This window comes from Arachis hypogaea, chromosome 14 (genome assembly GCF_003086295.3).
Source record: "Arachis hypogaea cultivar Tifrunner chromosome 14, arahy.Tifrunner.gnm2.J5K5, whole genome shotgun sequence".
Lineage (NCBI taxonomy): Eukaryota > Viridiplantae > Streptophyta > Magnoliopsida > Fabales > Fabaceae > Arachis > Arachis hypogaea.
In genome coordinates, this window is record NC_092049.1 from 99853746 (window position 1) to 99925834 (window position 72089).

The window sequence follows — 72089 nt, forward strand, 5'->3', positions numbered from 1 at the left end:
AGATTATAATTATATTTGATGTTCTCTTGTTACTTTGAAATTTCTCATACCTTGCTTTAGTTACTTGATTTAGTTTCTTGCACTTTAAGATTTCTTGCTTGTTAAGTCTAGTAGTTTAATTTCTTGATCATGACTCCCAACCCCAGAATTCTAACCAATGTTGATGCACATGTTTGCCCATTCCTTGTGAGACGACCTAAGGTTTGAATACTTTGGTTTACTTTTATTGGGGTTGAACTTTGTGACAACCATATATTTTAAATTTGATCGAGAGTTATCAGTTGGTTTGGAATTATGCTTACAACGGAGTTCTATTTCTATTGAGAGAAATTCTAGACCGACAATAATTCTTGCGTCAAATTTTTGGAGCCATTGCCGGGGAATGGTTGCAACGTATGCCTTGACATTGGTTATGTGAATATGTGAATAGCGTAGATAGTTTACTTGCTTTCAATACTTAGTTGTAGTTTATATTTCTTTTATACATGTGCTATGACTCCCAAGTTTGATGACTCGGTCTCAACCGAACTATAGCTTAGCCAAGCTTGACCTTGAGATTGAAAGAACTTTGTTACACACTCGGTAAGCTAGACGGCGGTTGGACTATACGGCTAGTACTTCGGCCTCTCTTGAGGAGCATACCGAATCACTAGACGGAACCGAGAGTGACTTGGAATCCGCTACTTTCTATTCTTCTGTTGGCACTACTAATACATCTTTGCATCCTACAGGTGAACAATACATGGCGGAGCCACGCCGAATCACCTTGCATGAACAAGGGGCTCCAGATATCATACTTCAACCTTTGCAAGCAAGGTATCCCAATCTTGATCCAAACTTCGAGTTGAAGAATAGCTTGATAAATCTACTCCCCAAGTATCATCGGCTTCCGGGTCGAGACCCCATCCGACATCTAAGAGATTTTCAAGTTGCTTGTTCTACGGCTCGAAGGCATGGGGCCGATGAGGTTGCTATAATGGTTTTTGCGTTTCCCTTCTCTCTTGAGGGATAAGCAAAAACGTGGTTCTATTCCCAACCGGATGAGATTGTGACCAATTGGGATTTCTTGAGAAGAGAGTTTCTAGACAAGTTCTTTCCGCCAGAAAAGACCGACTACATCTGGAAAGAGATCTCGGGTATAATGCAAAAGGACCAAGAGATTTTGTATGAGTATTGGATTAGGTTCAAGAGGCTATTGGAATCTTGTCCACACCATGGATTGGACACTCACTTGCTCATTAGTTATTTCACCGGAGGTCTTTGTGCGGAATATAGAAGATTGCTCACCGCCTCTAGTGGTGGTTTCCTTTCCAAAAACAAGACGGCGGGAGAAGCTTGGAGCTTGATAAATGATGTTGCCGAGGCCACACAACATGTAAGGGTAAGAAGCAATCTCCTCAAGAGTATAGTGGAAGCACCTTTTTCCGAAACAAGCTTAACCAAGATGCTTGGGGATATGACTACTATCCTTACGGAGATGCACAAGGAACAAAAGGCATTCTATTCCATCCAAGCCATCCAAGCCCCATCCCAAATTGCCCAACTTGAAGGTCCTCCTAGAATTTGTGGTTTGTGCTCTAGCACCACACATTACACCGATCAATGCCATCAAATTCAAGAGGAGTATACCCTTGCCGTAGCCAATGTGAATTATAACAATCGTCCACCTTATCCCTCTCAAGGCTAAAACAACTACTCTCATGGCAATAACTCTAATCATGGGTGGAGGGACAATGCACAAGGGAGTAATCAAAATCAAAGATGGAACAACTCTTCTTCTCACTACAACAACAACCACCAATCTTCATCCCAGTACCACCATAACAGCAACAACCATCAAGCCAACCAAAATCACTACAACCAAGCACTTAATCAAAACCAAAACAACTACCCCAAATACTAAGCACCACATCATAGGCAACAATCCAATCAATCATCTTCTTCCTCCACTACTCAAGGTGATGACCCCAACCGTGCGCTCACACAAGAGCAAGAGAGACTTAAGGGTGTGGTAGAGAAACATGAGGCTCAATTTGGTACCATAACTGCTCAATTATCCAACATTCAAGAGTTACTCTCAAGGATGGCCTTACCTTCCTCCAACAACTCCAACAACCCTCAAGCTCTTCTAATATTCTATTTCAACCCCTTCCAAACCCAAAGGGCGGCCTTAATGCCATTACTCTATGGTCGGAAACTACATTGGAGGAGATACCTCCTAAGGTCATGGAAGACATTCATGAGGAAGAAGTGGTTGTTAAAGTTCCACATGAAGAAGAGGAGGTAGACACAAGGCATGAGGAAGAAGAAGTGAACCTTAAGGAACCCAAGAAGAAGGCTATAGTGGATGAATCCATTCCTATCCCATTCCCTTCCATGGTAAAGAAGGCCAAGAAGACTCCGGAGTTTGATTTAAACATGCTTCAAGTATTCAAGAAGGTTGAGGTAACCATTCCACTTCTTGATGCTATTCAACAAATTCCAAAGTATGTAAAATTTTTAAAGGACTTGTGCACACACAAAGATAGGATTGGCGAGTTGGAATCCTTGTCATTGGGTAGTTCAATTTCTTCGTTAATGAAGCCTATTCTGGAAAAGTGTAGTGACCCCAGACCATGTTTGGTGTCTTGTCGTATTGGTGGACGTACTTTTCATGACTATATGTGTGATTTAGGAGCTTGCGTGAGCATCATGCTACTCTCCATATTTGCAAGGTTGAAACTAGCTCCATTGAAAAGGTCAGCCGCCAAGTTTGCCTTAGCCGACAAGAGTGTGATCACTGTAATAGGAAAAGCAAAAGATGTACTTGTGGCAATCAAGGACTTGGTATTTCCAGTTGATTTCTACATCCTTAAGATGCCTCCAACAGAGAATAGAAGTTCTTCCTCCGTTCTACTTGGTAGACCCTTCTTGAAGACCTCTAAGTTCAAATTGGATGCCTTCACCGGCACATACTCCTTTGAGGTCGGAGACAAGACAATCAAGTTCAACTTGGATGAAGCCATGAAACACCCTCCCGAAGAGCATTCCGTTCTCCGATGTGATGTAATCGATGAGGTAGTAGCCGAGGTATGAAGAGAGGACCACAACAAGTTGTGCTACCCTATTGTTGAAGAGACAGATGACCATGAAGGTGAACAAGAGAAAGTTATTGAGAATGAACTCGAGGAGCTTGATGAAAAGGAACCTCAACTTGAGGCAAAAAGTGAATTGAAGCCTCTTCCATCTCATTTGAAGTATGCATTCCTTGAGGACAAGCAAAAGTTTCTGGTAATCATCGCTAGTGAGCTCTCTAGCCTAGAAGAAGAGAAGCTCCTAGAGGTCCTAAGGAAGCACAAGAAAGCAATCAATTGGAGCTTTGCCAACATTGTGGGGATTGACCCCCGCTGTGTATGCATCGTATCTTTCTCCAAGAGGGAGCTTGGTTGGTTAGCCAACCTCAAAGAAGGCTCAATCCCACTATTCTTGATGTGGTGAAAAAGGAGGTTACAAGGCTACTTGATGCAGGTATCATATATCTGATTTCTGACAGTGAATGGGTGAGCCCGGTCCAAGTTGTTCCAAAGAAATCGGGCATCACTGCGGTTAAGAAGGATGATGGTGAAGTGGTTACCAAAAGAGTACAAAATGCTTGGCGTGTATGCATTGATTATAGGAAGTTGAACGCCGCAACAAGGAAAGACCACTACCCTTTGCCCTTCATTGACCAGATGTTGGACCGACTTACGGGTAAATCCCATTATTGCTTTCTTGATGGTTTTACTAGTTACTTCCAGATTCACATTGTTCTTGAGGATCAGGAAAAGACCACATTTACTTGTCCCTTTGGCACCTTTGCTTACGAAAGGATGCCATTTGGGCTATGCAATGCACCCGCCACTTTTCAACGGTGTATGACTAGCGTCTTTTCCGATCTTATGGAGAGTTGTCTGGAAGTCTTTATGGATGACTTCAGTGTATATGGAACTTCATTTGATAGTTGCTTAGAGAACTTGGCCAAGGTCTTAACTAGGTGTGTTGACACTAACCTTGTCCTAAATTTTGAAAAATGTCACTTCATGGTGAGACAATGCATAGTGTTAGGACACGTAGTCTCTGATAAGGACATTTCTGTGGACTCGGCCAAGGTCGATGTTATTACCAATTTACCTCACCCCTCATCTGTGAGGAAGGTCCGTTCCTTTTTGGGGCATGCAGGATTTTATAGGCGCTTTATTAAGAATTTTAGCAAGATTGCATTGCCATTATCGCGTCTACTCCAAAAAGACGTGGACTTTGAGTTTGATAGTGCTTGTGCGGATGCATTTGAGGAGCTAAGGAGAGCTCTTACCATGACACCAATTGTGAGGAGCCCTAACTAGACGCAGCCATTCGAGATAATATGCGACGCGTCAAATCATGCTGTAGGTGCTGCGGTTGCACAGCGCGATGGTAAACTCCCTTATATCATTGCTTATTCCTCCAAGACATTGGATGCGGCACAATCCAACTATACCACTACGGAGAAAGAACTCCTAGCTATTGTTCATGCATTAGATAAATTCATATCTTATTTGCTAGGGTCCAAAATAGTGGTATATACGGATCATGCAGCTTTAAAGTATTTGTTGACAAAGAATGAGTCAAAACCTAGGCTCATACATTGGATCTTGCTTTTTGATGACAAGTCATCTTAGCCTAGTTTCACTAGCCTTTTTCTTTAGTTTTCAATTGAATTATGCACTTTCTTGAGCCATAAGCAAGCTAATTGTGTAGATTTTCATGTTTCCTTTGATTTAATCAACCATGTATGAATTCATGCTATTTCATGAGGTTTTATACTATAATTGTCACATATTATGAAAGAATGAATATCTCATGATTTTAAGCATAGCTTTGATGTGTTTGGTTGATTAATGATAGGTGAAGAAAGCTTGGAGAAAGGTTGAAGCAAGAAGGAATAGCTAGGAGTAAAGAGAGGACAATGGAATAAGTGAACTTGAACCAGGAAGCAAAAAGCTGGACCTAAAGTTAGCCTCAAACTTTTGCACAAACTTTTGGGTGAAAAGTTAGCCCCAACGTTAGCCCCTAACTTTTGGGCTAACGTTGGAACTTGAAAATCAACCCCTGGGCACCAAAAGTTTGCGCCAACGTTAGCCCCTAACTTTTGGGCTAACGTTGGCACATGAAAATCACCCCTGGGCACCAAAAGTTTGCGCCAACGTTAGCCCCTAACTTTTGGGCTAACGTTGGCACATGAAAAATACAAGGGGAGGAGCAAAAGTTTTCGCCAACGTTAGCCTCTAACTTTTGGGCTAACGTTGGCGCCATAAGTACACATTAGGAGGCCAACGTTGGAGCAAAAGTTAGACCCCTAACTTTTGTCCCAACGTGGATAGCAGCAAGTTATGGTGGCTGATATGAAAAGTTGGAGCAAAAGTTAGCCCCTAACTTTTGCTCAAACTTTTACTCCAACTTTTGCAAAACTCCAACCCGGTTCATTTGGTTCACTTTGGTTCTTCTCCAAACTCCAAGAGCATCAACCAAGGCCTCTTTCAACCCAATTCTACCAAGAGCAAAGGCCCAACTCAAGGCTTGAAGATCATTTGAAGAAAGTGTATAAATAGGATAGAATTCAAGTTCTTCGGAGAGCTTTTCCTTTGAATTTTCATAAGAGTTTTCGGAGAGCTTTGGATATTGAGTGATCTTTAATTTCTTAGTCTTGGGGAAGGAGAATTTACTTCTCTTCCTCTTAGTTTTATTGCTTTAAATTTCAATTACAATTGTCTTGGATCTTGGGTTGGAGAATTGAAGAAATTCTGTTTCAATCTCATCCTTGGATCTCTCTGCTTTATTTACTGCTTGATTGAATTTAATTTCTGTTAATTGCTCTTCATCTACTTTCTTTGCAATTTACTTTTCCCTTGCAATTGTTCTTGTTGGATCAAGGAAGGTAGTGAGATCTAGACCTGGTTTTCTAGTCTCTGGACCCCTGAGATCTGAAATTCCAATTTACATTCTGTTTTTTGCTTTTCATGTTCATTTACTTGTTTTGCTTCAGATCTGATTCAACCCAAACACTCTTTTACTTTTCTGTTTGATGCAATTTACTTTTCCTTGTTTAAATTCTGCAAATCCAATCCCCAATTCCCTTTACAAATCCAGCCGTTTACATTTCTTGCACTTTAAGATTTCACAATTTACATTTCTTGCATTCTAAGTTTCTGCCATTTAATTTCTTGTTCTTTAAGATTCAGCACTTTAATTTCTTGCTCTCTTTAACTTCATGCAATTTACCCATTCCCTTTACTTTCCATGCAATTTAATTTCTGCAAATCACAAATCACTCAACCAAATCTTGATTCGCTTGACTAAATTAACCACTAAGCTAAAATTGCTCAATCCTTCAATCCCTGTGGGATCGACCTCACTCCCGTGAGTTTTTATTACTTGATGCGACCCGGTACACTTGCCGGTTAGATTTGTGTGTTTTGGGAGAAATTCATTTTTCCACCAAAATACTCATCAAGTTTTTGGCGCCGTTGCCGGGGATTGATTAGATTGACAATGATTAAGTGAGGTGGTAATCTAGATCAAGCACTTTTTCTTTAATTTTGATTAACCCACTAACTGTTTGATTTTTTGCTTAAACTAAATAACACTTCAATCTAGCAGTAGATTGAAGTGTCATTGGTTTTGTGCATTTCTCATGCTCTGCTTGTATGTCAGGGACAAGAAGAATCACACCCAATTTTCATGAACAAGACGAAAGAACTCTCAGGAGGTTAAGAAGAGCTGAAAGAGGGAAAAATATTGTTGGAGAAGAGGAATCAGACGAGGAATTTCAAGAGATGGAGGGACATTCAACCAATCCACCAGGTGGAGCAGACAACAATAATGACAACCCACCCTAGAGGAGAGTTTTGGCCTCCTATACCTTTGCAAATTCTAGACATTGTGGAAGCAGCATCTTAGCTCCAAATGTCAATGCTAACAATTTTGAACTCAAGCCACAACTCATCACTTTGGTTCAGAACAATTGCTCTTTTGGTGGAGGACCACTTGAAGACCCGCACCAACACTTATCCACTTTCTTGAGGATATGCAACACTGTCAAAACTAATGGTGTGCCTCCTGACAGTTACAAGCTGATGCTATTCCCATTTTCTCTCAGGGACAAGGCCACTCAATGGTTGGAATCTTTTCCAAGGGACAGCATCAACAACTGGGATGATTTGGTAACCAAGTTTCTTGCCAAGTTTTACCCACCTCAGAGGATTATAAGGTTGAAGGCTGAGGTACAAACATTTACACAAATGGAGGCTGAACCCATCTATGAGGCATGGGAGAGGTACAAGGCTCTAATCAGGAAATGTCCCCCTGCCATGTTTAATGAGTGGGAGAAGCTGCAGAACTTCTATGAAGGCTTAACACTGAAATCCCAGGAAGCTTTGGATCATTCAGCTGGAGGTTCCTTGCAACTCATGAAAACTGCAGAGGAGGCTCAAGAACTCATTGATATGGTGGCCAACAACCAATATTTCTTTGCTCATCAAAGAGGCTGCCAACCATCACAAAGGAGAGGAGTAATGGAGCTAGAAGGAGTGGATTCAATCCTGGCTCAAAACAAATTAATGCAGCAGCAAATTCAACAACAATTTGAGCAAATGACCAAGAGGATTGATGGCCTCCAAGTTGCAGCAGTTAACACCAGCCAACCATCAGGCACATGGGGGCAAAATGAAGAAATCTAAGAGGAGCAACAGCAGGAACAAGTCCAGTACATGCATTCAAGTCCAAATGAATTCTATGGTGATACCTACAACCCCTCATGGAAAAATCACCCCAACCTCAGATGGGGAGACACTCACAACCAAAACCAACAACCATGGCAGAGGAACTCAAACCAAAACAACCCAAGAAACAACCAAAACTACAACCAGCAGCAGACTAACCAAAACACATACAGAAAACCTCAAAACAACTACCCTAATCTCAACCAGTACTAATCCAACAACCATTCCACCAACTAAAATGTTTACCACCCACAACCCACATCTCACAACCCACCACAAGCACCACCTGAACCTCAAAGACTCACCAACTTAGAGACCTTGATAGAGAAAATGATGAAACACCAGGAAATAACAAACAAAAACCATGAAGCATCATTAAAGAGCCTAGAGAGGCAGATTGGGCAGCTCTCCAAGCAAGTATCTGTTGAGAGACCTTCAAACTCACTGCCCAGTGACACAATCCCAAATCTCAAGGAGGAATGCAAGGCAATACAATTAAGGAGTGGGAGAACATTGATAAGCAACAATGACACTACACAGAAGCAAGCAGAGAGCATCAAAGAACCAACAGAGGATGAGAAGCAAACAAAGGCAGATGGAGCTAAGGAGCAAGTTGTGATGCCAAACAAAAACACTGAGAAACCCAAGGGGAAAAGCAACCAGCCACATAGCTCAAAGGAAGTAACCCAGGGACAGCAGCAAATAGGAAAAAGCATCACACCTCCACTGCCTTATCCCCAGAGGTTCAACAAAGAGGTTAAAGACCAGCATTTTCACAAGTTCCTTGAGATTTTTAAGAAGCTGGAAATCAATATTCCCTTGGCTGAAGCACTTGAGCAAATGCCTCTGTATGCCAAATTCTTGAAGGAGCTTGTCAACAAGAAAAGAAGCTGGGATGAGAAAGAAACCATAGTGATTACTGAGGAATGCAGGGCCTTGATTCAAAAGGGGCTTCCTCCCAAGCTTGAGGACCCAGGGAGCTTCCTGTTGTCTTGCACCATTGGGGAATTGACCATCACTAAAGCAATGTGCGATCTCGGAGCAAGTATTAACTTAATACCATCCTCTCTGGTGAAAAAGCTGCATATAGAGGAGGTCAAACCAGTACAAATGTCTCTGGAGCTGGTAGATAAGTTAATGGTATACCCCAGGGGTGTAATTGAAAATCTTTTGGTCAAGGTGGACAGTTTTATATACCCTGCTGATTTTGTGGTTCTAGAATCAAACGATGATTATGGTGACTCTGTTATACTGGGAAGGCCATTCTTGGCCACTGCTAGAGCTATCATAGACGTAGAAGAAGGGGAATTAACTCTCAGGATGCATGACCAGAGTGTCACTCTGAAGGTATTACCAGAGGCACAATTTAGCAAGGAGAAGAAAGACTATATGAAAAATGACCAGGAAGGTCACAGCAACATCCCAATGCTAAGGATTGTGCAGACTGATGAAGAAGCCCAAGAGGATATTAGAGTATTAGCCACTGAAAAGAGAGGTCCCCAAGGAAAGCCTACGGCCAGAAAAGAAAGATCAACAAAAGGAAAGATGAAACGCAGAAACAAAGCAAAAAGGGGTTGGAAGAACAGAAAGATTCCAACAGAAGGGCTTTCCAAAGGTGACAAAGTGCAACTGATATATCAACAGCTGGGGGCAAATCAACAAACCGAGGACTACTACACTGTCAGCAACATACTCTCATTAGAGCATGCTGAAATTGAACACCAGAGAACAAAGAAGAGGATCACGGTCAGAGGAGACAAATTGAGGCCCTACAAGCACCAACCACCATAAAAGAAAGCCTCAATGTCAAGCTAATGACAATAAAAGAGCGCTCCATGGGAGGCAACCCATGCTTTAAGATTCATATCATTTTAAATTCAATAAGTTATGATCATTTGAGCATGAATTCTTTTCTCTTTTCATGAACATGTCCATTGACTGCATGCACTGTTTTGAAACATATGCTAAGTTGGTGTGCCTTCAAGCACACTAAACCAATGTTACAAATAATTCCATTTTGCATGCTTGGAGTGTCTTGACAAAGCATATGGCCAAACACTAAGTTTGGTGTCCACATAGCTTCATGAAAATTAGAAATTCATGCATCAATAATCATACAATTGTTGCTTTCCAAAATCTTATAAATGGAAAAATTCTTTTCCGGTAATGAAAGCATCAATTGTGACGTACCCTTTGACAAGAAACAAGTTTGGTGTTCATCAAACCTTGATGCACCGATTTAGGGACACAATTGATCCTTCATGAAAAAAAAAGAGAAAAAGAAAATTAGGAAGAAAGCAATTCTTATAAACATTTAACTAAGAGTGACAGTGGGATTTCACTAATTGAAGGAAGAGACACAATTTCTTTATACATGACCAACCATTAAGTTTGGTGTCCTCCAAGGAGAGTCACGGTTCAAATGGATATGAGAATTGATGATTCATATAATATTAATAAAAGGGACATTCTTGCCACGGTTGGACAAAACTAATATATGTTGTCTTGTGGTGATGACTAGGTGGTCAAAGAATCTTCAATGAAAGAGACAAGACAAAGGAAAGCATAGCATGAGGACAAAATCTCATCACATGCTTCAAAAAGGAAATCTGCCACTCCTTGAGAATGATCACGGCAAAAGCAAGTGAAGAAGCAAGTTTTGTCTTCATTTATCCTTACATGCACACCTTTGATTCCTATAAGTCTAATTGCATCCTAGCCCTTCATTGTTCATTTAAAAACATACCACCTTCAAGCCATGCACATGACCGAATCACTCTCACCCTTGGAACTTCATTCTCTTCATCACTCCTCAACATAACAAGCTCGGTTCAACATTTCTCTTGCTTTAAACTCCAACCATTTAAACTTGCCTTCATCATTTCTTGTCATAGCAAGTTCGGCCTAAATTTCTTCTTGCTCCAAACACACATCAAACTCTCCAACATTCTTCACACTCCTTCTAACCTCACAAGACTCAACCAACCAAGTGATCATGGCCTCCTCCTCAAGAACTAAACGAAGAAAAGGGAAAGATCCCATGGTGGAGGAAGACACACATGAATATGACCAACGGAGATTCAAGTCTTGGTTCCATCAAATACAAATTGAATGGATGAACGAGAAAAGAATCTATCCTGAGATTCCACTCTTGTTGCCGGATGATGGATGTCAAGAAATGAAGGACAAAATTCGAAAGAGGAGGTGGGAGGAACTTGCATCACCAGCTACCCGAATCAATGCCAATATCATAAGAGAGTTCTATGCAAATGTCTCAAGGCTTGACATGCGTGAGCCCCCAACGTACAAGAGCTATGTGCGGGGGGTGGAAGTAGACTTTAGCCCGGATGCAATCAAGAAAGTCTTGAGACTAAAGTCAGTCTGCTTTAGTGAACCGGGATACCAACAAAGATTGAATGAGGATCAGGATTATGATGAGATTGCGAGAGACATTTGTATGGAGAACTCAGAGTGGGAAAGAGATGACAAGAACAAATATAAGTATTTGAAGAGATGTAACCTCACCCCGGAAGCAAAAGGATGGTATGAGTTGATGAAAAGATCAATTCTGGGCACAGTGAACACCTCAGAAGTTAACAGGGAGAGAGCCGTGATGTTGCATTGCATCATTGTGGGAGGAGAGATAAGAGTTCATGAAATCCTTGCAAAAGACATTCAAAAGCTGGCTGAGAAGAATTCGGCCGGATCTTGGTTGTACTATCCGAGTACCATTTGGAGGTTGTGTGCAAAGGCTAAAGTTCCAATGGAAGAGGAGAATCCAATGTGGTTAAGCCAAGGCATGCCCATAACCATTGAACGAATGATGATGCCCCCTGAAGCACATCAAGGCCGAAGACCACATGGAAGAAGGGAAAGAGAAGAACCAATGGAAGAAGATGAGCCACACATAGAAGAAGAGCCACAAGAGGAGGAGGAACAGCCGCACTTTTTCCCACATGGCAATATGGATATGACTCAAATGCAGGAAGCAATTGGAAGATTATCACAACAGTACATGAGAATTCAAGAAAGGCAAGAGGAATATCATTTACTATACATGAAAAACCAACAAGCACAAGAAGAACGGGAGCTAAGAATGATGAACAAACAAAGTGAATTCGAGTCAAGATTCCTTGTGATGCAAGAAGAACATGCTTTTCAATCTCATGAATCATTTGGAAAGTTGGAACAAATGCAAGCTGAAAATTTGAGAGCTCTCAAAGAATTCACAACACTCCAAGATGCAAGGTATGAAGTACAAGCCGATTACAACATCAATAGCCAAATCAAACTAAACTATATTGGAGAACATTTGCACAACATGGATCCAGCTTTCCCAACTTTTGATGAATTCTTCAAAAAGAGAAGTGAGGTAGAGGTAAGCAATGCTATGAGACTTGAAGATAGAGTAGAGGAAGCAATGAATAGAGCTGGGTTCTGGCGGGATCAACAGACAACAGACATGGACACAGGGAACACCAGCAACCAGGTGTATGAAAGAAGAAAGAAAAAGCATGACAAATAAAAGGTGGACTTGATCCTTGTTCAACACTAAGAAAGCATGCATTGTGTCTGTTTTAAGTGGTCCTTGCATCTTTAAGTAGTTATCATAATTAGTAGTCTTTGCATTTTGTTTGTTTCTCTTAGAATAAGTAAGCTAGTCTATGTGTGTGCTTGTGTGTTTACTTTCACTTAGCAAAAAGTATGTTTTGTCCCCTGCATCTTTAAGTTCAATAAAAGAAATGTTTGAATGTGAAGTAAGATAGTCTCTATTAGATAGAAGTAGAATAAAAGTAAGTGGTGGTATGTGTGTGATTGTATAATAGCTCACTTTTAGTGAATAAAGAGCCAGGATATCTCCTTCTAAGTATAGAGTGGCCTACTGTCTATGAATCTCAATCGAATAAAAATCCTTGGTTAGAAAGAAAAACAAAAAGAAAGAAAAAAAAAGAAGTGACAGAACAAAAGAAAAACAAAAAGAAACAAAGCTGGACACCAATAGCTTGAACCTTAGAATATATGCCTGTGGTGTCTTTGTATTAGGATCTGCTTGGATTACTAAGTTCTTTGGAGTGCATTAACACTCGGTGACTTGGGTTAACTAACACGGGATCATCAGCTGAAAGTCCACTATCAAGAGCAACCTAACTACAAGGCACTTAGTAGCCCAAAGAGGTGCTGGGCATCAATGTTCTAAGAAGGAATGTGAGCCAAGTGTCTATAGTGAATAATGTGTCAAGTATAAAGAAAAGGAAATGAACTTGCTACACATGACACTCAAATAAAGCTTATAAACAAAGTAATAGCTAAGGATAAAGGAATAATGAGAGGTCATAGCAGTATGTTACTTGAAGCTTGAAGGAGACTTTCTAGGCCTAGGAGTCAATAAGAAGTGAGTATTTACATATCCACACAAAATCCCATGAACTATCAATAATACTCTGCTAGCATGAACAGCCTCTTCCATTTCATTCTTTCTTCTCAATAAATCTTTTCTTGCTTGGGGACAAGCAAGCTTTAAGTTTGGTGTTGTGATGACAAGTCATCTTAGCCTAGTTTCACTAGCCTTTTTCTTTAGTTTTCAATTGAATTATGCACTTTCTTGAGCCATAAGCAAGCTAATTGGGTAGATTTTCATGTTTCCTTTGATTTAATCAACCATGTATGAATTCATGCTATTTCATGAGGTTTTATACTATAATTGTCACATATTATGAAAGAATGAATATCTCATGATTTTAAGCATAGCTTTGATGTGTTTGGTTGATTAATGATAGGTGAAGAAAGCTTGGAGAAAGGTTGAAGCAAGAAGGAATAGCTAGGAGTAAAGAGAGGACAATGGAATAAGTGAACTTGAACCAAGAAGCAAAAAGCTGGACCTAATGTTAGCCTCAAACTTTTGCACAAACTTTTGGGTGAAAAGTTAGCCCCAACGTTAGCCCCTAACTTTTGGGCTAACGTTGGAACTTGAAAATCAACCCCTGGGCACCAAAAGTTTGCGCCAACGTTAGCCCCTAACTTTTGGGCTAACGTTGGCACATGAAAATCACCCCTGGGCACCAAAAGTTTGCGCCAACGTTAGCCCCTAACTTGGTGGCTAACGTTGGCATAAGAAAAACCTCCCTGGCCACCAAAAGTTTGCGCCAACGTTAGCCCCTAACTTTTGGGCTAACGTTGGCACATGAAAAATACAAGGGGAGGAGCAAAAGTTTGCGCCAACGTTAGCCTCTAACTTTTGGGCTAACGTTGGCGCCATAAGTACACATTAGGAGGCCAACGTTGGAGCAAAAGTTAGACCCCTAACTTTTGTCCCAACGTGGATAGCAGCAAGTTATGGTGGCTGATATGAAAAGTTGAAGCAAAAGTTAGCCCCTAACTTTTGCTCAAACTTTTACTCCAACTTTTGCAAAACTCCAACCCGGTTCATTTGGTTCTTCTCCAAACTCCAAGAGCAATCAACCAAGGCCTCTTTCAACCCAATTCCACCAAGAGCAAAGGCCCAACTCAAGGCTTGAAGATCATTTGAAGAAAGTGTATAAATAGGATAGAATTCAAGTTCTTCGGAGAGCTTTTCCTTTGAATTTTCATAAGAGTTTTCGGAGAGCTTTGGATATTGAGTGATCTTTAATTTCTTAGTCTTGGGGAAGGAGAATTTACTTCTCTTCCTCTTAGTTTTATTGCTTTAAATTTCAATTACAATTGTCTTGGATCTTGGGTTGGAGAATTGAAGAAATTCTGTTTCAATCTCATCCTTGGATCTCTCTGCTTTATTTACTGCTTGATTGAATTTAATTTCTGTTAATTGCTCTTCATCTACTTTCTTTGCAATTTACTTTTCCCTTGCAATTGTTCTTGTTGGATCAAGGAAGGTAGTGAGATCTAGACCTGGTTTTCTAGTCTCTGGACCCCTGAGATCTGAAATTCCAATTTACATTCTGTTTTTTGCTTTTCATGTTCATTTACTTGTTTTGCTTCAGATCCGATTCAACCCAAACACTCTTTTACTTTTCTGTTTGATGCAATTTACTTTTCCTTGTTTAAATTCTGCAAATCCAATCCCCAATTCCCTTTACAATTCCAGCCGTTTACATTTCTTGCACTTTAAGATTCCGCAATTTACATTTCTTGCATTCTAAGTTTCTGCCATTTAATTTCTTGTTCTTTAAGATTCAACACTTTAATTTCTTGCTCTCTTTAACTTCATGCAATTTACCCATTCCCTTTACTTTCCATGCAATTTAATTTCTGCAAATCACAAATCACTCAACCAAATCTTGATTCGCTTGACTAAATTAACCACTAAGCTAAAATTGCTCAATCCTTCAATCCCTGTGGGATCGACCTCACTTCCGTGAGTTTTTATTACTTGATGCAACCCGGTACACTTGCCGGTTAGATTTGTGTGTTTTGGGAGAAATTCATTTTTCCACCAAAATACTCATCACTTTTGTAAGAGTTTGACATTGAGATTAGAGATCGGAGTGGGTCTCAAAATTTGGTTGCAGATCATCTAAGCCGCCTTGAAAATCTTAAATATGACCCATTTCCGATCGATGACTCATTCCCTTTGGATAGTTTGCATGCTGTTCGGATAGCTTTCCTTGGTTTGCACCTATGGCGAACTACTTGGTTGCTAAGATCTTCCCCCCCAACTTTTCTAAACATCAAAGGGACAAGTTGAGGAGTGATTCCAAATATTACATTTGGGATGACCCTCACTTGTGGAAGAGGGGAGTAGACCAAGTAAGTCGAAGATGTGTCCCGGAATTTGAAATCCATCCCATTCTTGAAGCTTGCCATTCATCCGAGTGTGGCGGCCATTTTGGCCCACAACAGACGCCTAAAAAGGTTTTGGATTGTGGATTCTGGTGGCCAACCTTATTCAAGGATGCTAACTAATTCTGTGTGTCGTGTCACCAATGTCAGAAGTCGGGAAATGCATCCAAAAAGGATGAAATGCCTCAACAACCAATGTTGTTCTGTGAAATCTTTGATGTATGGGGTATAGACTTTATGGGGCCATTTCCCAACTCAAGTGGGTATCTATATATTCTGTTGGCAGTTGACTACGTATCAAAGTGGGTGGAAGCGATACCTACCCGCCTTGATGATGCTAATGCCGTGGTTTCTTTCATTAGAAACAATATTGTGTGCCGCTATGGGTCGCCACGAGCAATCGTGAGTGACCAAGGTTCTCACTTTTGCAACAGGAAAGTAGAGGCACTACTCAAGCGCTATGGGGTATTGCACAATATTGCAACTGCTTATCACCCCCAAAGCAACGGACAAGCGGAGGTGTCCAACCGGGAGATTAAACAAATTTTGGAGAAAGTGGTAAATCCACAAAGGAAGGACTGGAGCTCTCGGTTGGGAGATGCACTATGGGCATATAGGACGGCCTATAAGACCCCATTAGGGATGAGTCCCTTTCGAATTGTCTATGGTAAGGCATGCCACCTTCTGGTGGAGATTGAGTATAAGGCCTATTGGGCGGTTAAGCAGTGTAACATGGATTTCACCAAGGCGGGTATAGCCAGAAAATTGCAACTGGAGGAACTTGAGTGCCTTAGGCTAGAGGCTTATTAGAATGCAAGGATTTACAAAGAGTAGACTAAGTCATTCCATGATCATCATATCCGCAAAAAGGATTTCAAGGAAGGTGACGACGTTCTCTTATACAACTCCAGACTTAGATTCATACCCGGAAAGCTTCGTTCAAAGTGGGATGATCCATTTAAGGTGAAAGAGGTAAAGCCTTATAGTGTAATTGAACTATTCCACCCTCACAGTGGCACAACATTCAAGGTGAATGGCCACCGGGTAAAGAAGTACCATGGCTACAAGTCGCCAAAGGAGTTAGAGGTGTTCCTGCTTACGGATGCACCAAAAGGAGGGGAAGCTTAAGCGCATGACCGTCCAACTTAAGGACGTTAAAGAAAAGTGCTTGGTGGGAGACACCCCACCATGGTAAGATCTTTCTTGTGTATACTTTCTTGCTTCTAACTTTAGATTCTTGTGGATTATGTGATTTCTTGGTGTTGTTGAGCTGCTTAGGCATGCTAGCTTTTGTTGATTTTGTTGAATTGTTACGATATTCATGTAGATTTCATTAATCTTGATATGGATAAATTGATAAGGTTAGAGAAAATGCTTTATTTTGAGTAGTGCATGAATTTGTGAGTGTTTTCTTGACTATCTAGCTTGAACACCTGCCAGGAATGTGTTAAAAATACCTTTCTCTATGTTGTGAAAAAAAGGGGTATCCATGCGTGGGCGTACAAGACACGCACGTGTCGTTGGCCTTTTGCAACTATTGTTACTTCAACCAGAGAGTTGTGCCACATTGAGCCAGAACTGAGCCCCACGCCTAACCCCTCTCACGCGTACGCGCACGCGCACATGACACGTACGCATCCCTGAGCCTGATCGAGCAATCCACGCGCGAGCGTGCTAGACGCATACGCGTCAGTTGCGTTTCTCATTCTCTGGTACATTTTACCCGAGAGTTACGCGAGAACTGGGCCAACACTGTACCCTCCGCATAACTCATCCCACGCGTGCGCGCACATGATGCGTACGCGTCCCTCTGCTGATCTGCGCATCCACGCGTAAGCGTGGATAACGCATCCGTGTCGATCCCGCAACTATAACTCTTGGTATATTTTTCCCGAGAGTTGTGCGAACATCGCGCGACCACTGTGCTAGGAGCACAACTCCCACCCACGTGTTAATGTACTTGACGCTTACGCGTCAATCTGCTTTCTGCCAAATCCACGCATGCACAGACTGTGCACATGCGCGTCGATATGCCTACAGCCAATTCTTGGTACTTTGACCAGAGAGTTGTGCAAGATTCATGCTGACATTGTGCTACTGGCGCAATTGCCTTCCACGCGTGCGCGCTCCTAGCGCGTACGCGCCTCATCTTCTTCTGCTGCCCACGTGTACGTGTGGGCGATGCTTACGCGTCCCTGCTTCTCTTTGCTCATCCACGCGTACGCGTGGAGGACGCGCGCGCGTCGATCTCGCGGCGTGACTTACCTGAAGCACGCCTGTTTTCAATTTTCTCCCTTCTTCTTCTCCCATTCCTATCTTCTTCTTCTATTCCCATCTTCTCTTCTTCTCCACCCACCTCTACCTCCATTTCTCAGCCTCTTCCACCGGCGGCACTTACTATCGATGACCACCACTTCCGGCTGTCCCACACTCTTCCCACACTCCCCTCTTTCCCCCCATTTCTCTTTTCCTCTCTTCCCTTACATTCTACATCACTTTCTTTCCTATCTCAAGGTACTACTCACCTTTCTTCTTCTTTGTTTTGTTTCAATTTTTCTTTCTTTAGTTGTATTTCTTGCTTTCCTTCTTAGTTAGACTCTCCTTCGTGTATTCTTGTTTATTTGCTGCTTCCTTCTTTTATATTTGCCATAGGTGTCAAAGGTGGAGTTCTCTATTGCATTAGTGGGTTATCTTACTATATCTTGATTTCTTTGTTATATGCGGTGCTATATGATGATTGATAATGCAGTGTGGAATGCTACATTGTCACATTTCCTTCACTTGCTTATTGCTTTAAACTTGCACTCCAAGTGTTTGATGAAAGGCACCTATGAGTTCTTGTTTCAAATTTGACATAATACTTTCAACTTAGTGCCCTTTCTCATTCCCTTGCTTGTTCCTATGTGCATTGAGCCTATTGTTCTTCATGTCTCCCATTCATATGCTCATCTCTTATGACTTGCTTCTTATTATTGATGCTTGAGTATATACTTCTCATGCCATTTATTTGCATGCTTTTACCCTTCTTGCATCACATGCTAAGTGACTTGCCTATTATTTCTATTATCGTCTTGCTTACATGTTGCAGCTGTCATGTCTCTGAGACACCTATTCTTTTGTGGCTTTCTTTATCACTTGCATGATATTATCCATGTGTTGTTTCTTTGAGTTTAATGTATTCTCTTTTCCCCCTTTTTAGGATGGTCATAAAAAAGGATAAGGGAAAGGCACCAAAGAAGCCACCCACCAAGAAGGCACCTCAAAGATCTACCACCAAGGTGCACCAAGTACCAAAAGCCAAGCCCCTCCTCAAGAAGGCCAGGAGCATCATTAATGTTGATGAACAAGAGAAGGAAAATCCTGTGAGGGATTCTACTAAGTTTCCCAACCGATACTGTGAGCTCATGTTCTCCCTTGTGACTGAAAGGAACTATCACCTTGAACCTCTTCTTGCCCCTCCGGCCCACATTGTTCAGTTTGTGATACCCCGCATCGAGCAGCGACAGTGGGGGTTTCTCATGAGAAGACCACAGGAGGCCAACCTTTCATGGGTGGTGGAGTTTTACTCCAATTACCACTCACCTTCTCTCACATCAGTTTTTGTGCGCCGGCAGCAAGTCCCCGTCTCGGAGGAAGCTATTCAAGGAGTACTTAAGACCGGACCATTGGCGGATGGGATAGACACTTATCAAGAGGTCTTAAAGCAGCGTTGTGAATATGGTTTCGATTGGGATGCCATTCTCCAGGTCATTGCCAAACTGGGAACGTTTTGGACCCGAAGGAGAATGAGACCCCGGCCCAAGGGTATTGCCGCGCATTATCTTGCTGTGGAGGCTCAGGCATGGGCCCAAATTTTATCCCATTATGTGCCTCCAAGCACCCACGGGTCATCTATCACCGCGGAGCTAGCCTTGTTGGTTTGGTGCATACTTACAGAAAAAATCGGTCAATATCCCTCTTCTCATCCAACAGGCCATGGGGCATATCCATGCTAAGGGAAACCTACCTTTCCCTGCTTTGGTGACCGAGTTAGTTGCTGCTGCTGGTGTCCCTCGGGAGACTAAGGATCAGAAGGCACTAATTCTAGTGGATGGCGATGTCGTCCCGTCCGAAAAATATCTCAAGCCTCCGGCGGACACCGGAAACCTTGACATTGCTATTCTCGTGGGCATCCCCACCACTTCATCCGCACCACCTACATCATCCCACCAACGCCTTGAGGATCTCCATAAGAAGATGGACCGATATGAACGGCAGAACTAATGTCAGTTTGCTTATGTAAAGAAACTTTTGAGTTTTGTGACCCCACCTATGGAGGAACCGGAGATTTCCACTTACACATCGAACTTGAGTGAAGATAGCATAGATGGAAGGGATAATGAAAGCTCAAAGGCCGATCGCCCATTGCGCTTTACCAATAGCACGGAGGACCGTGCTAATTCTTAAGTGTGGGGAGGTCGTTCGACCAGTCTCCGTAGGTAACACCCAAATAAACTTTGATGTTCTTTAGTTAATTAGGATAGATTGCAGGGTTAGGTTTTGCTTTTGAACACCTTTTGCATGATAGTTATTTCTTGTTAGGTATCCTTGGTTAGAGTGATGACCTCTTTTCCAAGAAACTGTATTTTCAGGGCACCCTACCAATTTTGAAAATTTTTTTTGCGATAAACTTGGTTGAAGAATGTATTTTGGAACATGGTTTTTGAGCTAAGAACACAAGCATGTGAGTTTTGAGCCTTATGGTCTGGTTACATCTTATAACCACTTATTTCCATTCTTGTGTGCATCATTCTCCTTCTATGATTGTGATCTTTAATTTGTTTGATTCTTTATATCCATTATTCTATGTATACATACATTTATATGATTGAGGCCATCATTTCAATTAGCTCACTTACCCAAATAGCTACCTTTCATCAACCATTGTTAGCCAAATTTGAGCCTATTTAATCCCTTTTGTTCTTAATTTTAGCACATCACTACCGCTAAGTGAAAAACAATAAATGTCCCTTAATTTGGATCTTTGAATAGCTTAGGCTAGTGAGAGTGTGTATCATTTGGGTATGGAAAACTTGGGACATTGGTTGAGGTAAAAGTTTATTTTGTAGTTTTGTTGAAAATCATGGGATTGGGTACACGCTTATGCATTAAATATGTAAAACCATATGCATTGATACTTTTGTATATACTTGATTGCAAAAAGAAAAAAAATGTATATATATATATATATCAAAAGAAAAAAATATATATAGAAGAAGAAAGAAAAAGAAAGGCAATAAAAAGGGGACAAAATGCCCTAAAGTGAAGTTCAATAAAAATCAATGCATATGTGTGGTGATAAAAAAGAGAATGCATGAGTATGTGAAAAAGTGAGAATCATGGGTAGCTAGGTATTGTATTAGAATTATATAGGTTGTTATATGTGTTTGGTGAGATCTTAAGTTAATCAAGGATTCAAATTTCAAGCTCACGTGACCATATACATCCCTAACTTTACCCTAGCCCCATTACAACCTATGAATAAGTCCTCATGATACTTGTATGCATGCATTGAGTAATTGTTGATTGTTAGATGAAAGACAAATCTTGGAAAGCATGATTAGGGGAGGGTTGAGTGACGAACCCTATACACTTGAGCGAATAGAGCGGATACACTTCAGGTGAGGGTTCGGTGCTCAACTCCTTGTTCCCGGTTTTCACAAGCGTTCGTCTTGTAAGTTATATGCACTTCATTTTGATGTTCGAATTGGTAGGATTTATGGACTACATGTCACCTTATCCCTATATTCTTATATGCATTCTTGGAGGATAGATTTAGCCTTGACCAAGTAGATAGATACATTTACATTAGTTACATGCATTCATTTAGGTAATTTGCACTTCATGAACCCTTTTCTCCCATGGTCTTTGGTGTTTTTATTTTTATCATGAGGACATGCTTGGTTTAAGTGTGGGGAGGTTTGATAAACCCCAATTTTGTGGTTTATATTGTGTAGAATTTGGGGAGTTTTGTCAATATTTTCCACACTTATTCACAGAAATTGCATGGTTTTGTGTTCTCTTCGTAATTTGCTTCATGATGGAAAACATGCCTCTTTTGCCTTACAAATGCCATATTTTGATCCTCTTCTATTATCGTTCAATGCCGTGATATGTTTGTTGAGTGATTTTAGAGTTTGTAGGGCAAGAATGACCTAGAAGAGAGAAAGGAAGCATGCACAAGTGGAAGGAACACAAAGAATTGGGCTTTGGAAAATCGGCTGCGACGTGCACTGGTGTGGGAAATTGTGATTCACACTTTTCACAACTCCGCACAACTAACCGGCAAGTGCACTGGGTCGTCCAAGTAATACCTTACGTAAGTAAGGGGTCGATCCCACGGAGATTGTCGGCTTGAAGCAAGCTATGGTCATCTTGTAAATCTCAGTCAGGCGGATTCAATTGGTCATGAGGTTTTGATAATTAAAAGATAAATAGAACACAACATAAGATAGAGATACTTATGTAATTTATTGGTGGAAATTTCAGATAAGCGTTTGGAGATGCTTTGTTGCTTCTGAACCTCTGCTTTCCTATTGCCTTCTTCCAATCATGCGTGGTCCCTTCCATGGCAAGCTGTATGATCCTCTCGGATGAAAAATACCAGGTACGGTCTCTGCACGGCTAATCAACTGTCGGATTTCTCGTTTCGGATGAAAAATACCAAGTACAGCTACCGCACGGCTAATCATCTGTCGGTTCTCGCTAGCGTCGGAATAGGACCCTTGTCTTTTTGCACACTGTCACTGCGTCCAACATTCGCAAGTTTGAAGCTCGTCATAGTCATCCCTTCCCAGATCCTACTCGGAATACCACAGACAAGGTTTAGACTTTCCGGATCTCAGGAATGGCTGCTAATTGGTTCTAGCCTCTACCACGAAGATCCTAATCTCACGGACTCGGTCCGTGTATTAGAGACCCAAGAGATACGCACTCAAGCTGTCGCCCAATGACTACGTTGAGCTCAGTTAGAACGGAAGTGGTTGTCAAGCACGCGTTCATAGGTTTGAGAATAATGATGAGTGTCACGGATCATCATATTCTCCATATTAAAGTACAAATGAGTATCTTAGAATGGAATCAAGCGTGATTGAATAGAAAACAGAAGTAATTACATTAATTCATGAAGAACAGCAGAGCTCCACACCTTAATTTATGGGTTGTAGAAACTCCACCGTAGAAAATACATAAGTGAAAAAGGTCTAGGCATGGCCGTGAGGCCAGCCTCCAAACATGAACAACGATAATAGGTTCCAAAACTGATAAAAGATACAAATACAATAGTAAAAAGTGCTATTTATACTAAACTAGTAACATAGGTTTATAGAAAATGAGTAACTAAGTGCAGATAGTGCAGAAATCCACTTCCGGGGCCCACTTGGTGTGTGCTTAGGCTGAGCATTGAAGCTTTCACGTGCATAGGCCATTCTTGGAGTTAAATGCCAGCTTGGGTGCCAGTTTGGGCGTTTAACTCCAGTTTTGGTGCCAGTTTGGGCGTTTTACTCCAGAAAAGGGTCTTTGGTGGGCGTTTAGATGTCAGTTTGGGCCATCAAATCTCAGGCAAAGTATGGACTATTATATATTTCTGGAAAATTCAGGATGTCTACTTTTCAAAAAAATTAAGAGCGCACCAATCGGGTATCTGTACCTCCAGAAAATCTACTTTGAGTGCAGGAGGGCAGAATCCAACAGCATCTACTGTCCTTTTTCAGCCTCTGAATCAGATTTTTGCTCAAGTCCCTCAATTTCAGCCATAAAATACCTGAAATCACAGAAAAATACACAAACTCATAGTAAAGTCCAGAAATGTGATTTTTGAATAAAAACTAATAAAAATATAATAAAAAGTAACTAAAACATACTAAAAACTATGTAAAAACAATGCCAAAAAGGGTATAAATTATCCGCTCATCACAACACCAAACTTAAATTGTTGCTTGTCCCCAAGAAACTAAAAATAAAATAGGATAAAAAGAAGAGAAAATACAATAAATTCCAAACTTATCAATGAACTTAGCTTCAATTTGATGAGCGGGATTTGTAGCTTTTTTGCTTCTGAACAGTTTTGGCATCTCACTTTATCCTTTGAAGTTCAGAATGATTGGTATCCATAGGAACTTAGAATTCAGATAGTGTTATTGATTCTCTTAGTTCAGTATGTTGATCCTTGAACACAGCTACTTTATGAGTCTTGGCCGTGACCCTAAGCATTTTGTTTTCCAGTATTACCACCGGATACATAAATGCCACAAACACATAACTGGGTGAACCTTTTCAGATTGTGACTCAGCTTTGCTAGAGTCCCCAGTTAGAGGTGCCCAGAGCTCTTAAGCACACTCTTTTTGTTTTGGACGACGACTTTAACCGCTCAGTCTCAAGCTTTTCACTTGACACCTTCACGCCACAAGCACATGGTTAGGGACAGCTTGATTTAGCCGCTTAGGCCTGTATTTTATTCCTTTAGGCCCTCCTATCCATTAATGCTCAAAGCCTTGGATCCTCTTTACCCTTGCCTTTTGGTTTAAAGGGTTACTGGCTTTTTCTGCTTGCTTTTTCGTTTTATTCTCTTTTTTTTTTCTTTATTTTTTGCCCCTTTTTTATTTTTTTATTTTTTTTTGCAAGCTTTTTCTATTCATTACTTTTTCTTGCTTCAAGAATCAATTTTATGATTTTTCAGATTATCAACAACATTTCTCCTTTTCCATCATTCTTTCAAGAGCCAACAATTTTAACATTCATAGACAACAAATTCAAAAATATGCACTTTTCAAGCATTCATTTAGAAAACAAAAGGTATTGCCACCACATCAAAATAATTAAACTAATTTCAAGATAGAATTCGAAATCCATGTACCTCTTGTTCTTTTGCAAATAAAAGCATTTTTTTTTCATTTAAGAAAGGTGAAGGATTCATAGGACATTCATAACTTTAAGACATAGACACTAGACACTAATGATCATGTAATAAAAACACAAACATAGACAAAACATAAAGCATAGAATTCGAAAAACAGAAAATTAAGAACAAGGGAATTAAAGAACGGGTCCACCTTAGTGATGGCGGCTAGTTCTTCCTCTTGAAGATCTTATGGAGTGCTTGAGCTCCTCTATGTCTCTTCCTTGCCTTTGTTGCTCCTCCCTCATGGCCTTTTGGTTCTCTCTGATTTCATTGAGGATAATGGAGTGCTCTTGGTGCTCCATCCTTAGTTGCCCCATGTTTGAACTTAATTCTCCTAAGGAGGTGTTGAATTACTCCCAATAGTTGTGGGGAGGAAAATGCATCCCTTGAGGTATCTCAGGGATTTCTTGATGAGGAATTTCCTCATGCTCTTGTTGAGGTCCATGAGTGGGCTCTCTTGTTTGCTCCATCCTCTTCTTAGTGATGGGCTTGTCCTCATCAATGAGGATGTCTTCCTCTATGACAATTCCAGCTGAATTGCATAGGTTACAGATGAGATGAGGGAAGGCTAATCTTGCCAAAGTAGAGGGCTTGTCCGCCACCTTGTAGAGTTCTAGGGATATGATCTCATGAACTTCTACTTCCTCTCCAATCATGATACTATGGATCATGATAGCTCGGTCTATTGTAACTTCAGACCGGTTGCTATTGGGAATGATAGAGCGTTGGATGAACTCCAACCATCCCCTAGCCACGGGTTTAAGGTCAAGCCTTCTTAGTTGAACCGGCTTGCCTCTTGAGTCTCTCTTCCATTGAGCTCCTTCCATACAGATATCCATGAGGACTTGGTCCAACCTTTGATCAAAGTTGACCCTCCTAGTGAAAGGATGAGGATCTCTTCTCATCATTGGCAAGTTAAATGCCAACCTCACATTTTCCGAACTGAAATTCAAGTAATTCCCCCGAACCATTGTGAGCCAATTCTTTGGGTTCGGGTTCATACTTTGATCATGGTTCTTAGTGATCCATGCATTGGCATAGAACTCTTGAACCATTAAGATTCTGACTTGTTGGATTGGGTTGGTGAGAGCTTCCCAACCTCTTCTTCGAGTCTCAGTCGGATCTCCGGATATTCACTCTTTTTGAGCATGAAGGGGACCTCAGGGATCACCTTTTTCTTGGCCACAACTTCATAGAAGTGGTCTTGATGGACTTTTGAGATGAATCTCTCCATCTCCCATGACTTGGAGGTGGAAGCAATTGCCTTCCCTTTCCTCTTTCTAGAGGTTTCTCCGACTTTAGGTGGCATTGATGGTTATAGAAAAATAGAAAAGCAGAGCTTTTTTCATACCAAACTTAAAAGGTTTGCTCGTCCTCGAGCAAAAGGAGAAAGAAAGGAGTAGAAGAAGAAGAAATAGAGGAGATGGAGGGAAGTAGTGGTTTCGGCCAAGGGGGTAGTAGTGTGTATGATGTATGAAATTGAAGGTAGTGAGGAGGGATATTTACAGGGTAGGAGAGAGAGGGAACTCGGTCATGAAGGGGTGGTTTGGGAGGGAAGTGGTTTGAATTTGAATGGTGAGGTAGGTGGGGTTTATGATGGATAGATGTGAGTGGTGAAAAGAGTATGGGAAATAGGGTAAGATTTGATAGTGAATGGTGTTTGGAAGCCAAAAACTTGGTGTGGAATTGGTCAAGGGTATTTGGGAAAGAGTGTTATGGAAAGGTGTGAAGAGGAGAGAAGAAGAGGTGGGGTAGGTGGGGATCTTGTGGGGTCCACAGATCCTGAGGTGTCAAGGAATTCTGCTCCCTGCACTATTCTGGCATTCAAACACCCTCTGTGTGCCAATTCTGGCGTTAAACGCCAGCTCTGCTACCTTTCCTGGCGTTAAACGCCAGTCTGCTGCCCGCTTCTGGCGTTTAATGCCAGCCAGACGCCAGACACCCTTTTCTGGCGTTAAACGCCCAGAGTGCTGCCCATTCTGGCGTTTAACACCCAGAATGCTGCCAGGCTGGGCATTAAACGCCCATTCTGCTATTCTTACTGGCGTTTAGACGCCAGTAAGCTTGTCCTCCAGGGTGTGCTATTTTTGATGCTATTTTTTATTTTACTTTAATTCTGCAGTTATTTTTATGACTTCACATGATCATCAACCTAAAGAAAACATAAAATGACAATAGAATATAAATAAATATAATTAATTAACATTGGGTTGTCTCCCAATAAGCGCTTCTTTAATATCAATAGCTTGACAGTGAGCTCTTAGAGTGCTTCACAGAGACTCAGAGCTTGATGATGGCCTCCCAACACCAAACTTAGAAGTTGAGTGTAGGGGCTCTCTTTGACTCTTTATTGAGAGAAGCTTTTCATGCTTCCTCTCCATGCTTACAGAAGAAGATCCTTGAGCCTGAAACACAAGGTAGTCCTCATTCAATTGAAGGACTAACTCTCCTCTGTCCACATCAATCACAGCTCTTGCTGTGGCTAGGAAGGGTCTTACAAGGATAATGGATTCATCCTCATCCTTCTCAGTGTCTAGGATTATGAAATCAGCAGGGATGTAAAAGCCCTCAACCTTCACTAAGACATCTTCTACAAGTCCATAAGCATGTTTCCTTGAATTTTCTGCCATCTCTAGTGAGATTCTTGCAGCTTGTACCTCAAAGATTCCTAGTTTCTTCATTACAGAGAGTGGCATGAGGTTTATACTTGAACCAAGGTCACACAGAGCCTTCTTAAAGGTCATGGTGCCTATGATGCAAGGTATTAAGAAATTTTCGGGATCCGGTTTCTTCTGAGGTAATTTCTGTTGAACCAAGGTATTTATTTCATTGATGAGCAATGGAGGTTCATCCTCCCAAGTCTCATTAACAAATAACTTGGCATTCAGATTCATAATTGCTCCTAGGTACTGAGCAACTTGCTCTTCAATAATATCTTCATCCTCTTCAGAGGAGGAATACTCATCAAAGCTCATGAATGGCAACAGTAAATTCAGTGGAAACTCTATGGTCTTTGTATGAGCCTCAGATTCTTTTGATTCCTCAATGGGGAACTCCTTAGGGGTCAGTGGACGTCCATTGAGGTCTTTCTCAGTAGAGATCACTGCCTCTTCCTCCTCTCCAGGTTCGGCCATGTTGGGTATATTTATGGCCTTGCACTCTCTTTTTGGATTCTCTTCTGTATTGCTTTGGAGAGTACTAGAAGGGATTTCAATAACTCTTTTACTTAGTTGACCCACTTGTGCCTCCAAATTTCTGACGGAGGACCTTGTTTCAGTCATGAAACTGAGAGTGGTCTTAGATAGATCAGAGACTGGTTGCTAAGTCAGAGAGGCTCTGCTTAGAATTCTCTATCTGTTGCTCAGAAGATGATGGAAAAGGCTTGCTATTGCCAGACCTATTTCTCCCACCATTATTATTATTGAAGCCTTGATTAGGCTTCTTCTAATCCTTCCGTGAGAAATTAGGATGATTCCTCCATGAAGGATTATAGGTATTTCCATAGGATTTTCCCATCTAATTCACCTCTTCCATTGCAGGATTCTCAGGGTCATAAGCTTCTTCTTTAGAGGAAGCTTCTTTAGTACCGCCGGATGCAACTTGCATTCCAATCAGACTTTGAGAAATCATATTGACTTGCTGGGTCAATATTTTGTTTTGAGCCAATATGGCATTCAGAGTATCAATCTCAAAAACTCCTTTCTTTTGAGTCATCCCATTATTCACAGGATTTCTTTCAGAAGTATACATGAACTAGTTATTTGCAACCATTTCAATGAGTTCATGGGCTTCTGCAGGCGTCTTCTTCAGATGAAGAGATCCACCAGCAGAGTGATCCAATGACATCTTGGACAATTCAGACAGACCATCATAGAATATACATAAGATGCTCTATTCTGAAAACATGTCAGAAGGACACCTTCTGATCAATTGCTTATATCTTTCCCAAGCTTCATAGAGGGATTTACCTTCCTTCTGTCTGAAGGTTTGGACTTCCACTCTAAGCTTGCTCAACTTTTGAGGTGGAAAGAACTTGGCCAAGAAAGCATTGACCAACTTTTTCCAAGAGTTCAGGCTTTCTTTAGGTTGTGAATCCAACCATATCCTAGCTCTGTCTCTTACAGCAAAGGGGAAAAGCATAAGTCTGTAGACCTCAGGATTAACCGCATTGGTCTTAACAGTGTCACAGATTTGCAAGAATTCAGCTAAGAACTGATGAGGATCTTCCAATGGAAGTCCATGAAACTTGTAATTCTGCTGCATTAGAGAAACTAATTGAGGCTTAAACTCAAAGTTGTTTGCTCCAATTGCAGGAATTGAGATGCTTCTTCCATAGAAGTCAGAAGTTGGTGCAGTAAAGTCACCAAGCACCTTCCTTGCATCTCCACCATTGTTGTTATTTTCGGCTGCCATATCTTCTTTTTCGAAAATTTCTGTTAGGTCCTCTCCAGAGTTTTATGCTTTAGCTTCTCTTAGTTTCCTCTTCAGAGTCCTTTCAGGTTCAGGATCAGCTTCAACAAGAATGTTCTTATCCTTGTTCCTGCACATATGAAAAAGAAGAGAATAGAAAAGAATAGGAATCCTCTCTATCACAGTACATAGATTCCTTTATGTGAGTAGAAGAATACAAGAATAGAATGAAGAAGGGAGAAGAAGAAGAAGAATTCAAACACAGAGAGAGGGAGATGGATCGAATTTTAAGAAGAGAGTGTTAGTGAATAAATAAAATAAATAGAAAGAGATGAGAGAGAGAAGAGTATTCGAATATTAATTAAAATAAAAGAAAAATATTTTTGTTTTTATTTCAATTATTGGTTAGAATTCGAAATTTAAGAAAAGAAATAAAATTAAATTAAAATTAAAATTTAAAACAATTAGTTAATTAAAAAGAATTTTGAAAAAGAAAGGTTAGTGATTTTCGAAAATTAGAGAGAGAGAAAAGTAGTTAGGTGGTTTTGAAAAAGATAAGAAATAGTAAACTTTTTTTAAAATCAAACAAAAAGTCAAGTAGTTAGTTGAAAAAGATTTGAAAATAATTTTTGAAAAGATAAGAAGTTAGAAAAAGATTTTGAAATTAAATTTTAAAAAAGATATGATTGAAATTTATTTTGAAAAAGATTTGAAAAGGAAATTAAAAAGATTTGATTTTTGAAATTAAAGTTGATTACTTGACTAACAAGAAACTAAAAGATATGATTCTAGAATTTAAAGATTGAACCTTTCTTAACAAGAAAGTAACAAACTTGAAATTTTTGAATCAAAATATTAATTGTTAGCAATAAATTCGAAAATTATGAAATAAAATTAAGAAAAAGATTTGATTTTGAAAAAGATTTGATTTTGAAAAAGATTTGAAAAGATAGAATTTTTAAATTAAAATTTTGACTTGACTAACAAGAAACAACCAAATTTTGAAAATTTATGACTAAATCAATCCAAAATTTCGAAAATTATGAGCAATATAAGGGAAAGATATTTTTTTATTTTTGAATTTTTAATGAGGAGAGAGAAAAACAAACAAATGAAACAAAGCATAAAATATAAGATTAAAACAAATAATACATGCAAGAATACTTTGAATGCCAAGATGAACACTAAGAACACTTTGAAGATCATGATGAACATCAAGAACATATTTTTGAAAATTTTTAAGAAAAGAGACACATGCAAGACACCAAACTTAGAAATTTTTAATGTTTAGACACTATGAATTCGAAAATGCATATGAAAAACAAGAAAAGATACAAAACAAGAAAATGCAAAGATCAAATAATGAAAATCATCAAGAACAACTTGAAGATCATGAAGAACTCAATGCATGTATTTTTCAAAAATTTAAAGAAAAATCAAAATATACAAATGACACCAAACATAAAATTTGACACTAGACTCAAACACGAAACACAATTTTTTTTTGGTTTTATGATTTTATTAATTTTTTTGTATTTTTCAAAAATTATGTTTGGAAAAAGAAAATAAAGAAATTCAAAATTTTTAATAAGAATTCTAGGAATCATGCAATGTTAGTCTAAAGCTTTGGTCCAAAAGAATTAGATATGGCCAAATGGCTAGCCAAGCTTTAGCAGAGCATTACATACAACAGCCAAATTGATGGGAACCAAAAGGCTCTTGCAAAGATAAGTGGAAACCTCGATCCAAAAGATTAGACATGGCTTAACAGCCAGTCAGGATTCAACATATCTCATGAAACTCTAGAATTCGTTCTTAAAAACTCTGAAGAACATATATATTTTATTTTATTTTTTTTGAATTTTTTGAAAACATTAAATTTTTTTTTCGAAAATAAAAAATAAAAAAATAAAAAGCTAAAACATAAAATAAAATTACCTAATCTAAGCAACAAGATGAACCGTCAGTTGTCCAAACTCGAACAATCCCCGGCAACGGTGCCAAAAACTTGGTGTGGGAAATCGTGATTCACACTTTTCACATCTCCGCACAACTAACCAGCAAGTGCACTGGGTCGTCCAAGTAATAAACCTTACGTGTGTAAGGGTCGATCCCACGGAGATTGTCGGCTTGAAGCAAGCTATGGTCATCTTGTAAATCTCAGTCAGGCGGATTCAAATGGTTATGAGGTTTTAATAATTAAAATATAAATAAAACATAAAATAAAATAAAGTTACTTATATAATTCATTGGTGGGAATTTCAGATAAGCGTCTGGAGATGCTTTGTTGCTTTTGAACATCTGCTTTCCTACTACATTCTTCCAATCATGCGTGCTCCCTTCCATGGCAAGCTGTAAGATCCTCTCAGTGAAAATGGTCCTCTACGGTTTCTGCACGGCTAATCAACTGTCGGATTTCTTGTCTCGGATGAAAAATACCAGGCACAGCTACCACATGGCTAATCATCTGTCGGTTCCTGCTAGCATCGGAATAGGATCCATTAATCCTTTTGCACACTGTCACTGTGCCCAACATTCGCAGGTTTGAAGCTCGTCACAGTCATCCCTTCCCAGATCCTACTCGGAATACCACAGACAAGGTTTAGACTTTCTGAATCCGAGGAATGCTGCTAATGATTCTAGCCTATACCACGAAGATACTAATCTCACAGACTCAGTCCGTGTATTAGATATCCAAGAGAATATACTCCGGCTGTCGTCCAATGGCTACGTTGAATATCATATAGACCGCTTTGTGGTTATCAGGCACGCGGATCTTGGCTAAGCGAGTAAAGAAGATTGGGTGATTGTCACGGGTCACCCCTTTATTCTGACTTAACTAAATTAAGTATGAGAGTATATCTTGGAGAAGAAGTAGGCGTGAATTGAAAGAAAAACAATAGTACTTGCATTAATTCATGAAGAAAAGCAGAGCTCCACACCTTAATCTATGGGGTGTAGAAACTCCACCGTTGAAAATACATAAGTAAAAAAGGTCTAGGCATGGCTGTGAGGCCAGCCTCAAAGGTCTAAGGACTAAACGTCCAGAGATGATCAAAAGATTATAAAGTATAAAGTATCCGAATACAATAGTAAAAAGTGCTATTTATACTAGACTAGTTACTAGGGTTTATAGAAAATGAATAACTAAGTGCAGATAGTGCAGAAATCCACTTTCGGGGCCCACTTGGTGTGTGCTTGGGCTGATAATTGAAGCTTTTTCATGCATAGGCTGTTCTTGGAGTTAAATGCCAGCTTGGATGCCAGTTTGGGCGTTTTACGCTAGAAAGTTTTAGGCTGGCTTTGGACGCTAGTTTGGGCCATCAAATCTCAGGAAAAGTATAGACTATTATATATTTCTGGAACGCCCAGAATGTCTAATTTCCAACGCAATTGAGATCACGCCAACTGGGCTTTTGTAGCTCTAGAAAATCTACTTTGAGTGCAGGAGGGTCAGAATCCAACAACATCTGCAGTCATTTTTCAGCCTCTGAATCAGATTTTTCCTCAAGTCCCTCAATTTTAGCCAGAAAATACCTAAAATCACATAAAAATACATAAACTCATAGTAAAGTCTAGAAATGTGATTTTTGAATAAAAACTAATAAAAATATAATAAAAAGTAACTAAAACATACTAAAAACTATGTAAAAACAATGCCAAAAAGGGTATAAATTATCCGCTCATCAGCTGCCAATTGGTTCTAGCCTCTACTATGAAGATCCTAATCTCACGAACTTGGTCTGTGTATTAGAGACCCAAGAGATACGCACTCAAGCTGTCGCCCAATGACTACGTTGAGCTCAGATAGAACGGAAGTGGTTGTCAGGCACGCGTTCATAGGTTTGAGAATAATGATGAGTGTCATGGATCATCATATTCTCCATATTAAAGTTCGAATGAGTATCTTAGAATGGAATCAAGTGTGATTGAATAGAAAACAGTAGTAATTGCATTAATTCATGAAGAGAGAGAAACCCTTATTGTTCTTCTAGAGAGAGAAACCCTTATTCATCTCTAGATCTAGTTTGATTTGATCTTCCCTTGTTGAATTCTGAATTGGGTTTTGTTGATTTCTAGTTTTGATTACTTAATTTGAATTCTCTAGTATAATTTTGTTGAGATATTGTGTTAGATTCATGTTTCCTTGTTATTTTCCATTTTCTATTCATCTTATGAACTTTGTGGATCTTGAATTGTTAATGATACATTGATGTTTTCTATGATTAATAGTGTTGTTTAAGTAGTTTCCCATTGATAATTGTTAGTGAGTATCTTTAATTTCCAATTTACTTGAAAATTGAATATGTCTTTTATTAATGCATACCATGTGTTTGATGAAATGCTTCCCTTGATTATGGAGTAGTTTTCTTTACTCTTGGTCTAGGCTAAGGGAATTGGGCAAACTTGAGTCATTGGGTCTAATGGATTTGGTGATTTGAGAACCCTTAGTGGTCAATTTGATAACCATTGACACTAGCCTACTATTAAGTCAATTAGTAGCTAGGTTAGGGATTATGGATTGATGTTGATCAAGCCATTTGATATACTTCAAGTATAGAAGTTAAATTAATGAGCTTGGTTCCTCACAATTATCAAGATATAGTTATTAGACAAGGATGGTGACCCCAATTCCTATGCCTAGCCTAGAGTTCCTTTTATTATTCATATTTGAAACCAAAAAATTTTCATTGCATTAATTCTAGTTATAGTTACTTGCTTAGTTTTAGAGTAGAATTATATTGGATGTTCTCTTGTTAGTTTGAAATTGCTCATACCTTGCTTTAGTTACTTGATTTAGTTTCTTGCACTTTAAGATGTCTTGCTTGTTAAGTCTAGTAGTTTAATTTCTTGATCATGACTCCCAACCCCGAAATTCTAACCAATATTGATGCACATGTTTGCCCATTCCTTGTGAGACGACCTGAGATTTCAATACTTCAGTTTACTTTTATTGGGGTTGAACTTTGTGACAACTATATCTTTTAAATTTGATCGAGAGTTATCAGTTGGTTTGGAACTATGCTTACAACAGAGTTCTATTTCTATTGAGAGAAATTCTAGACCGACAATAATTCTTGCGTCATGGTGCTGACCAAGGAGTGTAGTGCACTAGTGCAAAAGAAGCTACCCCAGAAATTTCCAGATTCCAAAATCTTCTTGAGTCCCTGTACTATAGGGACCATCACATTTGGGAAGCCACTATGCGACCTTGGATCAAGCATAAATTTGATGCCTCTCTCTATGATGAAGAAGCTGGGGATCCAAGAGGCATAGCCCACAAGGATCTTACTGGAGATGGTAGACAAGTCCCTAAAGCGGGCATATGGATTGGTGGATAATGTCCTAGTAAAGGTTGAAGACCTTTACCTTCCTGCGGACTTCATGATACTTGATACTGGAGAGAAAAAGGATGACTCCATCATCTTAGGAAGGTCATTTCTAGCTACTGGGAGAGCCTTGATTGATGTAGAGAGAGGAGAGCTAGTCCTGAGAATGCATGAGGACCATTTGCTATTCAAAATTCTTAAGCCTCAACCTATCTCGGACAAAGGTGGTACTAGCATGCAAAGCTCAGTGCTCAAGCCTTCTCATTCAGTGGAAAGCCATATAGTGCCCCCTAACATAAAATCTAAATTTGGTGTTGGTCATTTACCATCCACCATTAAAGGAGGAGGCCCCAAAAAGAAAGTACCCAAAGGCAGGAGGAATAAGAATATTCCTACTGAGGACTTCTCATTTGGCATGAGAGTAGTCTTCACAAGAAGTCCAGTCATACCACACACTGTGAACAAAATTCTATCTTTGGAGCATGTTGAACTAGTTCATGAGAAAACAGGGAGGAAGTTCACAATGAGGGGTGAAGATCTGAGCCCCTATACCCCTCTGTAAAGGAGCTGTCCATCAAACTAATAATGGTAAAGAAGCGCTCTTTGGGAGGCAACCCAACCATACGTATCGTATAGTTTACCTCTACTTTCTTTTATTTCATTTTAGTTTATTTGAGCTTGATTTCATATTAATTTATTTTACATTAATTTTCATGGTTTTCCTCATTTTTCTAATGTTTGTGATCATGTATAGCACTTAGAACAGGAATAGAAAAGCATAGGAGGAAAAACAGCACACCTTGGAGGAGACCCCCTGGTGGTGCCAAACGCCAGGATGACGTTTAACGCCCAGGGAGGGAGCAGAGGTTGGACATTTAACATCCAAAAGGGAGCACTCCAAGGTAAAAAATTTGATCCCCCTAGGGTGTTTAACGCCCATTCTTGTCGTTCGACGCCTGGAGCAAAAAAAAGAAATGGAGATCCCCCTGGTGGCGCCAAATGCCAGCCCGGCGTCCAGCGCCCAGGGAGAGGCAGCATGCATAATTTAAATTTCAAGCTTTTTTGGCCAATGGATAAACCCAAACCACCAAACACTTCATCACTCAATCTTATCCATTCTATCTCCTCTATCACCCACTTTTCCATCCATATTCATCCATCCCATCACCCATTACTTCCCTTGATTCTCTCAACCCATCTCCCACTCCACGCAATCTCCTCTCATCAATCCTATCCATCTCTCTTCCCAACAACACACATTCAAATTCAATTTTCCCCCACTCCCACTACCATGAATGAAACCTACCTCACCCCCACCTATAAATACCCCTCACTTCATCCACTTTTACCACACCTCACACTACTCTTCCCCTCTTACTTACCCTTTACCAAACACATTCCTTTTCTTCATTTTACCCCTTTCTTCACCCCAAAGGCCGAAGCCTTTAAGTTTGGTATTGGGTGCTCCGCTTTTTGCTTCTTTATTCTTACTTCCATGGCACCAAAAATTGGAGAATCCTCAAGGAAAAGAAAGGATAAATCCCCCAGTTCCGATCCATGGGACTTCACAAGATTCTTTTCCAAGACCCATCAAGATCAATTTTATGATGTGGTAAGGAAGAAAAAGATGACTCCCAAGGTCCCTTCAAGCTGAAGGATGATGAGTACCCAGAGATCCTATACCAAATTCTGAGATTGGGTTGGAAAGTTCTGGCCAACCCCGTGACTGAGGTTAGAGTGTTGATGGTACGAGAGTTTTATGCCAACGCTTGGGTGACGAGCAAGCATGATGAAGCGTGAACCTGGAGCCAAAAAATTAGCGCACCATGGTCAGAGGACACATCATGGATTTCAGCCCGAGAGTGTGAGGGTGGCACTGCAACTACCAAAACCATGAGAGGACCCTTATTCATACACTCACAGGGTCAACACTGACCAAAGGTTGGATCAAGTCCTTGCTGACATCTGCATACCTGGAGCTCAGTGGAGGACAGATGCTAAAGGTCGGCCTTACCAGCTGGGTAGGCTTGACCTTAGGCCAGTAGCTAGAGGATGGTTGGAGTTCATCCAATATTCTATCATCCTTACGAGTAACCGCTCTGAAGTTACAGCCGAGCAAGCAATGATGATTCACTGCATTATGCGTGGCAATGAAGTGGAGGTACATGAGGTGATTCCTCTTGAGTTTTACAGAGTAGCTGGCAAGTCCTCCACCACTGCGAGGCTGGCATTCTCTTATCTCATCTACCACTTATGTGCAGCAGCTAGAGCTCACATAGAGGGAGATACCTCGATCGACGAGGAGAGGCCGATCACAAAGAAGGTATGGAGCATGCTAGGGAGCTCGTACAAAGACCACAGCAGGAACCAGTTCCACTGCCTTCACAGGATATTCCGGAGATGCTTCAGGGGATGTACTTCCCTCCCATTGACTATTGGGATCAGTTGACCACATCTTTTGGGGAGCTGATGTTATTAGTTGATCAGCTGAGGCTGGAGCATCAGGATCAGTTTGCTCTCCTCCATCAGATGATGGAAGAACAAAGAAAGATTATGGAGGAGCAAAGGAGGCAGGGGTGTGACATTGAGGAGCTTAAATGCTTCAGAGGATTCTTTGGAGGGAGCAGCAGCCACCATCACTGAGGTGGTCTAGTTTCACTCTCCCTATGTTTATTTTATCTCTATTTTTTTAGTATTTTACTATATTACATGCTTTCTATTCTAAATTGCATGATCACTCTTAGGATTTCTTTGCTTTTTAGTTTAGTAGTTTTTTAAGATGTCTTATGTATTACGCATCAAGCTTAAAAGGAAAAATCTATTGAAAAAGAAGTAGTAAAATGTATGAGATCTTGAGTTATATTATGAGTTATTCTAGTTGCTTAGACATGGTGGCCTTATCTCTTTTTCTGAATGTATGCATTAACTGTGCATATTTGATATTGGAATTGAGTATATTGGTTCTTGAGGAATAGGAACTTAGAAAAGTATTATTGATTCTCGAAAATAAGAAGAAAATTGATTCTTGAAGCAAAAGAAATAACAAAAAGAATTGAAAAGAAAAGAAAAATCGAAAGAAAAGGTCCAAGGCTTTGAACATCAATGGTTAGGAGGGTCAAAACTATTCTCAAGCTCAAAAGAGTGGTTTTTCCTAACCATATGCTTGTGGTGTGAAAGTGTGAAGTAACCCTTGAGGCTGAACAGCTAAAGTCGTGACCCATTGTTATTACAGAGTATGCCTAAGGCTCTGAGCACTACTGTCTGGGAGAAAAGAAAAAGAAAAATTCGAACCCAAAAGAGTTCCCCAGTTAAGTGCTTGTAGTGTTCTTGTTTCAAGTTAAGCTTGAAAACAAAACACTTAGAGTCACGACTAGACTCAAAGGTGCAAAGCACCAAAGAAAAGACAAGTTGTGTTCAAGAATCAACTAGAGCCTAAAGAAGAGAATCAATAATACCATTCGAGTTCTAGTTTTGAAGGACATCAATATTTCTGAGCTTCAAAGGATAGTGAGATTCCACAGCTATTCAGAAATAGAGTGTCATTAGCTCCATTTGTAATACCCTACCACACAGAGTCTTATGCTTAAGTCATAAAATAGAGGTGGCGAGGTATTACGACCTCTAAAAGTAAAATTTAGTACACATAGTATTGCAAGAATGTTTATAATTAGGAGCCTTCAAAAAAAAGGGGGTAACAGTACCCAAATATCTAACATGTAATGTCCTGGAAAAGCCGAAGGCAATCCTATAACTTCTAGATTATAATCAAAGCGTATAAACATAACTAAACCATAACAAATGTAAATAGGCGACTAACTTAAGCATCTTCAGACTAACTAGATATCCCCTTTCCAAATCCTGCAAACCTCCCAACCGCCAACAGTATGAAATGCAAACACAAGTATATCAAACAAAGAGATGTACAAGTAGGAAGCAAGTAAGACAATTAGGCAATTAGCAAGTAATGATGCAGTCAATTAAGCAATCTAGACAAATCACATATAATGCATATGATGCATGCCTGTCCTAGTGGCTGATGAGTCTCATCTATCGGTTATAAAGCCAACCCGACAAGTCCTGGTAGCTAACCATTGGACTGTCCTTCTGTTGTGCATCCCCAACTCGAGTTATTCTCAACATAAATCATAATTTCATATATATCCAACACCCTCACTGGTGTATATTTATGGGGGCGAGCTCATCAGGAACTTCCACAGTGTCCGGCCACACTTACGACATAGGGTCAGCAGAGTATTGAATCTCCACCTGGAGCACGTGGTGGCTAGCCACCGCTTTCACACAGGAAAACTTGTATCTTAGATAAGTAGAGTGCAACAATCACAATAATCACAATTCAGCATATATGCATATAAGTCACAGCTATATATTAACATTTATCTCATCCATCCGGCTTACAAATCATAATCTGTAATCAGCCATAATCATCATTATACACAACCATTCGGCTCGTATCATATCCAACCATTCAACTCATATCATATACAGCACTCCACCATCCTCCTCAACAACTCATATCATCGTCATTCATCATACCCATCATAACATCCCCTTTCTTCCACCATAAGTTATCCTCTTCCCTAGCTTCCTCTTGTTCGCTAGGCATTTTACATTAATTTAAGGTTTAGGGGATGAAATTAGAGGTTTATGAGTGTGAAATAACATCTTGGAAGGTTACAAGCTTGCTGGGAATGTGAAAGACTTGAAAACAAAAGTTTTAGAAAAGGACTGGGTCGTGTGTGTATGCACAGGAAGCAAAATCTCTAGGGTTGAGTGCGCGCACAAGGTGTGCTAGCGTCACCAACAGCATGCCATTCCCAATGTGTGCGTGTGTACAGGTCTGTACGTACGCACAGCTTGCAAGACTTCCTTGGCCATGTGCACGCATAGTGCGTGCTAGCGCTCCCAGTAGCAGCCCCATTCCCGTGTTTGCTTACGCACAAGGCTGTGGGTACGCATAGGCTCAAAATTCCGCGGGGTGTGCGTGCACACAGGGCTGTGCGTGCGCACACAAATCAGAAACCACAAATTCTGCAGAAGTTGCAGAATTCAGATTTTTGGCCCGAACTTCCAACGTTCATATCTCCTTCCACGAAAATCAGATTTCCACCAAATTTAACCCATTTTAAAGCTTATAAAATTTTCTTTCCTTTGATATAAAAATCATCAAATTCAAAAAACAATAGCTCAAGATATGATCCATTGAAGTTCAACAAAATTCCATTTTTACCAAAACTCAAAAACTCCCCATTTTTAAATCATACATTCCAAATTCATCCAAAAACCAACCAAACTCAATCATCCAACATCAAACACTTCTATCCACCCATTCAAACACCAACCCACCAATTGTTCCTCATTTAACCCAATCTCACATCAACATCATCATTTCATATCTCAACCTCCAAACAAATATTTAATTTATCCATCACCATATACATATACATATATATTCACAAATCAATTTCTTACATCAAATCATGTTCATCAACAAGAATCTCAACTCTATCATCAATCCAACATATTAATCCATATCTCATACAACATTACATGATTTACCAACCAATACAACTACTCACAATCATTTCACCATCATTCATACATATTTAACTCAATCCAAATTATCCAACAACCACATCAACAATTCCAAAGCCCTATCCTATGTTTACTAGGCTATGTTTTCACAATCACATTATATTTTATATACAGAAAATCGAAATCATACCTTGGCCGATTCCCGTTCCACCCGGAATACTTCTAATTTCAACCTTTAAGGTCCCCAAAGCTTCACCAACAGATTTCCAAGTACCAAGCCCCTTTCCAAGCTTTCCAAAACCACCAAATCAAGCTCCAATACACATATATATAATGCCTAAGCCACAATATCACACCAAAACACAATAACTCAATATCCAATACCTTAAACTCAATATTTTCACTAGGGTTTGAGATCTCTTACCTCACCTAAGGATCAAGGAAGCAAGAACAAGCCTTCTCCTCAAGCTAATTTGATCCTATAACACAAAGAAGCTCACAATTTCAACATTGTTGCCCAACAAACTCGAAATCAAGGGCTGTAAATTCGAAGATGAAGCTGTAGCTTACCTCAAGAATAATGATATGGGTTTTGTAGAGCTCGACGCTGTGGTCGCGTGGCCACAAACGGTGCGTCAATCAGAGCTCCGGATCAAAAGTTATCAACAATGGAAGATGGAACAAGGGTTTGGAACATTCCCTCCTTTCGCTTTCAAATTTCAGCGTGTTTGTTGTGTTTTTAGGGGAGAGAGAGCTGAGTTTCTTTAATTAAATGAAGCTTGGCTGGGCCATGGGCCCTACTTGGGTCCAGTTGGCCCGGTTTGGCCTATTCGGCCCAATCTTGGGCCGATTTCTTTAAAATTGGTGTTAAAATTCTCGTTTTAAATTTTTCTATCACATTAAACCATAAAAACCTCATTTCTCATTTTCTAGAACATATTTTAATTTATGGATTAATTAGTCATTAATTAACTATGTTTTACATTCTACCCACCTAATTAGGAATTATACCCACAAAATTCGATTTCAGTTACCTGAGAATAGGTGCGGGTAGTTTGCTCGCATCTCTGACTCAAGTTTTCAAGTGTGTTCCTCAACACCGGCTTGACTCCATGCAACTTTCACTAATGAAACCTCTTTTCCGCGCAACTTTTTATTACTCGTGTTATCAATCCTGACCGGAGTCACCGGTAGAGTCAAGTCTTTCCTTAACTGAACCGATTCTGGTTCTAACACATGACTAGCATCAGGAGTATACTTCGGAAGTAGCGACACGTGAAATACGTCGTGCAGGTTCGAAAGGTGAGGCGGTAGAGCCATCCGATACACCACCGGTCCAACCCTCTCAAGAATCTGAAACGGACCAATGTATCGAGGATTCAGCTTTTTTGTCTTAATCACTCTACCTACTCCTATTGTCGGAGTAACCTTAAGGAAAGCATGGTCTCCTTCCTCAAAATCTAAGGGCTTCCGCCTCTGATCGGCATAACTTTTCTGACGGCTCTGAGCAGTAAGCATCCTATCTCTGATTTTTTTGACTTGCTCGGTAGTCTCATTTATCAATTCAGGCCCTAACAAGCTCTTTTCCCCGGCTTCATACCAGCATAGCTGAGATTGGCATTTCCTCCCATACAGAGCCTCATACGGAGCCATTTTGATGCTCGCATGATAGCTATTATTGTACGCAAACTTGACTAGCGGCATATACCGATCCCAGCTCGCCGGCTGGTCCAAAACACAAGCCCTCAACATGTCCTCTAGGGTTTAGATCGTCCTCTCAAATTGATCATCTGTTTGAGGATGGTAAGCTATACTTAGGCTCAAACGGGTTCCAAAAGCCTTCTAAAATGCACCCCAGAACCTTGAAGTGAAACGGGGATCTCTGTCAGAAATTATAGTCGTAGGCATATCATGAAGTCTCATAATCTCCTTTATATACAGGCGTGCTAACTCCTGAAGAGTATAGTTCATCCGAATGGGTAGGAAGTGAGCCGACTTCGTCAGCCGGTCCACAATTACCTAGACAGCATCAAAACTGGTTCTAGTCCTCGGCAATCCCGACACAAAATCCATTACGATGCTTTCCCACTTCCATTGCGGAATCTCCAAAGGTTGCAACATCCCAAAGGTCTTTGATGTTAAATATTCACCTTTTGACAAGTTAAGCACTTTGAGACATACTTCGCTACATCATTCTTCATACCAAGCCACCAGAACATAGCCTTTAGAAAATCCACATTTGTGTGCTTCTTTCAAGATATCTTGTCACAAAGTCCCAAAATCTGGCACAATGATCCTACCCTTAAATCTCCATAGCCCATCTTGATCCTCTGATACTCTCCACTGCTTCCCTTGCCCAATAGCTGGCAACACCTTCGATAACACGTCATCATTTTGATGAGCCTTTAGGAGTTCGGATTTGAAGTCACTTGAGATCTGTAATTGGCTCAAACACAGAGTTCCAGACACTTCCTGAACACCGATCTTCAAACTCTCTAATGTATTGAGCAACTCCTCTTCTCAAAGCATTATCCAAGAAGCATACAGCGATTTCTGACTCAGCGCATCCGCCACAACATTCGCCTTCCCTGGATGGTAATTCAACTCAAAGTCATAGTCCTTTAGTAACTCCATCTACCTCCTCTGCCGCATATTAAGTTCTTTCTGATCAAAGAGGTATTTCAAGCTCTTGTAATTAGAGAAAACTTGGAACTTCACCCCATAGAGGTAATGCCTCCACACCTTTAGTGCAAATACAACTGCAGCGAATTCCAAGTCGTGCGTTGGGTAATTAACTTCGTGAGGTCTCAACTGTCGTGAGGCATGAGCCACTACATTCTGGTGCTGCATCAGCATGCACCCCAGGCCCTTTAGTGAGGCATCACAATACACCTCAAATGGTTCATTTGGTTCAGGTAACACCAACACAGGCATGGTAGTCAACTTTTCCTTCAACACTTGGAAGCTCTCCTCACACTCAGAAGTCCAAACAAATGGCGCGTCCTTGCGGGTTAACTTTGTCAATGGAAAAGCCAATTGCAAGAAACCTTTGATGAACCTCTGATAGTAGCCAGCTAATCCCAAAAAACTCCTTATCTCAGTAACTGAGGTCGGTCCCTTCCACTCCATCACTGCTTCCACTTTGGCAGGATCTACTGCTATCCCTTGTTTACTGACTACGTGACCCAGAAACTTCACCTCACTCTTCCAGAACTCGCATTTAGATAGTTTCGCATAGAGCTTCTTTTCCTTTAGTATTTACAACACAGTCTTCAAGTGTTCGGCATGCTCTTCTTTAGTCTTGGAACTAACCAGTATGTCATCAATGAAGATAACAACAAATTTATCCAAAAACGGGTAGAAGATTATGTTCATATAGTCCATAAACATTGCAGGAGCGTTTGTTAACCCAAAAGACATTACAGTGTACTCGTAATAATCATAACGATTCCTGAAAGCGGTCTTAGGAATATCCTCATCTCTCACCCTTATCTGGTGATAACCGGATCTCAAATCAATCTTGGAGAAAACTCCGGGTCCTTGTAACTGATCCATGAGATCGTCAATTCTCGGCAGTGGATACTTATTCTTTATTGTGACCTTGTTCAGTTGCCTGTAATCCACACAAAGCCGCATACTCCCGTCATTCTTCTTCACCAATAACACCGGCGCTCCCCACGAAGAAACACTTCGTCGGATAAAGTTCTTACCCAACAGATCCTCCAACTGAGACTTTAGCTCGGCCATTTCCAAAGGCGACATTCGGTAAGGGGCAATCGAGATTGGCGCCGTTCCAGGTACCAACTCAATAGTAAACTCAACCTCTCGATTAGATGGGAATTCATCAATATCGTCGGGAAAAACCTCCAAAAATTCACACACAACCGGAATTTGTTCCAAGCTTTGATCATCACCCGAGACACCTGTGGTTAACAACAAAATACCCTGGCATTCGGCCCCAGAACAACTCATCATCATAGAATTCAAGTAATAGTTATTCACCACAACCGGCCCTTCTGTATCTTCCGACATAAAGTACACTGATTTTGCAGAACAGTCGAGCAAAACATAGTTCTTAGATAACCAGTCCAACCCCAAGATAAGATCAAGACCAGTCATCGGCAAGCAAATTAAATCATGTACAAAATTACGCAGCTTGACCCTAAACAAAACTTGCGGATATCCTAGCCTAGTTACCATGGCTTCATGGGTAAGATTATACACCTTTAGGTTATAACCTAAAACCACAATCTTCAATCCAAACTCACTAGCCTTTTCAAATGCGATGAATGAATGTGACGCTCCAGAATCAAATAAGGCATTTAAAATTTGACCAGTCATTTCGCATTTACCTCGGATAAGTGCCTCGGACCCCTTGGCACCCACAGCTGAAGTAGTAAACACCCGACCAGGCTGTTGTGCTCTCCCAGCACCCTGTTTCTGATTCTCTGGACAATTGGAGGCTTTATGCCCCGGCTTACCACATGAGTAGCACAATCCCCATCCAGCCTTGCACGGAACACTAAGATGGTAACTCCCACATCTGGTACAAGCTTGCTCATTCAGAGGCTGCTTCCCAAATCTCCTCCCCGAAGCATTGTTGTTGTTGTTGGGCCTTCTGAAATTATTCTGACCCTGAGTCCTCTGTGGTGCGAAGCCTCCCTGCTTGAAAGGAGGTCCTTTAGGAGCAAAACTCTTCCCTCGGTTCTGTGGGAATGTCCCCTCTGACTCCCTCTCTCTGCAGGTGCCTTCTTCACACACTCTTCGGCAACTCTACTCTTGTTTACCAACTTGGAGAAAGTCCTGATCTCCATAGGCCCTACTGAGTTGTAGATGTTGCTTCAGAGCCCTCCTTCATATTTGATGCATTTCTACTCCTCAAAGTCTCCCGGAGCTCCTTGACATATGCGGGAGAACCTGAACAGCTCCTTAAACTTGTCCGTGTACTCAGATACAGACATTGTTCCTTGCTTCAGCTGCAGCAACTCAAGTTCCTTGGCCGTCTTGGCAGAATTTGGGAAGTACTTCTTGTAGAATTCTTCCTGGAAGGAATCCCAGGTGATCGGACCTGTTGTAGGAGACGTCGGGTTCCCTGCCACCAATGTGATGCTTCTCCAGTGAGCAGATTAGTAGCAAACTCAACACACTGCTCTTCTGGCACCAACTGCGCTTGCAGTGCTCGCTCCATAGCTTGAAATCAGGTATCGGCTTCAGTCAGATTGGTGGTTCCCTTGAACTTTGGCGGATTAACCTTTAGAAAGGTCTCCAACATTATCTGACCTTGAGTCCTGTTTCCGCCATTTCCTCCATTGTGATTATTGTTCATTTGCTGCCCGAGTGCCTCAGCAGTGGCCTGCATAGCAGCAGCCATATTTTGCAACACAGCCTGAAGTTCACCAGATCATTTGGGTTAGTTTCCGGCCAATGAGTACCGGCATGTCCTCTCCCACGGCCTCGACCACGTCCACGAGGCGCCATCTGGTTCCTATACACACCAAACAAGCGATATCAAGTTGATCAGTCTCAATATCGAAAATCTAATGCTCAAAGTCCCAAATGTATGCTCATGAACATTTATGCCAGTTATATCAGTCAGATATCCTAATAGCACATAAACACAAACACAGAGAATGCACAGAAGCATAGTTAGTCTGTCCCTCAGGCTCTACAGGAACGAACTGCTTTGATACCATAATGTAACACCCTACCACACAGAGGCTTATGCTTAAGTCATAAAACAGAGGTTGTGAGGTATTACGACCTCTAAAAGTAAAATTTAGTACACATAGTATTGCAAGAATATTTATAACTAGGAGCCTTCAAAGAAAAAGGGGTAAATCAAAACCGTTTAAATCGAAAAGCGCAACACTCCGATTGATAACGTAAACGAACAGATAGAGAGTAAGCTAACTCTAAGAGATACATAAAAGAGTGCCAAAATACATATATCAAGACTCAAGACTCGGCTTGCGAAGATAACTGGTCCGAGCATATAAGTATACATAGATATATATAAAGGAATTGCCCAAAAACAACCCAAAAAGGAAAAATACAAAACCTGCTTCTCCAGAATAACCTCTAAGAGGAGTTAATACAAAATATATATGAACAGTGGAGAACATAGTATCTAAACAAGTATATAAACCCAAAATACAATCCCGAGAGCTAAGGATCTTCGCTAAAAGGAAGTCTCCAGCATGCCTCCGCGAGGAGCCTCACGTCCTGCATCTGAAAACCACTAAATCCGCATGGGTGAGATTTGGAGGTTCTCTGCATGGTAACAGTGCCCAAATATCTAACATGTAATGTCCTGGGAAAGCCGAAGACAATCCTAGAACTTCCAGATTATAATCAAAGTGTATAAACATAACTAAACCATAACAAATATAAATAGGTGACTAACTTAAGAATCTTCAAACTAACTAGATATCCCCTTTCCAAATCCTGCAAACCTCCCAACCGCAATAGTAATTGAAATGCAAACACAAGTATATCAAATAAAGAGATGCACAAGTAGGAAGCAAGTAAGACAATTAGGCAATTAGCAAGTAATGATGCAATCAATTAAGCAATCCAGACAAATCAAATATAATGCATATGATGCATGCCTGTCCTAGTGGCTGATGAGTCTCATCTGTCAGTTAGCCAACCCGACAAGTCCTTGTAGCTAACCATTGGACTGTCCATCTGTCGTGCATCCCCAAATCGATTTATTCTCAACATAAATCATAATTTCATATATATATATATCCAACACCCTCACTGGTGTATATTTACGGGGGCGAGCTCATCCAGAACTTTCACAGTGTCCGGCCACGCTTACGACATAGGGTTAGTAGGGTATCGAGTCTCCACCTGGAGCACGTGGTGGCTAGCCACTGCTTTCACCCAGGGAAACTCGTATCTTATATAAGTGGAGTGCAACAATCCAATAATCACAATTCAACATATATGCATATAAGTCACAGCCATATATTAACATTCATCTCAGCTTTCCGGCTTACAAATCATAATCTGTAATCAGCCATAATCATCATTAAACATAGCCATTCAGCTCGTATCATATCCAGCCATTCGGCTCATATCATATAAAGCACTCCACCATCCTCCTCAACAACTCATATCATCGTCATTCATCATGCTCATCATAACATCCCCTTTCTTCCTCCATAAGTTACCCTCTTCCCTAGCTTCCTCTCGTTCGCTAGGCATTTTACATTAATTTAAGGTTTAGGGGATGAAATTGGAGGTTATGAGTGTGAAATAACATCTTGGAAGGGTACAAGCTTGCTGGGAATATGAAAGACTTGAGAACAAAAGTTTTAGAAAAGGACTGGGTCGCGTGCGTACGCACAGGGGTGAGCATGCGCACACCCAGAAGCATTTTTTAAAAGTGTGCGTACGCACAGGAAGCAAAATCTCCAGGGTTGAGTGCGTGCAGAAGGTGTGCTAGCGCCACCAACAGCATGCCATTCCCAACGTGTGCGTGCGCACAGGTCTGTGCGTACGCACAACTTGCAAGACTTCCTTGTCCATGTGCACGCACAGAATGTGCTAGCACTCCCAACAGCAGCCCCATTCCCGCGTGTGCGTACGCACAAGGCTGTGTGTGCTCACAGGCTCAAAATTCCGCGGAGTGTGCATGTGCACAAGGCTGTGCGTGCGCACACAAACCAGAAACCACAAATTCTGCAGAAGTTGCAGAATTGAGATTTTTGGCCTGACCTTCCAACGATCATATCTCCTTCCACAAAAATCAGATTTCCACCAAATTTAAACCATTTTAAAGCTTATGAAATTTTCTTTCCTTTGATATAAAAATCATCAAATTCCGAAAACAATAGCTCAAGATATGATCCATTGAAGTTCATCAAAATTCTATTTTTACCAAAACTCAAAAACTCCCCATTTTTAAAACATACATTCCAAATTCATCCAAAAACCAACGAAACTCAATCATCCAACATCAAACACTTCTATCCACTCATTCAAACACCAACCCACCAATTGTTCCTCATTTAACCCAATCTCACATCAACATCAATGTTTCATATCTCAACCTCCAATCAAATATTCAATTTATCCATCACCATATACATATACATATATATTCACAAATCAATTTCTTACATCAAATCATGTTCATCAACAAGAGTCTCAACTCTATCATCAATCCAACATATTAATCCATATCTCATACAACATTACATGATTTACCAACCAATACAACCACTCAATGATTTTCACCATCATTCATACATATTTAACTCAATCCAAATTATTCAACAACCACATCAACAATTCCAAAGCCCTATCCTATGGTCATTAGGCTACGTTTTCACAATCACATTAGATTTTAGATACAGGAAACCAAAATCATACATTGGCCGATTCCCGTTCCACCCGGAATACTTCTAATTTCAACCTTTAAGGTCCCCAAAGCTTCACCAACAGATTTCCAAGTACCGAGCCCCTTTCCAAGCTTTCCAAAACCACCAAATCAAGTTCTATATATATATATATATATATATATAATGCCTAAGCCACAATATCACACCAAAACACAATAACTCAATACCCAATACCTTAAACTCAATATTTTCACTAGGATTTGAGATCTCTTACCTCACCCAAGGATCAAGGAAGTAAGAACAAGCCTTCCCCTCAAGCTAATTTGATCCTATAACACAAAGAAGCTCACAATTTCAACATTGTTGCCCAACAAACTCAAAATCAAGGGCTGTGAATTCGAAGATGAAGCTATGGCTTACCTCAAGAATAATGATATGGGTTTTGTAGAGCTTGACGCCGCGGTCACGTGACAGCAAATGGTGCATCAATCGACGCTCCGGATCAAAAGTTATCAACAGTGGAAGATGGAACAAGGGTTTGGAACATTCCCACCTTTCCCTTTCAAATTTCAGCGTGTTTGTTGTGTTTTGAGGGGAAAGAGAGAGCTGAGTTTCTTTAATTAAATGAAGCTTGGCTGGGCCTTGGGCCCAACTTAGGTCCGGTTGGCCCGGTTTGGCCCGGTTTGGCCCATTCGGCCCAATCTTGGGCCGATTTCTTTAAAATTGGTGTTAAAATTCTCGTTTTGAATTCCTCTATCACATTAAACCATAAAAACCACATTTCTCACTTTCTAGAACATATTTTAATTTTTGGGTTAATTAGTCATTAATTAACCGGGTTTTACACCATTCAGTAATTAGACCTGAGCTTGAATGACAACTCTAATCTTGTGTGTTTTCTCTTCCTTGGTCCTATATTGTTTTTGGTTGCTTGAGAACAAGCAACAGTTTAAGTTTTGTGTTGTAATGCGTGAGCATCTTATACCCTTTTTTCTAGTTTTTTTTTATATTGATTTCAGTTAGATTTATTTACTTTTACTTAATTTTAGTGCAAAAATCACCTTCGGATGCTACTTTGAGTTTTTCTTGTGTTTTTATTGTTTTAGGTGATATTCGGAGCAGTTTGGAGGAGCCTGAAGCAAAAGAAGGAAATACTGCCAGCACCACCTGGGCGCTGAACGGCCACTCGGCATTTCACGCCAGCAGGGGAGCAGGGCCAGCAATATTACTCTCCTTCTCTGGTGTCTCACGTCCAAATTCTGAAGTAAAATGCCAGTAGCAGCTCGAATCACACTCAATTGGGCCTCCAGGTGGATTTACAACTCCTTAGTTTTATTTTATTTTCTTTTTGTAATTTTTATTTACAAATAATATCTTTTAGTTCTAGCATTTATTATTAGGTTAGTATTTAAAGGAAAGGATAACTTAGGTTTAGGGTCTTCTTCCTTCCGCACTTTTCAGAACCCTGTTTTCTCAGTATGTTATGAGCAACTAAACCTCCTGGTTAAGGTTAAGAGCTCTGTTTATTTCTATGGATTAAGATTTTTATTCTTCTATTTTAATATATGTTTGATTCAATTCTAAGGTGTTGTTTCGTTCTTAATCTTATGAATTGGGTGGAATGGGAGTATGACCTTTTTCTACATGAGTTTCTGTGATTCTTGGGAGAGTTATCTCGCTTGAACTACAACTTAAAAACACTACTCCTAGATGGCTAATCACAAAACCTAATGGGGATAAGCAACATCTATTCAAACAGAATTGGGGTGATTAGGGCCATTGTGGTATAAACTAGTTTTCTGAACTTCACCCTCCGGTCCGAATTGAATGACCACGAGAGTGGCGTTTGATAAGGATTAGAGGAGATTAAATCACTAAGGGATTAAGGTTTAATCACTTACAGTTTGTCATAGAATGAATCATTCATTGTTAAACTAATTAGTAAGAAGTTTTAATCCGGAAAGATAAACATCTTCGAGACCTTAACTGATTTCTCATCATTGTCTTTCACTAAACCTTTACTTGCTTTTCTCTATTTGCTTGTTTATTTTTTGTATGTGTTACAACAACAACAACTCTCTTTACTGTTTGCCTAACTAAGTCCAACAGGATAACCATTGCTTGCTTAGTCCACAATCCTCATGGGATCGACCGTCACTCGCCTGAGGTGTTACTTGGATGACCTGGTGCACTTGTCAGTTAAGTTGTGCTAGTTCTAATTTCGTGCACTATGTGCCAGTCGAAATGGAGAGTTGTGGAAATAAAGTAGAAAGTGAATTAGAGTAGAATCCCTAGGAAATTTGCCTAATTACGTATTAGTGAGAACTTAGGATGGATATATTGATGTATGGAGCTTAAGATTGCTTAGCATATTTCCTGTTACCTTATATTCTATCTATTTGACACTTTTACCGTACTGGAAACCCATGGGTCGGGGGTTATCATTCCGTATATATCCACTGTTTTTCAGATGCTGGTCCTGGTGCTCCGCGGTGAGCTAGAGTTCGTCTGGAAGACGGCAAAGTTATCTTAAATTCTATATTTCATTTTGTTTAGATTTGTCTCCGCCTTTATTTTTGGAAAAACATTAATGATGTGTGTATTTATTTATATTTGGGAACGTGCCTATAGAGGCTATATTGTATGTTTAGGAGAGATAGGAATTGTTATCAACTACTTTTATTTCTGTAACCCTAATTGACCTAAACTTTGCGGGTCGTCACTAGTGGCTATTACACACATGCATACATACATAATATATATATATATATATATATATATATATATATATATATATATATATATATATATTTTGTCTTTACTCCATTCTTCCTTTAAGTTTTATTTTTACTCCGCTTACCCGAGCGCGATACTTTCAATATGTGTGTGTTTTCGCTCGCGATTTTCTTTTTATTCCTTTTCAAGCTTCTAGATTAATAATTCATTCTAATTATATATGTATTATAAATACTGCTTAAGTTGTACTACCTTAGTATTATTGACTTATAACTCGTGCATAAGTATTTGAATGTTAGGGTATTACATTTTGGTATCAGAGCAGTTCTTCCTCGTGAGCCTGAGAGATGGACTGCTTATGCTTCAATGAATACTCTGAGTCTGTGCCTATGCTATTTAGGATATCTAAGTGATATGTATAGCATGAAGTTCATGAGTATACTTTTGAGACTGATCACCTTGATATCGCTTATTTGGTGTAGATAGGGGTGGTCAAACCCGTACACGGAGAAAAAATAAAGAAAGCGTACCGGTGGACAACCAGACCGCACTCTTGGTTGCTATGACCACTCTTGTGAATGCTATGCACGTGAATACCGTGGCTATTAACCAGGCCATGGAGAGAATGAGCAGGAGCAGTAATGGACTTGGAAGCCATCAAGCTGGCGGAGGTCCGATGACTTTGGCGACTTTTTTGAAGATCAATCCCCTAATGTTCAAGGGTTCAATTAATCCGACGGAAGCCGATAATTTTTTCGAAGTGATGGAAAGGTCATTGCAAGCATAGCATGTACCCGAGGGTCAGTTGGTTGAATTTGCTGCTTATCTGTTGGCTGGAGAAGCACAACATTGGTGACAAAGAGCCTACCAGTTACTGCAGCAAAGAAATGGTAATGAGATAATTACCTGGCAGATGTTCAGAGAGGAGTTTTATAAGAAATACTTCCTGAACTCTACAAGACAAGCTGAGAAGTTGGAGCTACTACAACTGAGACAAGGATCCATGACGGTAGTTGCTTATACGAGCAAGTTTGAAGAGTTGTGCTGCTTTTTGAGGGTTTGTCAGGGCGCCCTGTAGGGTATGAAGAGTGAAAGTATATGAAGTATCAAGATGGTTTGAGGGATGACTTTACGCAAGTTGTGGAAGATACCATCCGGACCAGCCGTGCCAAACTGAGTTAGGCTTGTGCTATGGTTGTAGGAGACCAAGGCACATCTCCCGAGATTGTCCATACAGGAAGAATAAAGGAGAGGGCCGATCTCAACAACGAGGTTAAGGTAGTCGTGATGGTGATATGGACAATTGAAGTTTAACTTCCTTGCATAATATTGGAGTGTGACATTCATTTGTAACACTTGATTATATTGTGAGGAGCGTGATTTTAAAATGAATTATTGGTCCATGACTTTTGGTTATTGAGACAAGGTAATTTTTGGTTAACATAGAGGAATAATTAAGTTCTTATGGCAAATGATCAGAGTGACGCAGCGGAAGCTTGCGGGAGCATTGACATAAGATATTTGCAGTGAGGAGTAGTAGGGGTGATAAGAAATGCTTTAGACTTTGAATACCTGAAAGGTTAGTAGATTAATGCAAATAATGAATTTCAGGTAATTGAGTTTGATTGTGGCTGTAAGATTAGATTGAATCCGAAATGGTTGTGGAAATGATTGTAGGTATGGTTGTGGAAATGATTGTAGGTATGTAATTAGATTTGGGTGATAAGTGAGTGCAAAATGTTGCATTTGAAAGGTAAATATTACGATGTTTGATCATGTTGACTATGGTTTTATATTGAAATTGATGATGATTGGTTTTGAATGACAAATTTGAATATGCTGAATTGACATGCTGAGTTTGTGTTGAATTTGAATTGAGAAAATCTGTAAAGGGTGGTAAACTCCGGTTTTAAGGGAGATTCTGCCGAAATTCTTTTGTAAGGATTTAAAGAGTTTTGGGAGTTTTGATGTTATTTTTGAATAAGGGTTAGGAAGTTTTATGAAGGCTGTGATGAACTTGATATTTGATTAGCTATTGAGAGAAACCTAGAGGAAGCTAAGAGTGAAATGGATGAATACGGCATAGACTTGAATTTAGTTAAGTTTATAACATTTTGTAGGAGAGCAAAGGATGTAAATAGGTATTTAAATTTATGTTGAAGAATGGTAAAATTAATGGTGTTAGAGTAGTGGAAGGTGAGAAAACCTTTAATGATTGTTAAGCCCAAAATTTTAAGAGAATGTTCTTCAAACTGTTAGCCTGTTATGAGATGAACCGAGCTTAGACCGAACCCCGATAGTGAATGAGTTTCTAGAATAAGATACGCTGAGAAGAGAAGAACTACTCTCATCTATTCTCTATAGTGGACCAAATTTTAAGGGTAAAATTTCTAATTAGGTAAGTATGATGTAAGATCCGGAGAAAAAATAAACGGACTAATCAGAGGTTAAGAAACTAAAAATTATAATTTGGGGAAATGAAAATAATTAGAATACAAATTAAAATACTAATCTTAAAGGTTTTGACCCAAAGTTGTGCCAACGGGCTAAATTGAATGAACCGAGCCCAAGTGGACCCAAGTTCACACTATATAAATCCCCTTTTTTCAGCACAAAACAACATATTCCCCCCTTTGAAGAGAGATACATACTGAAATGGAAAAGAGAGGAAGAAGAGAGAAACCTTAACCCCCTTTTGATCTTTAAAGCTCCATAACTTTCTCTCTGGAGCTCCAATTGACGAGCCGTTTGTGGACATGCAAAACTCTCGTCAAGCTCTTCAATTTTAACTGAACAAATTGGTAAGAAATTTTGAATTTCGAGCCCAGTTCTTCCATCTCTCTATTTTTGAAAATTTAGTTTTGATTATTGAAAGCTTTTGTGATTTTGATGATTTAAGGGTACTCTAGTATGAGCTATTGGTGAGTTCTATCCCAATTTTCCAGTGGGTAAGGTAAGAAATCACTAAATCCTTGTGATTTATCAAATTTTATGAACCCTAGGTTGATATATGTGTGAAATTGGTTACATTAGAGTTGTTGGGTGATTTTGATACACATCGGGAGCATGATTTTGGCTTGCGGAGCCTTTGGGTGAACCTCGGTGGCTTGTTTGGAGCTTGGGTGTAATTGAGAAGAAAATCCAAGTGTTGGGTGTGAACCACTGTCATCAAGGTACGATTTAAGTTTCATTTAAGTACCATGTAATGTGACATGAAATCCTAGGCTAGGTGCCCCTAGGAATAAGATTGAATTGTGTGATTGGATGGAAATTAAATGTGGTAATTGATGAATTGAGATATGACTACTTGTATGAGAATGTGGTATGAATTAATGATTGAAATTATGAATTGATGAATTGTTGAAGTATTAAGTTGATCGGATAAATGAATGTTGGGCCGGAGGCTATGAATTTGGGTCGGAGGCCGTGAAAGGTAAGTTTGGTAAGTGGTGAATGTATTGATTGTTGATGCATGAGCTTGAAATGGTAATTATGAAATTGAGTATGTGGAATTTGGTAATGATTTGTTAGAATAGCAAAATTGAGGATTTGAGATGAGAAGTTGATGATTTAGAGTTACAATATGTGGATTGAGTAGGTTTGAACTTGGTCGTAAATGATTGAATTTGATGGTTTGGGGGATCATTTTGTTGAGTATAAATTGAGGTGGCTTGTGAAACTTTGGAAAGATTGGTAAGTTTTGTTTTTAGGAAAAAATTAATTTTTGACCAACTTTGGGATCATAAGAATAATCTTTTCAATGGTTTAAGAATGGTTGAAAAATAAATTTTGTACAAAAAGTTATAAAAGTTTAAAAATTGGGTTGAAAACTGAATTCTGCAGCATATCAGCTTTTGAAAACCTGATATGCATGTGTATGTGAAAACACTCATGCGTACACGAGCATTTGGCTAGGATAAGTGCTCTCGTGTATGCGAGCTTTGCAAATTTATATCCATGCGTACGTGAAAAATGTGCATGCATACGTGACGAGAGCTTGTTTGATATGGGGTAAGGAAATTAAAGGATGGAATGATTATCCACTCATCTTGTAACATGGATGGTAACTTAGCAAGGGAGATATCCAATGGATATACTATGGTTGTCCCCTCTCCCTTTGACTCTTCGTTGACAACCTCTACCTATTGGCAAGCTTCTACAAATTTGATTTCTTGATCGCCAACTTCTTCCGAATCATCTTCATTGCTCAAAACATGTTTCGGAAGTTGTGCACGGTCTTCCTCAATATCATTTTCAAATCCAACGAAAAAAGGCTCAACAAACTCCTTGAGAACATTGCTTGGCGTGGAATCATCCTTAATCGAATCCATCACTTTCTCAACTGTTTTAACCTTTCAACCACTCCTTCTAATTCAATGCATTCAACATTTTCACCTTTTAGAAATGAATCCTCCAACCTTCCCTCTTAAACATCCTCCTCTTTTTGAGTTTCACTCATCAACCCCTCTTCTTCCATTTGAGGCTCCAATCTTTTCTCCACACTACGCTCTTTGGTTGAAATTAAGTCTTCACATCCACCAACGGGAGTGCTTTGGTGTTGCAAGAGCGTTGTGAGGCTAAACGAGCCAAGCCTTCGTCTATAGTAGCCATGTAGTTATCTCGCCTCTTTTGGAATTTTTCTTGCTCTAGGAGAAACTGTTTTTGTTCTTGGATCAATAGATGATGCGTTTCTTTCGTTAATGATTGTGGAGAAAAGGAGAATTTATCGTGTTGAAGCTCCAAGCTCTCTTTCACTCCACATGCTTCAATTGAAGTGGACTTTACACATTCACCCGTGGAAGTTCTTGGATTATTACAAGAACATGTTGAGTTTAATCGGGCTAGAGCATTGGCTAGGGTAGCCACGATAGCATTGGATCACTTGATTGATTCTTGCTTCTCCTTTCTTGCCTCCATTTGTTCTTGAAGGAAGAAATGAAGAGTATCATCCATGGAAGGTTGTGGTAGAACAGAGGGTTCATAAGGGTGAGAATATGGAGGTGGTGTATATGGGGGTAACGGTTCAAAAGGGTTATGGGAATATTGATGTTGGTTTTGGGGTGGTTCAAAGTATGGTTATGCATGAGGCTTACAAGGTTGGTGGTAAGGTTCATAAGGTGGGTTGTGATGTAGATAGGGACTTGGATCGCATGGAGGTACTTGATGGTGGAATGGGATTTGAGAGTATTGTGGTTGAGGACAATGTCGAGGATGAAGGTCATGTGAATATGGTGGTTGAGGTTTATAACTATTGCAAGGGCCACTATATTCATTGGATGGGTATGCACCATAGGTAAGATTACAATCATAGTGGGGTGGAGGAGGTGATTGTCATGAGGATTGTCTATATGCATGTGGTTCCTCTATCAAGTGATAATTCCTTCCTTGGTAAAAACCATCATTGGAATTACCATTTCCTACAAAACTTCGACAACCATACCCAAAGCTAAAAGAATGAGAATTCATAAAGAAGAGAGAAAATAAAAACAAAGAATATCAAAAAGAAAAGAAAATAACAAACTCCTAACTACTAGCAAAAACCAAGAAATAACAAAAAAGTAAGCTATTCACAATATTCACAATAGCCAAGAATATAACACCATTGCAATTCCCCGACAACAGCACTAAAAACTTGATGAGGTCCAAACGTCGGTTTGGAATTTTCACAAAAGAATTACGTCGTAAGTATAGTCCAAACCAACAAATAACTCTTAATCAAAGTTTAAAAGAATATCACAATACAAATCAAAATAATCGGGAGTAGAATCCCGAGTCGTTCTCCCTAGGAATCGCAATCAAGTGCTCAATTATTGGCTATGAGGAAAATCGGGGGTTGATAGCAATAAACATAAAATGTAAAAAGCAAGAATTTAAATGAGCATGCAAGGAATTAAACTAAAAAGCAATTTACGCAATGGAAAGAAATTTCAATTGTAAAAAGATCTTGGCAAGGGTTGATGGTTAAGGATCACTTTCCTTGTTACTAACCACAATATGATAATTACAAAGAGCAAACCCACGTCGTCATCCCTAACATCGGAGGAAAGTCAAATGGGCTTAACTAATCCTAATCCATAAGTCCTAACCAACTCACTAATTAACTTAGTGAAAGACTAGCGTCAATGGACACAAGATTAATAAAAATCTCTAAATTATCGATCAACTTGGACATTAGTAACTCAAGGTCACCCAAGTTACCGACCCAAGCCAAGAATGCAAAAATATACTCTAAAACTGAAAGGAGAATTTCATCAAACACTTAGAATGCATAAAAAAAAAGCATGGTAAATTGCATGAATTTTAAGATCTATAACTACCAAGTCAAGATAACAATAATAACAATTAAAGCAAACATCAAAGAGCATGAGAACATAAAATTACATTAGAAGAAAATGAAATCCAAGTGTTCATATACTAAAATTGACAAAAATTAAAGAAACTAGCAAATAGAATCAAGCAAATTAAACTACTAGAAAAAGGAAACATAAAAGAAAATTTCACTAAATTCTAGAGAGAAGAGAGAGTTTCTCTCTCTAGAATTCTATTCTAAAACATGGTTCTAAACTATTCTATCACTACTTGGTTGATTCTCCCTTGGTCTTGCCTTCAAATTGCAATCCACATGTTTACTTAAGTAAATCACGTGTTGACAGACATGCGTACGCATGAGGCATGTGTAAATGCAAATTGGCGATTTTTCCAAAAGATGCGTACGCATGTCATGCGGACGCACAATTGGGCAGATTTCTAAAACTTCATTTCTTCATGAATTCTCCACTTTTACATACTTTTTCTTCATTTTTTCAAGCCATCCTTGCCTTCTAAGCCTGAAATCACTTAACAAACACATCAAGGCATCGAATGGAATAGAAGTGAATTAAATTTTGCAATTTAAGGGCCTAAAAAATGTTTTTAATCATTAAGCACAATTAGGAAAAATTCACAATACCATGCTATTTCAGTGAATAAATACAAGATAAGTTGATAAAATCCACTCATTTCAATCCAAATTTACCATAAAAACGTGGTTTATCAGTACGCGACCACCCCCTATTTTTCTGAAAAGTGAATTTTTAAGTTCTCAACTATTTTTTAGTCTTCTAAACCTTTGTAAACCTTGTTATGATTCTAGAGCCGATGTAATATATAGTAGAGGAGTTTGGAATGAGAATGTATGAGTTGAGTTAGTGAATTGAAGAAAGATGGATCAAATGTGATGAGAAATGAGGATGATTATAATGATGAGGAAAGATGATGATTGATTTGATTGAGGAAGATGAGAATGATTATGATAATAAGAGATGGCGATGATTGATTTTGACTATGACTATGAATGAGGTGAAATAAGATTGAGAACGAGTTTGATAATGAATGATGGGGAGTAGGGAGCCAGAGCTTGGTAAACTGATGACAGATTGGGGAGGTTGAGGATTCCCTCTGGATTATACGTTATATACGAGAAATGAAGATTATGATAAGATTATGATTGAAAAGCGTGACAAGCACTATATCCCAAGAGTGTGGCAGGTACTATAACCCAAAATGAATATGCGAGTTGAGGTTGAGGATTCCCTCTGTCATGTTTGATTGAATTGAGATTTGGATTGATATGGTGAGGATGGTGGCTTTGTCCCAGTCACATATAGGCAAGTTGAGATTGAGGATTCTCTTTCTTATTGTGATAGACAAGTTGAGGTTGAGGATTCTCTCTCTTATTGTGATGGGCAAGCGGGGTTGAGGATTCCCTCTCTTACTACATCAAAAAATTGAATAGAGAAGGTTGAGGATTCCCGTCAATTTAATTTCTGGCTGTGGTGTAAATGAATTTGGTTGAGGATTCCCTATTGTTACATTATAGTCTCTTTCTGAATGGGAGGTTGAGGATTCCTTCCTGGAAGGTTGAGGATTCTCTTCGTGTTGAGAGATGATATCCGGGTTAGCTACCAGATGTGTCGGGTTTTGGCTGTATAACTGACAGATGAGCTCATTAGCCATATGACAGACATGCATCATTTGCACTTGATTGCTTTGTTTGGGTTTGCTATACTTTTGGCTTGTTAATTTGTGCATATTAAATGACTTTGTGCTAATTGCTTTACTTAATTATACTTGTGGTTTATTTGTTTGTCTTGCTTGTGTTTGCATATCTGAGAGGTTCCTCATGCTGGTGTCAGTTGACGCTAAGGGCGGGCTGTCCTTGATGAGATGAAATGATTAAATGATTGGATAATAAAGATAAATATTAAACGAGATGATTTGAGCTCTCTGGGTAGATGCAGTGGAGTGATTCCACTTGCTCTGGGTGGAGATTTGATGTGTTGACATAGGATCACTGAGTTCGAAATATTTGAGGGCTATTCTGGTTGAAGTGGAGAGTTTTGGAAATAAAGAGGAAAGTTAATTAGAGTAGAATCCCCTAGGACAGTTGCCTAATTACGGATTAGTAAGAACCTAGGATGGATATATTGATATATGGAGCTAAAGATTGCTTAGTGTATTTCCCGTTATCTTATATTGTATCTATTTGACACTTTTACCGTACTGGGAACCCATGGGTCAGGACTGTTTTTCAGATGCAGGTCTTAGTGCTCCGCGGTGAGATGGAGTTTGTCTGGAAGACGGCAAAATTATCTTAAATTATGTATATTATTTTTGTTTAGATTTCTCTCCTCCTTTATTTTTGGAAAAATATTAATGATGTGTATGTATATATTAATATTTGGGAACGTGCCTATAGAGGCTATGTTGTAAGTTTGGGAGAGATAGGAATTGTTATCAACTGTTTTAATTTCTGTAATCCTAGCCGACCTAAATTTCATGGGTCGTGACTGGTTGCTATTATACATACATACATACTGATGCCAGGGCATTTTGGCCAGTTTCACTGACCCTTTCTTTATTGTTTTTAGGGTAGTTTCATGCATTTTCTTAGGGAATAAGCAAGTTTTGGGTATAATTTCACTTACATCTTGATTCAGGCATACATTGTGCACTTTACATGATTTCATAAGGATTTTGCATGAATTGAATGACAAATTGGATGATGCATTTCCCATGACTGGGATAGAGCTTTGATGCACTTTATTGCTTGATTTCAGGACAAAGGATGCAAGGAAGAACCACGTTAGCAGCCATGTTAGTCTAACTAACGTAACCTCTAACGAGGAATGGGAGCTAACTTGCAAAGTTGATGAGAAAAGTAATTGCCAATAACGCCCTCGAAGCCATAATAGCCCACGTTAAGAGTCACGTTAAGAGTCACGTTGACTAAGTTAACGTGAACTCTAACATGGAAGAAAGAAATGAAGCCAACGTTAGTGACACTTACCTTTGTCACTAACGTTGGACCAAGCTCACAATTGGCCACGTTAAGAGCCACGTTAACTCAGTTAACGTGGACTCTAACGTTGAGAAGCAAAAGAGAAGCCAACGTTAGTGACACTTACCTTTGTCACTAACGTTGAGCTAAGCCACAATAAGCCACGTTAACTCCCACGTTAACTTAGTTAACGTGGAAGCTAACGTGGAGGGAGCAAGAATCGCCAACGTTAGTGACACTCACCTTTGTCACTAACGTTGGAATGAGCCAATGTGAGCAACGTTAACTCCCACGTTAACTTAGTTAACGTGGAAGCTAACGTGGATAAGGGAATGATGAGCCAACGTTAGTGACACTCACCTTTGTCACTAACGTTGAAAATGGCTATCATTGCTACGTTAGAAGCCACGTTAACCTAGTTAATGTGGACTCTAACGTGGGAAGTAGGGGCACATTGGAACGTTAGTGACAAAGGTAAGTGTCACTAACGTTCTCGAAGGATTGGCAAGCTTACGTTAAGAGCCACGTTAACCTAGTTAACATGGACTCTAACGTAGGGGGAAGGGAAGACTCTCAACGTTATTGGGAAAGGTGAGTCCCAATAACGTGTGCGAAGGACCAAGAGGCAATGTTAGTGGTCACGTTAGTGCCACTAACGTTGAAGTTAACGTGAATCATCCCTGGGTGAGGAACGTTAGTGAAAAAGGTGATTGTCACTAACGTTCTCGAACCCACACTCTCACTTAACGTTAACGCCACTAACGTCCTGAGCTAAACACCCTGCCTACTTCACACTTTCTCTCTGCAAGTAAAGCTAAGCCCACTGAAGAGTATAACTGCCTCAAACTCAAGATCCAAAGGCCCATATCCAAGACTTGAAGAACCAACTAGAAGATTAAAAGAGTAGTATATATAGGGGTAGTTTTGAATTAGGAAAAGAAGCTTTTGGGGGAATTGGAAATTGAGAACTACTCTCTGTATAATTTACTTTCTCTGTACTTCTAGTTCTAGTTTCATGATGTATTCTCCATCTTTGTTTTCTATTTCCAGAGCTATGAACAACTAAACCCCTTTCATTAGGTTAGGGAGCTCTGTTGTAATTTGATGGATCAATACTAATTTTCATTACTCTTCTTCTATATTTTCTCTTGATTTTACTAGAAAGCTTTCAATCTTCATCCAATTGGGTAGTTATCTTGAAAAAGAAGCTATTCATACTTGGATCTCTTCTGAACCTTGGAAGAGGAATGAAGAGATCATGCTAGAAATGCTTTCTCATGTTGGACCAAATTGGGTTTGGATGGGTATGGTGACTATAATCCTACCAACACTTGATTTGGGAATGCATGTGGTATAATCAGTGACCATACTTCATCTCTTCTCATGAGCAATTGACCAAGGAATTGGCTATTGATCAAGATTTGAGAGATTGAATTACCAAGGAATTGGAATTCGATCACTTAAGATTGCCAAGGAGATCAATGAATGCATTGATTGAGGAAGAGATGGAAATGAACTTGATCCGGAGAATGCAACATCTCCTACGCCCAATGAATTCCCATTTCTGATCTTACCCATTCTCTTTAACTTCTACAATTTACTTTTATGAGCATCTTCCCCATGCCCATTTACAATTCTGCAATTTACTTTCCGTCATTTACTTTCAGCTATTTACTTTCTGCATTTACATTTTCTGCTATTTACTTTCCCGCCATTTAATTTCCTGCAACACTCAAACCAAATTCTGCTACGCTCAAGTAGAACATTCCTCTAATTAAAGTTGCTTGACCAATCAATCCCTGTGGGATTCGACCTCACTCTATTATGAGTTTTTACTTGACGACAATTCGGTACACTTGCCAAGGGAGATTTGTTGAGAGACAAGTTTCCGTGCGTATCAAGTTTATGGCGCCGTTGCCGGGGATTGATTTTGTATCAACAATGATTAAATTGGAGGATAACTAGATTGAGCATTTTTCTTTTGTTTGATTTAAATTTCTGTTTGAGTTAATTACTTTCAGTTTTAGTTATTTTCCTCCCTTCCCCCTACTCCTTTTTCTTTGTTATTTACCATTCAGTTCACTAACCCACTAACTGTTTGATATATTGCATCACTCACACTAACAACATTTCTAACAAGAATAGTCTCTGCATCTAGTTCTTTGCTTGTGCCTTGTTGGTTGTATGACAGGGAGAAGAAGCGGGGCTTCAACTTCATTTGATTCTGAACCTGAGAGGACCTTCCTTAGATTAAGGAGGGAAGCAAGAGGAAAGAGAGTAGTTGGTGCTGAGGAAGAGGTAGAGTACTTTGAACCAGACATGGATGAAAACATGGAGAACCATCATGAAGAAGAGGCTCACAACCATGGCAGAGAGGGTCTAGCAAATCATGCTGGGCAAGAGAGAAGAGTTCTGGGTTCTTACATCAATCCAAACCCAGGAAACTGTGGGAGTAGCATCCAAAGGCCAACCATACATGCCAACAACTTTGAACTAAAGCCACAGCTCATCACCCTTGTTCAGAACAACTGTTCGTTCGGAGGGAGTGTCCAAGAAGACCCCAATCAACATCTAACCACCTTCCTGAGGATATGTGATATTGTGAAGTCTAATGGTGTTCATCCTGACACCTATAGACTACTTCTGTTCCCTTTCTCACTCAAGGACAAGGCATCTAAATGGCTGGAATCCTTTCCAAAGGAGAGTTTAGCAACCTGGGAAGATGTGGTAAACAAATTCTTGGCAAGATTCTATCCTCCTCAACGGATTAACAGGCTGAGAGCTGAGGTGCAAACATTCAGGCAGCAGGATGGTGAGACTCTATATGAAGCATGGGAGAGGTTTAAGGACCTGACAAGGAGGTGTCCACCAGATATGTTCAATGAATGGGTGCAGCTACACATTTTCTATGAAGGCCTTTCTTATGAATCAAAGAAGGCAGTGGACCATTCATCCGGGGGATCTCTGAACAAGAAGAAGACCATTGAAGAAGCCATAGATGTCATTGAAACTGTAGCTAAGAATGACTACTTCTATGCTTCTGAAAGAGGCAACACTAGAGGAGTGATAGAGCTGAACAATGTGGATACACTGCTGGCCCAAAATAAGCTTATTACCAAGCAGCTGGCTGACCTAACCAAGAAGATAGAGAGGAACCAAGTGGCAACAATCACCACCTCATCAGCAACCCAAGAGGGAGTGAATGCGGAGGCAGAGGAGGAGCAAGAACAAGCCAACTACATTGGAAACTCACCCAGGTAAACCCATGATTCATACTCCAAAACCTACAACCCTGGATGGAGGAATCACCCAAACTTTGGGTGGGAAAATCAACAAGATCAAAACCAAGATCAGAGACGTTACAACCCCAACAACCATGCAGCTCACCAACACACAAAGATCATATCAACACCACCCTAACAACACCTCTCCACATCCATACCAAAACCAGAATAACCCAACTCACCCCTCCACTCTCAACTCTCCCTCATCTGAAGATAGATTCTCCAAAATTGAGACTGTGCTTGAGGGCATATGCAAAGAGATTCAAGACAGTAAGGCATTCCGAGAAGAAGTACAGTCCAATATGCAGAATCAAGATGCTGCCATCAAGAAACTTGAGACACAAATTGGCTACCTATTCAAGAGAATTTCTAGCCACAACCTTCGCAGCGATGCAGACTCAAACCAAAGGGAGGAGTGTCAGGCTATAACCCTCAGAAGTGGAAAAGAATTGAAGGAGACTCCCAAGCAACCCCAAGAGAAAGATGCAGTTGGAAAAAAGGAGGAACAAGATGAAGTTCAAATCCCCACCTCTAACTCACGTCAAAAGGAAGGAGAGCTGAAGCCATATGTTCCGAAAGTACCATATCCTCAACAACTGAAGAAGAAGGGGGATGACAGCCAGTTCTCCAGATTTTTAGAAATCTTCAAGAAATTACAGATTAACATACCCTTTGCTGAAGTAATAGAGCAAATGCCGCTCTATGCCAAGTTCTTGAAGGAATTGATGACTAAGAAGAGAAGTTGGAAGAGCAACGAGACTGTGATACTAACCGAAGAATGTAGTGCTATCATTCAGCATAAACTATCCCAGAAATTGAAGGATCCTGGGAGCTTCCAGATCCCTTGTATTATAGGGGAGATCACAGTGGAGAAAGCTCTATGTGAGTTAGGAGCCAGCATAAATCTGATGTCAGTAGCTATGATGAGAAAAATGAAGATCAAGGAGGCTAAGCCAACAAAAATGGCCCTACAACTGGCAGAGCGATCGTTCAAGTTCCCTCATGGTATAGTGGAAGATTTGCTGGTGAAGGTGGGAGATTTCATTTTCCGAGCAGACTTTGTGGTGTTGGACATGCAGGAGGAAGCCAAGGCCTCCATCATCCTGGGAAGACCGTTCTTAGCTACTGTTGGAGCTGTCATTGATGTCCAAAAAGGTGATCTCACCTTGAGATTACACAATGAAAAGATGACATTCAATGTGTTCAAGGCCATGAGTTATCCACCAGAACAATGGGGAGAATGTATGAGGTTGGACTCACTGGAAGATGCAATACAGGAGTGTTTTGAAGAAGAAGAACCTGAAGGATTAATAGAGGAGGGATTAACATCTAGTGAAGAGGTTGCAACAGCAGAGATTCATATACAAGGTGCACCAAAAGGAAGAGAATGAAAAGTTAGAAGCACCCAAACTTGAACTCAAGGCATTACCACCCACTCTCAAATATGCATACTTAGGAGAGAATGAAAGCTACCCGGTGATCATAAACTCATCCCTCAGCCAAGATCAAGAGGAAGAGTTACTCCAAGTGTTGCAAAAGCATAAGGATGCCATTGGATGGACCCTCACTGATTTGAAAGGAATCAGTTCGGCCATATGCATGCATGAGATACTGTTGGAAGATGATGCCAAACCATCCATTCAATCCCAAAGGAGGCTGAACCCAATCATGAAGGAAGTGGTGCAGAAAGAAGTTATGAAGTTATGGCAGGGAGGGGTAATCTACCCGATTTCAGACAGCCCCTGGGTCAGCCCCGTACATGTGGTGCCCAAAAAAGGAGGGATCACTGTAGTCCACAATGAGAAGAACGAACTAATTCCTACAAGGACCGTCACAGGATGGCAAATGTGCATAGACTACCGGAAACTCAATGAGGCTACACAAAAGGATCATTTCCCCTCCCATTCATGGATCAGATGTTGGAAAGACTCGCAGGACACGCATATTATTGTTTTCTCGATGGTTATTCAGGATATAACCAAATAGTGGTTGATCCCAGAGACCAAGAGAAAACCTCATTCACTTGCCCATATGGAGTGTTTGCCTACAGGCGCATGCCATTTGGGCTATGTAATGCGCCGGCAACTTTCCAATGCTGCATGTTTTCTATCTTCTCAGATATGATAGAGAAATTTGTTAAAGTTTTTATGGATGATTTCTCGGTATTCAGAGATTCCTTTCCTAGCTGCCTGAATCACCTAGCCTTGGTATTAAAAAGGTGCCAAGAGACCAAGCTAGTCTTGAACTGGGAGAAATGTCACTTTATGGTGATAGGAGGAATAGTCCTTGGCCATAAGGTTTCTAACCAAGGCATTGAGGTGGACAGAGCTAAAGTGGAACTTATTGAAAAACTTCCTCCACCTAGTGATGTCAAGGCAATTAGAAGCTTTTTAGGGCATGCTGGCTTTTACAGAAGATTTATTAAAGATTTTTCAAAGATAGCCAAGCCCTTGAGCAATCTCCTTGTATCTGATACACCATTTATCTTCGATGAAACATGCATGCAAGCATTCGAGAATTTAAAAAAAAGATTGTCCTCTGCCCCTATCATTTCCCTACCAGATTGGAACTTACCCTTTGAATTGATGTGTGATGCATCTGACTTTTCAGTCGGGGCCGTGTTAGAGCAGAGGAAAGATAACTTAGTCCATGTGATATACTATGCTAGCAAAGTCCTCAATGAAACTCAAAGAAGTTATACCACTACTGAAAAGGAGTTGCTAGCAATAGTTTTTGCATTTGACAAGTTTAGATCATACCTCATTGGTGCTAAAGTGATTGTTTTCACAGATCACACCGCACTTAAATATTTGTTTGCCAAGCAAGAATTAAAACCAAGACTAATAAGATGGATTTTATTGTTACAGGAATTCAATATTGAAATCAGAGACAAGAAGGGAGTAGAGAACAAAGTAGCGGATCACCTATCCAGAATCCCTCATGATGAAGGTAGAACACATGATACAAGTGTAAATGAGCTCTTTCCTGATGAGCAGTTGTGGCAGTTTACAAAGCACCATGGTTTGCAGATATTGCCAATTTCAAAGCAACTGGGGCTTTACCTCCAGAGATCAATAAACATCAAAAAAGAAAGCTCTTAAATGATGCAAAGTATTTTGTCTGGGATGAGCCATATCTCTTCAAGAAGTGTTCAGATGGAATTCTGAGGAGATGTGTTTCAGAAGAAGAGGGACGAGAGGTCCTGTGGAACTGCCACGGCTCATGTTATGGAGGCCATTTTGGAGGGGACAGAACTGCAGCCAAAGTGTTACAAAGCGGATTCTTTTGGCCCACCCTTTTCAACGATGCCAAAGAACTAGCAAAGAACTGCAATGAGTGTCAAAGAGCTGGAAACTTGCCCAAGAGAAATGAGATGCCACAAAATTTCATCTTAGAACTAGAACTGTTTGATGTGTGGGGAATCGATTTCATGGGACCATTCCCAACTTCATATTCAAACAAGTACATCTTGGTGGCAGTGGATTACGTTTCCAAGTGGGTGGAGACTATTGCAACTCCAACGAATGATAACAAGGTGGTCATGAACTTCCTTAGGAAGAATATCTTTAGCCGATTTGGAGTTCTACGAGCACTCATCAGTGATGGAGGGAGCCATTTTTGTAACAGACTACTAGAAACTCTTCTCCTACGATACGGGGTAAAACACAAGGTGGCCACTCCTTACCATCCCCAAACAAGCGGGCAAATTGAGATATCCAACAGAGAGCTAAAAAGGATTCTGGAAAAGACTGTGGGTGCATCAAGAAAGGATTGGTCGAAGAAGCTGGATGATGCTCTTTGGGCATACAGAACAGCATTCAAAACTCCACTTGGAATGTCCCCATATCAACTGGTGTATAGGAAAGCTTGTCATTTACCACTGGAGCTGGAACACAAAGCTCTCTGGGCTCTCAAGGTACTAAATTTTGACAGCATTGCTGCTGGTGCAAAGAAGATCCTGCAGCTGCAAGAGATGGAGGAATTTAGATCTCAAGCCTATGAAAATGCCAAGATTTATAAAGAAAAGGCGAAGAGAAGACATGACCTGCATCTGGCACCAAGGAGTTTCGAAAAGGGGCAGCAAGTACTCCTTTACAACTCCAAATTGAGACTGTTCCCTGGCAAACTTGTAAGACCCAGAATATTTGAAAAGTCTTATTATGATCGAGTCTCAAATCCTACAGTTATTTATAGCCTTAATTTCAGGGATTATTTTATTAAAGATAATTAAGGCAAGTTTTGATTTATTGGATTTGAGATAAGTTATGATTATTATCCAATTTCACAATTATTGGATTATTTTCTATATTTGAATTATAAAGTTGATAGTTATGAAATAATAAGGATTTTATATGATTTGGATTAGATAAGTAATATTTTAAATATTAATATTGCTATTTTAGAAAAATGAAGAAAATTAAGTACATTATTTCTAATTATTTGATTTGGGCATTTTATTGAAAATAATTTGTGAAATTGATGAGCAAATAGTATTTTTATACACTAATTTTGTTGGGTTAAAATTTGTTCCTAATTACTATATTACCCCTACTTTTATTTGAAATTACAAAAGTAACCCTAACCCTTATTTTCAAAAATGAAACCCTAATTTTCCCCAACCCCTAACCCTAACAGAAGCAGCCGTCACCCCTTCACCCTCTTCAATGAAAAACTTCAGAAAAAAAAGAAACAGAAAATCATGGAGGAGGGAGCTTGAGGAAGAAAATAATCAGAGAAGGAAGAGAGGAAGGAGGCCGCGTTGATGCTGCTACCAATCCGCGCCGCCATGGTCGTCCCGTCCACGGCGCCATGAGCCGCGCCTTGCCGCCGGACTGTCTTGGATCTGCCACACGCGTTATCACCATAGAGAGAGGGAGCAACGCGATTGAAGAGAGGAGGAGGAAAGGAGCTTCACCGCGCCGTCACCCAGCCGGTCGCGTCTGCTGCCTCACCGCCGTCGTTGTCGCATGCGTCGCCGCCCCGTAGAGCCGCACCTTGCTGCCGATCTGTCGCCGGTCCTGCAGCGTCGCCATGGATTAAGCTTCTGCCACCACCATGAACTGCGAACAGAGGTGAGAAAGAGAAGGCTGCGATGGAGGGAACTGCTCCGTCCAATCTCCGCCTGTGCTGCCAGACCCGCCGCGGCCAGCTTTCACAGGGTCGCCGTCAAGCCGTGTCGGAGGAGGAGCGCCGCCGCCGTGCCTCCATCGTCACTGAGGACGCCGGTTGTCGCTGCCGCCATCAGAAAAGGGCTCAGGTCGCCGTCAGTGTCGCTGCCGGATAAGGGAGCTGCATCTCTGTGATTCTGACCGCTGGGGATGGTCCTGTGACTTCCGGGATCTCTGGCGGAGCTCCGGGCTGAGCCTCTGCCGCTTGAGACCCTGCTGCTGTCACCGGAAAAGGTTGCCGGTAAGGGTTTTCATTGTGGTTTCTGTCCTTTTTGAATTCCGAAAATACTATAGTCGCTGCGTGTTGGTTTCAGATGTCGTGATTGGAATTTGTCGCCGTTGCCGCTTGAGGTGGCTGCCGGGCTGTTGCCGAGCCGGCCCGGAGAACGCCGCTATTTCGGTTCAGCCGTCCTTTCTTAGTTTCGGTAAGTATTAATGTTTCGGAAAGCCACGCATTAGTATTCTGTTGTGTTCAGTTAAGGAATATGAGTTTTGATAACGTGGGGTTGAGTCCTGATTATTATATGTTGCGAATAATGTTGCGATGGCTATTGCGAAAGTGGCTGGGAGCTGAGGTCTTGGTTGCCGTCAGTTCGGGTTGAAGCGTAAAGGACTCTATGAGACGTTTGGATTATGGAATTGCGTTTTGAGGTAGGGGCGCTTTCCAAAAACTATGTTTTATGTATTGGAATTATTACATATGGATACCGGTGTGAGATACTGTGTATTTGGTGATTGTATCTGCCTTATGTATTATTTGATTGACTCGAATGACTACGGATGTTGGTTTGGCTGAATTGTTGTGTGGCTTGTGAAATGTAATGTTTGGAAATTGATTCTTTAAAGATTTGAAATGAGTTTAATCCGTTGAGGATTGGCTTGAATGGAGTTAATTATTTTGATGATGTGAAAGATAGAATACTTTTGAAATTCAGCCTGGGTTGCTTTAATTGATTTGATTTTGATAAATGATTTATTGCTGAACCGATTCTTTAAAGTTTTAGAAATGAGTAAATCGGTTGATATTGAGTTGATTTTTGAAATGGTTTCCTTGAGATATTCCACTGAGGCGACTGTTTAATTTAGCTTGCTTTTGAATTAAATTCTGGTTTTGAACTGTTGAAAAGGAATGAGAAACGGTTTAGTTGGGACCCGAACCGGGTGGCAAAAGTCCAAGTTTTAGGGGAGGTGTTGCCGAAATTTCTATAAAATCCGAGTCTTTATTGAAATGTTGTCTGGAAAATGATGAGTTAAAGACTTCTGCTATTTTATTTGAATTATCAAGAAAAGGATGATTCATGCTTTCGAAATGAGTTAGTAAAGAGGAAATTGTGATTTAGTCTTGCTTCTTAAGAAAGGCATTGTATCTCTTTCAAAAGAAAGTTATTTAGATGAAACTTGTGTTTTAAAGCTGTTTGAATGCGAAAAGGGTTTATGCCTTTGAATTTGACTTGGGGGTTCCAATTAAAGAGGTTTCAATGACTTTGAAAGAACCTGAATGTCTATTGACAAGTTTTATTTTGAAATGTTTTGAGAAAGATTTTAAGTACTCTTTGAACTCTGAACTTTTGCAAGACTAAAACAATTTTGAACAATTGAAACGCTTTAGAATTTATCATGGGGGTTGAAGCTGGTTTTGCCTAGGGAAAGGAAACGGCTTTGAAAGAAGTAAATGATTACGTGACTCGGTTTGACTTAAATCCTATTTTATTACTCAAATTGGAAAGCCAAGGTTTTAATGATTTTAAATGAATTCGGCGAAATGAGTTATGCTATTCTCCCCTAAAGACTTGGGACTCTGCCCAGAAACTTTTGTTATAAAATCCCATTGTTGGATGGGTGATTTTGAATATCTCAAAGAGGCTTTTAACTTGCCATGATTATGGAAGTTTTGGAAAGAGGATGCCGAGAGTGGCATTATTTTGAAAGGAGAATTTACCTTGACTAAAAGTGGCTTATGAGCCTGAGATGATTTGAGAAATGAGATCTTTAAAGCCAAGGCTGAAAAGAGTTGAAACTTGATTTCAAAGTGAAATGAGTTGAGAAAATGATTTATGGCTTAAATGCCGATTTCATGAATTTGATGATTTTGAATGTGGAAGTGCTGTTTTGTTGAGAGCCGGAATGGCTGTGTATGTTTATACATATTGATTGGTTCTGGATTGAACTGTGAGCCGGAATGGCTGTGTATGATATGAATATTGGCTGGTTCTGGAATGAACCGTGAGCCGGATGGCTGAGATGGATGTTGATCCATGGATGAGATTGATTGCATGTTTATGCTGAATCATTGATAAATGTGAATGTTGCACTTCCACTATCTGAGATACGAGTTTCCCTGGGTAGTAGCAGTGGCTAGCCACCACGTGCTCCAGGTTGAGACTTGATACTCTGTTGACCCTATGTCGCAAGTGTGGCCGGACACTGTGAAAGCCCCGGATGAGCTTGCCCCCGTAAATATTCACCAGTGAGGGTGATGGATATGGATCATGATTATGATCAAGTTTATGATGAGTATAACTCGAGTTGGGGATGCGCGACAGAGGGACAGTCCAATGGTTAGCTACCAGGACTTGTCGGGTTGGCTCTATAATCGACAGATGATATCATCAGCCAGTAGGGACAGGCATTCATCATATGCATCTATGTGACATTGCTTGGGTGTGCATATTGTACTTGGCTTGCCTTTGTGATTAATTGATAATTGTCCTACTTGCAATAACTGTTTGTTTGTGCCTGCATCTTCCTATTTGTGTTTGCATCTGGGACTCTGTTGGATTGTGGTGATTGGTTGTTGGTTGGATTGTTTGGGCCTAGGGCCGTGGTTGGAATGAGATGAACTGATGGTTGATTTCGGTTTTGTGTTTCTAGTTTGGAATAAAATTATGAAAGGCTATTTTGGTTCCGCATAGATAAACCGTTTTGAAAGACTTTTGAGTTTTTGAGAATTGAACGGTTCTTATTTCCGAAAAGATTTCAGACTTTACTTTCATTGTAAACCGTTGTTTTTGAAAAGAGGCATAAGACGGTTATGAATCAGTGGTACGGGTTATCTTCATGTATCATATTACAATAATTCCCAAAAACCCTCTACTGAGAACCCTTTCGAGGAAGATGTTCTCACCCCCCTACATTTTTCCCTTTTCAGGATATGGGCGCAGAAGTTACGAAGAGCTTATTTAGTTGTTGTTGTGATGCTCTGTATTGTTTTAGTTATGGCTTACTGCACCCTCGCCTTCATTTGATATAATCTGTAAGAGGGATAGGAATTGTATTGGATTATGTTTGTAGTATTATTTATATATATTTATGTATATATATGGATGTACTATTTATGAGTTGTTGTAAGTTGAATGGTATTTATGGATGTACGTTATCGAACGAAAGTATCTTTGGGAGCGGTATTGCGGTTTAAAGTTTTAAACAGGCTCATATTTTAGTATTAAATA